At 47.3% G+C, this 68,977-nt stretch overlaps 4 protein-coding genes across 8 annotated transcripts in view; 2 read left to right on the forward strand and 2 right to left on the reverse strand.

The window, feature by feature from the left end:
• The first annotated feature begins 1,465 nt into the window (after positions 1-1,465).
• Positions 1,466-16,908, forward strand: ZFYVE19 (zinc finger FYVE-type containing 19). 2 transcript variants are annotated; one of them, XM_068683842.1, is made up of 12 exons: positions 1,466-1,626; positions 1,748-1,869; positions 3,717-3,770; positions 4,378-4,538; positions 5,521-5,666; positions 6,561-6,675; positions 7,220-7,429; positions 7,722-7,801; positions 8,541-8,651; positions 10,147-10,289; positions 11,666-12,930; positions 16,700-16,908. In XM_068683842.1, the coding sequence occupies exons 1-11, from the start codon at positions 1,573-1,575 to the stop codon at positions 11,730-11,732; spliced, it is 1,263 nt and encodes a 420-aa protein (XP_068539943.1). In that variant the 5' UTR covers positions 1,466-1,572; the 3' UTR covers positions 11,733-12,930; positions 16,700-16,908. The 2 variants fall into 2 exon arrangements, with proteins under 2 accessions (XP_068539943.1, XP_068539944.1); XM_068683843.1 differs by lacking the exons at positions 1,466-1,626; positions 1,748-1,869 and adding an exon at positions 3,376-3,608.
• Positions 14,985-28,529, reverse strand: PPP1R14D (protein phosphatase 1 regulatory inhibitor subunit 14D). Of its 3 annotated transcripts, none has more exons than XM_068683846.1 (5): positions 28,405-28,529; positions 23,595-24,064; positions 19,389-19,484; positions 19,140-19,172; positions 14,985-17,115 (listed from the first exon to the last, which is right to left on the reverse strand). In XM_068683846.1, the coding sequence occupies exons 2-5, from the start codon at positions 23,775-23,777 to the stop codon at positions 17,035-17,037; spliced, it is 393 nt and encodes a 130-aa protein (XP_068539947.1). In that variant the 5' UTR covers positions 23,778-24,064; positions 28,405-28,529; the 3' UTR covers positions 14,985-17,034. The 3 variants fall into 3 exon arrangements, with proteins under 3 accessions (XP_068539947.1, XP_068539948.1, XP_068539946.1); XM_068683847.1 differs by having other exon boundaries at positions 23,595-24,061; positions 28,405-28,426; XM_068683845.1 differs by lacking the exon at positions 28,405-28,529 and having other exon boundaries at positions 23,595-24,140.
• A 2,420-nt stretch (positions 28,530-30,949) lies between these two features.
• On the forward strand, positions 30,950-49,341 carry SPINT1 (serine peptidase inhibitor, Kunitz type 1). 2 transcript variants are annotated; one of them, XM_068683840.1, is made up of 11 exons: positions 30,950-31,112; positions 31,267-31,748; positions 39,149-39,300; positions 40,670-40,808; positions 41,816-41,986; positions 42,503-42,529; positions 43,809-43,934; positions 44,837-44,887; positions 45,131-45,301; positions 46,022-46,078; positions 47,147-49,341. In XM_068683840.1, the coding sequence occupies exons 2-11, from the start codon at positions 31,310-31,312 to the stop codon at positions 47,341-47,343; spliced, it is 1,530 nt and encodes a 509-aa protein (XP_068539941.1). In that variant the 5' UTR covers positions 30,950-31,112; positions 31,267-31,309; the 3' UTR covers positions 47,344-49,341. The 2 variants fall into 2 exon arrangements, with proteins under 2 accessions (XP_068539941.1, XP_068539942.1); XM_068683841.1 differs by lacking the exon at positions 43,809-43,934 and having other exon boundaries at positions 30,951-31,112.
• A 17,213-nt stretch (positions 49,342-66,554) lies between these two features.
• Positions 66,555-68,977, reverse strand: part of RHOV (ras homolog family member V) — a 6,560-nt gene continuing 4,137 nt past the window's right edge. The window contains exon 3 of the mRNA XM_068683848.1: positions 66,555-68,977. This exon is cut by the window's right edge and continues 185 nt beyond it. Coding sequence (XP_068539949.1) covers positions 68,722-68,977 — 256 coding nt within the window. The 3' untranslated portion in view covers positions 66,555-68,721.

Here is a 68,977-nt window from a genome sequence, read left to right on the forward strand (position 1 = left end):
CAAAGACCATTTAATCTCTTCTATTTGAAACAGAAATTCCACATTTTATGGGCTAAGTCGCCGCGCAGGCTTTTAATAATCTGCATTCCCTTTATCATGGGAAACATCTGCAGGCAGGAAAATGAGAGTAGCCGCTGCTGTTCTGCAGCCAGGCAGCCTCCTGGTGCGGTACCTGGCAGAGCTGCGGGAGCCGGGCCCCCCCTGCTGGGCACCACTGGGTGGCTGTGAAGGTGTCCTGGCCTCTAGCAAAGGGACAGCAGGGTCTGTCTGCTGTCCTGGTAGCTCCTCTCAGCTCCATTTGGCAGTTCAGCTGAGGCGTTTCTAAACTAGTCACTTAAATTTCCTAAGTGCCTTGCTCCTTCTCGTTCACCTCTGGTGGTGGCGCTCTCTGAGTAGTAAAGTTCTTCAGGTTGCTTCCAGTATTGTGTATGGAAGGGCGGCTCTCCAAATTACACCTGCCAAGCTGCAGGTTCCTCCACAGCATGCTTCCTCTTCCCACATTAACCTGCTCAACAGCAAAAGCCAAGACCAACTTGTTTTTATTTGATTCAATTTTGTTTCATATTTATCTCAAATCTCTCTTTTATGCCTACAGTACCTGGAATTTCCAGGTATGCTGTAATATATTTGTTGGACAGGTGCAAGCTGTAGTTTCAAAGTTTTATATGATTGTCTTTCTAATGTTCTTCAATGCTTTAAAAATAAATGTTTGAGGGGAAAACCCCTTTTATTTTTTCTTTTAGCTTTGTTCTGATATTAATGAGTCTTACTTCCTTGAATAGCTTAGGCAGTTTCCCAATTTATTTGTGGAAGTCTTTACAGTGTGGGTTTGTCTATTAAGCCAGAAAGAAAGCAAACTTTAATTGCAAAACCACAGAACTAACAAGATGATTCACAGGAACCAGTGGCACCTAGAACTACACTCTGTAGTTGTTTGGGACAAGCACCGTAGGACATTTAGTTGTGAAGGCAGGCAAACATACACCAGGAGAAACATTGGCTGGGGTTAACTGGAATTTTATAGTTCAGATTATTTTGTGCCCTCCTGAACCAGCATCTTTGTCACAGGTTTAAGACAATTTTAAAAAAAAAAAAAAAAAGGGGGGGGGGGAAACAACAACTTGAGCGCAACCCAGTCAGTGTTATAAAATACACCGTGGGTGTTTTTAACTGTCAGTAGTAGTTAATGGGCAAAAACTCAGTGCTGCACCAGCTACACCTCCTGTGCTGGGGGGAGCGAGGCAGCGGCCTACGAGGCCCTCAGGTGGCGGCCATAGGCAGCGCCGGGCAGGGGAAGGGGCAGGGAAATGGAGTCTCCGCCAGCAGGGCGCTACGGACTACAAGTACCAGGGTGCACCGCGCGGCAGGTAGCCGCAGGTTGCTCCCGGCGGGCTCTGTGCGGCACCCTGGGTAATGTAGTTTACCCGCGGAGAGGCGCCTGGCAAGCTGGAGGCGGGGCTGGCCGAGAGGCGGACTACAACTCCCGTCAGGCCGTGCGCTGCAGAGGGGCAGGGGGCTGCTCCTGTGGCCGGTCGCCGGCGATAGTCGCGACTTGTGTGTCGCGGCGGGGCCATGGACAGCCGCTGCTATGGGTGTGCGCGCAAGTTCGGCGTCTTCAAGAAGGAGGCAAGTGTCGCGACAAGCAGGCCGCCGCCGGGTGTCACCCGCCCAGCTCTGCCTGCCTGTTAAAAAAATAACTAACTAATTAATTAATGGGTTAATTAATTAACGTTCTGTGTCCCCGCAGTGCGGCTGTGCCAGCTGCGGCCGGGCCTTCTGCTCCAGCTGCCTCAGCTTCAGCGCCGCCGTGCCCCGCTGCGGAGGCGGGCCGCAGAAGGTGTGCAAGCAGTGCCACGGCCGCCTGACAGGGTAAGGCGGGGGGGGCTCCCCCGGGCTGCTCGGCGCCCCTGGGGGTGCTGAGGGGGAGCCAGGCACGCTGCTGTGCTGTGGGATTCACGGAATCACAGCATTTTAGGTTGGAAGAGACCTCAAGATCATCGAGTCCAACCTCTGACCTAACACTAACAGTCCCCACTAAACCGTATCCCTCAGCTCTACATCTTTACAATTCCAAGCCCTGCCATCGTGGAGCTGCTGTTCTGTCCGAAGACGCGTACCACGGTTTGTGAGGCTGTGCTCTCTGGTGTCAGCGTAGCCTGAAAGAACTGCATTTAAATCTTCATGGATGGACCCTGAATATCTATAGGTGTCCTAACCAGAAGAGACCAGGTTATGCGCCACCATGTGTTTGCTCACCCTTTTGGAAAGGCAGCCTTTCCAGAAGTGTCATAGTTCAGCAGCTTAACGTTATTATCAAAGTATTACCTCTGAGCAAACAGCATCTCAGCTACTCGTTTTTGAGAGGTCTCTGCTACATGTGGCCTGAAAACTTGAATTTTGAAACTTAGAACTAATTTGCTTCTGAAAGAAGAAAACATGCAAATATCCTGTAGATTGCCTGTTGAAAACAAACAAATTAATTCAGTAACAGTGTGGGTCATACACATATATGAACAAGTAACACAAGTACACAAGAACCCCTCTCTCTACCAATTCTTTCGTGTTCTCTTCCTTCTTTTGCATTGCTTTTACCTCCCTTCCCTGCTTTTCTGTTAGAGCAAGGAAGTTCTGCTGACGCCAGCAAGTGGGAAATTTTCTTGTTCTGCAGTTGTCTAAAGAAGAGCCTCGTATTCCACAGGTCTTTACTTCAAAAGCACTGGCTTGTGAAAATACCATCAGCTGTTGATATCAGTCGCAAATACAGAAGTCACAGTATTCCAGCTTTGAAAATTTCTGACTTCCCATACTCCAAAGCCATTTATAAAACAGCCCAGCCTTTTCCCAGGTCTCTCTTGTTGATTTTTTTTCCTTGTCTGTTTAATGTCAGTACTATAGAGTTACAACAGAAAAAAATTGTTCTCTGACTGAATAGCTGGTAGATAGTATGCATAGACTGCAGTTCTGTGGGCTGCAAGGACTGAAGTTCTTCATGCAAACAGCTTTCACAACTGACACCTTTGGGCTGGAAAGTGGTCCAGTAAAGACATTGCCTTTGTTTGTTGTTATACAGGCCTTAGCACAGATGCGTTTGTAGCTTTGCCTTCTAAGAATAAATAAAATATGCTACCTTACATAAGTGTGTGGTTTAGCAGATCAGCGTGAACACAGGGAGGTAGAACACAGTTACACAAGACATGATTGTGTTGTGCAGTGTTCAAGTGTCCTAGAAGAAGTCATCGTGATACTGGTGATTACATAATCATTTTTATAACATTTTATTTAGCTTATGCATTATATAATTCTGTTTGTTGCATGCCACAACCCCTTTCAGAGAGCTATACGCTTTGGAAACTAATTACACTGGGAGGATCATCTAACTGCTCTCTCTCTGCTTGCTGAACTGGGATGTGCACGCTCTGGAAGGTGAGGGTATTTCAGCCCTGCCTGGTGTCCATATTAATCAATTCTTTGTTCAGGTGCAAAACAACAGGAACAAAGGACTAGAAGTGAAGTTTCATACTGTCCAAAGCAGCTATATCATCTTAATCTCTTTCATCAGCTAATCACCCCCCATATTAATGAGGTTATGAAAGGGATTCTACCAGGAGGTCAGTAAATGTGTATACTGATTCCTCTTGGGTTCAGAGAATAAATGACTGAAGCCTTTAAATGGCTGGAGCCTTGAATTCAGAGATGTCAATGTTTTTGTCTTTCAGACAGGAACCTCAGAACAGTTCAGCAAAATGGTCACCACCAGAAAACTACAAAAAGTGAGTAGCACTTGCCAGTCACCCAGTTGTTTCTGTTGTAATCACAGAATGGTTGAGTTTGGAAGGGACCTCCAGAGGTCATCTAGTCCAAGCCCCCTGCTCAAGCAGGGTCACCTAGAGCATGTTCTGTGCTCTTTCATATTTCCCCATGGAGACCACAAAAAGTGTGGTGGGTTGTGTTGTGATGTGGGTGTTTGCTTGATCAGAATTAAGGATGGGGCTTTTGCTGTGCTGTTTGTTTCTTTTGTTGTGAAGGATATAGGGCACTCTTTTTACTTTTGAATAGACTCAAGAACAGCAGCCTGCCAGTGTTTATCTGTGACTGGTTGTGGTTGGCTTGGAAACAGGAGCCTGGTGGTGAAATGTTCCCTGTCTCCTCAGAGATGGTGCCATGCCTACTACATTAATGAGCTGTGGTTTTCCTTACTCTTGGCAGTACCTCATTGTGCCAGTATGGGAGAGCCTGGCACAGGAATGAGCGGTTTCTGTTCTCTTTTACACTGACATTCTTCACATAGCCTGTTGGGCTCACAGAGGGTGTTTTCATATCTCAGGATTTAAACTCCCCTCTTTTCAATTGTTGTGTCTTTTTCTATCCTTGTTACAGGCGTGTAGCAGCTTTTGAGGCTAAGCAAAACCAGATGAAAGGACAACAGAAGGCAGCTGCCAAATCCCCAGGTCAAGCTGACTCCAGATACCAGGGGCTCTCAAAAGAGGATAGAGCTATTGCAGAGAGACTGCAGAAGCTCAGAGAGGAAAGGAAACCCAGTAAGTTTTGAAGAGCACTGGAGGTTCCCTGGGTGGGAATGCTGCTACTTGGGAAGCATGGGACCAGGAGGGAGAGGGAAGTGCTGGATGTTCAGTGTTTGTCTTTAGGAAATGTAAGGGTTAAATGTGATCAGAGCGGCCACATCTTGTTGCCACAGTGGCCAGGTTCCGCAGTGATTTTAATTTTTCACTTTGATTTTGTTCTTTGGGGTTTTTCTTGAAACCGCTTCTCAGTTTTAGGTCAATATCTTACCCATGAAATCATTTCCACATTTTCCATTGTTTGGGGTAAAAGTCTGGGTCAAACACAGTAGCAGCAGAATGAAATGAGCGTTTTTTTTTGGCCAAACCATTTTGCAGAAGTTTTTCTGTGCGTCGTTGTGCTGGGCCACAGTGGTACCAGTCTCCATAGGATTATGTTCTGGCCAGCCTTGCCACACAGAGGACAAAAAGGGACTCTGATCCCAGTCTACAGCAGTCAGATATGGGACTGCCTCAGGGTGCTTGTGGGAGAATGAACTTTTTAAAATGCTACACGGTCTCTAAAAGGGAAAGAAACACTGCAAAGTGGTCACCTTGTTGTATAGGGGATTTTTTTCAGCCTGATAGGCCTGGGATTATGTTAAAGAGTGTGGGTGCAATGGACTGTGCTGCCTAAATGGCATACATTTCTCTGCCTGTCTGTCCATGGTATCCCTAGTCAGCTGATTACCGAATGAGGTTACAGTAACAGTGGTCTCCTTGCTGGAAGATAAAACGTGGAGGAGGCAGTGACTTGGGAGAAGAGGGTAACAGTTAGCATTAGGGTAGCATCCAAGTCACTGCTGCATAACTCCTCCTTCAGATCAGGGGCTGAGGGAGGTTTTTGCTCTGGTGTTCAAAGCCTGATTCCAGAACAAATTACAATCTCACTGAAAACAAATAGCTTCAAGTTTTTTTCTTAACAGAATAACCCCCTACCTTGGGTTATTCTGAATTGCAGAGTCCATCCCTTCTCAGGCTGAGATCGAAGCTAGGTTGGCTGCGCTGAAGGAGGATTACCGGGGACCTGTTCCATCCACGCAGGAAATGGAAGACCGTTTGGCTGTCCTGCAAGGAAGATGTCCTCCTTCCCAGGCTCCCAGACCAGTAAGCTCCTGCATCTGTTTGACCAGCAACGTGTCCTGAGCTGGCACAGTAATTCCTGTGTCCCAGCATGTTAGTCTTTGCACTTCAGCTTTTTTGTGTCCAGGTAGCTCATTTTGCGTCATTGCTTCACTAGCAAATGGCTAACTTTTACCAGTATGCTGAATCAATTTCCGTTATATTTTCCATAAGAACAAAGGAACATATATAGTACATGTGTTGTTTTTAACAACAGACGCTAGCCTTTTTCTTCTCTACCCATTTGTGTACCTAAATGGCCTGATATTTTTTCAGAGCCATTTATTTGTGGTTTTGGGCTTATCTACCCTGCATTCTAGTTGTATCTTGCAGTTGTTATTGTATCCCTTTTGAACAGAATCCTGTTAATTATTCCAGAAATGGAAGCCCAGAGAGGTAAAGTGATTAGCCTGAGACCAAAGAGGAAGGAGTTGGATTTCTGCCTTCAAGGCTTATATGAAAGATCTTGTCTCTGATAAATTGTTTCCTCATGCTCCTTTTTCAGCAGTGCTGTGCACACAGCTGTTCTCTTAGACCTCAGTGGGGCTGGTGGTTGGCACTGTTGAGAATGGGACCGTGTTTACTTTGGAGGTAGTGGCAGAGCTGGGGCTGGGTTTCAGCAGCATCTATTCCTATACATTTGGCACCTCCTTGCCTTGTTTAGCTGATTGCATTTAGAGTTGCGGGCATTCAACAGCTCTGAGAATGAAGCCTTGAAAGTCTTACACCAGATACCCATAAGCTGAGACTCACAAGATCAGTAGATGCATCTTTTTATGCTGATTCTCCATAGAATAATATTGCTGTCTGACTTTTCCTTTGGTTGAGTATGCTGCTTTCCTCTCATTTGGTTTCTCTTACGTCCTCCTTGTTTCTCAGGTACATCGACCCCCTGATACCAGAAGTCTGACACAGCAAACAGATGATCTGTTAACTCAGCTGGCTGAGGAAGTTGCCATTGATGAGCATTGCAGTCCAGGAGCCCAGCCTCAAGGTATCTATTTTGGATTCCAAAGATCTGTGTCTTTCTACTAATGTATATGTGTTGCCCTGTTCAGCTTACAGGTGAGCTTGGTGTCCAATTTATCTCCCCCTTATGACTCAGATTGACTAAGAACAGCCATCCAGCTTCGTACTGGGTCTCATCATCTTTACTTGAGAGATGGTTCCATTTTCTCAGGGTTGTATTACTCAGATTGCTTCTGTCTGTTTCTGTAAGGCCACACTTCCTAGGGAGGAGCTGCTGCTACTCCTAATGTGTCTGTGCTCTGTTGTAAAACATGAGATTGTGGGATACCATTACTTTTCCAGCTACAGTGCTTCCTCTGTAATCTCCCTGTAAAGTGCAGATTAGCTCACTTTCTTTTCTTCATGTACAGCGTGGATCCTGTTGTGTCATGCCTTCTCCCATTATTACCTGGATTAATGGAGAGCTTCAAGCTTCTCCCATACTGTCTGTTGCTTTAGTGATGTTGGCTGTACCAAAGAAACACTGCTGCTGAGTCACCAGCATGTTCTTTCTGCCTGTTTGTTTGCAGCTGTTAGTAGCCAAAACTTGAATGACCTCAATCGGGAAAGTGAAGATTTTGCTTGTCGTGCAAGTCTGGACCCAAAACAGCTAGAGGAGGAGAAGAATAAACTTCTGGCAGAGGCTGCTGCTGAGCTGCGAGATGAAAACACTAGGCAGGAAAAGATCTTAGAAGTTGCTAAGAGATTGGCAGTGCTCAGAGGTCAGGATCCAGAGAAAGGTGGGTAGCAGAGGAGAATACAGTCCCAAGAGAGGGACCAGGTTCCTGTGTCAGTAATTTATTTTCTGAGAGGCTTTTTATCCATTTAATTCCTCTGTTCTGCAAGAAACAGACTGAATTTGTTGCCTGTAAAGTTGTAAAGATTCATTCATCCTGAAATCAGTATGAAAAATCAGTATGAAAGACCTTAGCCTTAGCATCTTAACCTCAACTAAGACATCGAGGCTGGCCTGCTTTGTCTTGTACCTTTCTTTGAGATAAATCTTGCATGCTCTATCTCTCATTCATGCAGTTACACTGGAAACTTATAAACTCCCTGACAGTGATGAAGAATTGGATGAGGAGGAAGCCATTCGGAGAGTGCTAAAACAGGTCAGAAGTGGCACCTGTGGCCTTGTTTATCTTCCTTTCAATCATTCCTGGTGTTTGTTTTTTTGTTTTTTTTTTTTCTTTTTTTTTTTTTTTTAACCTAGTGAGCATGCAAATTGTGTTTTTTCTGTTCCAGGGCAGAGTCTCATTCCTTCCCCTCCTAGTGCTTTTCCATTGCTAGCTCCCATGCAGCAATTCAGCTACAGGAGATAGACTTTTCTACCAGTCTGTTAAAGTTCTTTTTAATTCATTGTGTGTCTTTCCTCCAGCTCTGCTCCCACTCTGCTTGTCCTTTCTTACTTTGTTTTGTTTTTTTCCCCCACCCGGCTAGAACATGATGAGATGTGGGCTGTTTAGCACGGTTTATGCCTCCATTTCTGTCTAAAATGTCTGTGAATTGTTTTGCAGGCAGACATGAGCTTTCTGTGCTTATATTCCTGGATGATGACACAGACCACGTGAATGGTTAGCATGACGTTGAGCATCTGCTGATAGCTGCACTGCAAAGCAGAGTGCATTAGTTTAGGGCCCCTGCTGTCACACTGACTGTTCACAATGTACACACAGTATTCAAAGTGCAAGTAGAGCAAGCTCACAGCTGTCCAGAGAACACCAGACTGATGTGTGCAGTCGTCTCCAGTTACTGCATGGGGGCAAGGGGAAGGGAGAGAGGTTTAGAGTCTAGAATGAGACTCCTAATTGTGTTCTAAACAAGAGGCTTCTTTCTTTCTGTTACTACCAGCTCACAGAGGAAGCGGCCCTGGATGAAGCAAGTGGATTCAACATTCCTCCAGATCAGACCACCCAGCCAGGACCCTCACAACAGAACCTGCATAAGAAAACAAAGCAAAAGGTCAGTGAACTGGTGAGGATCTCTTGAAATGATGTGCTTCAGGATCCCAGGAGAGTACAGCTCTGCAGCAACAGTTTGATGTATCCTAGGCTCAGTGCAGTGAAGGGAGGAAAAAAAACCAAACCAAAACAAACAAAAAGAGCTTCTCCAAGGCAGACAAGCTGAGAAATCAAACATCTCAGGGGCGTCTGCATAGCTGACCAACCCTGAGCACAGCTGTGACTCATCCTTATACTTGTAAAAGAAATTACTCATACCCTGAAATCCAATTCCTTTCAGGCTGGCTTTCGGCTGAATGGGATAGTGTCCTCTAAACCCAGAGAAGTCAATCAAAATTAGCTTGCCAAAGTGGGTATCAGAAGGGATTTTTAACTCACCCATATAATTAGACCAAGAAGGCTGTGGTCTAGTAGCATACAGCCTGGAACAGGGTAAGTGGGAGGTTTTGCAGTGCTTTCAGCATGTGCAGAATAGACTCTAGGTAGTAATCAACCATCTGTGTTCTCTTGAAACGTCAGAGGAAGGAATTAGCAACAAGATACCCTACATTCAGAATGGATTCCAGTCTGTTATGGAAATACGTACACCTTCTCCAGTGTATATTATGTGAATTAAATAGACCTGTGAGTCACAGACACCTGACAGTCCTGTCCCTGGTGGAAGAAATTATTTAATTGTATGCATTGTTGCAAACAACCATCTCATAGGTATGTCAGCCACCTTGCACTTTCGGGATCACTGATGTAAAAGCTAGTGCTATCTTACTGCTGTTGTGTTAGGAAGCTGCCTTTGCCAGTGTGCAGGCACTCTATTTTGGTGTGCATATGGCTGTTCAGTTCTACAAAGTCTCTGTAAAGCACAAGGAAACAATGGATGACCTTGTGAATATGTTCCAGATTGTAATTTCAAAAGATCTTTTCAGCCCAACCTGAGGTGCAGATCAGTGGTAGGAGTCTTTTGGCAAATCACTTTCTTTGTCCCTCAGTTTTCTTTGTATAATGTGGAGAAAATAGAAACCTCAATTTTTCCCACCTTCCCACCACTTTCCCTCCACACAGCTCCTTTCAACAAAACCAGTTGATCGCTTGCCATTGCAGCAGGAATTGTCTGTCACTTGGTCTTGCTGTTGTGCCTGCCAGACAATCTGGGCTTCAACCTTTAGCACAGTCCAGGCAATGCGGGTGTATATTGCTGTAGGCACTGAATTGAGGGTGTTTACCTTCTAGGCAATACAAATTCATAAGCAAATGCTGGTAGTTTCTTGGGTGTTTATTTAACAGCCTAGATATGCACATACATGCATATGGAGCCTATCCTTGAGCCCTGGTCAAGTTCATCTTGACTTAGGATCATCTTGACTTAGGATCAACTGAGAGTGAACATCCTTGGGCTATTTGATTTGTCACTGTGGCCATCATGCATTACAATGGCAGCACTGTGTCTGTATTGTGTCTGCTACGGTTTGGATTCAGTGTCTGTTTTCTTTGTGAATTAGAGCCAGACTCCAACCAACACAGCTCTTGCCAGGACAGATGACAGTGATGAGGATGAATTACCCTGGTGCTGCATCTGCAACGAAGATGCTACTTTGCGCTGCCATGGCTGCGATGGGGATCTCTACTGCCAGCGCTGTTTTCGGTAAGTCTTGCAATCCCTCTTCATCTGAGGGGCAGGTCACGGGTAAGCTTGGCCACTTTTGTTTGTTCATCCTGTTGGGCAGAAGAACAGAAAGTAGGAAGGAAGATTCGAAGAACTCAAATCTGAGCTGAATGACCAGTAGTTACCCCAGGCCTCAGGGACTAAACTGGCCCTGGGCAGCAATGCTCTGTCTGTTCTGCTCCAGCGCATGTTTGGGCACATTGTTTGGCCGATCTCTGGAGCAGCTGATGCGCGTGGGATGGGATAAGTGAGTCCATTGTTTAGTGACTTCTGTGGCTTTTTAAAGACATTGATGAATAATCTAGGCTGGATTCTCACAAGAGGGGAGATCAGACAGTATAAATTTCTGAGGATTTTCTTAGGTTGAGACCGTGAAGTCTTAAACCACATTAAAAATGTCAGGTTGTTGAAATATATGGAGAAATTTCTCTTCCTCAGTTGGGTCTTGCAGTGGCTACAGTTTTACTGCCTAAAAACCCGTAACTTGATTTTTGACAAAATGTTGCTGTCTCAGATTTGGAGGGTTAATTCCCTTGAATAAAAAGTTATTCATCACAGCCTGAGTGGTTTCTTTTTTTTTTATGTCTTAAAAGCATTGAGTAGTTGGCTGTGTTCTCATTAATTCTGGATGACATTTAGGTAGCAAGATGTTAAGGATCTGGTTGGGAAAGTAGGGGATGCTTTTATGTGTATTCTCATTTCCTGCAAAGGGGTTTTATAGAGAGATGAGAATGGAAAACATACTAAAATGGTAAGAAAACATACAACTGGCAATATCAGATGACTTAAAAAGAAAACAAGCAAGCAACAGATCAGCCAAACTTCTATAAAAGCAGAACCAGCGGTGTGTCAGGTGAGTGAGTATATCAGTTGTATGCTGGAGATGTGAGCTCATGTCTTACTCAACACTGCCAGCTTCTCAGCATGGTTAAGACAGCTGCCAGTATGCTGCATTTTAGCCATGACAGTTATTTTTCAGAGCTGTGTGGAGCAGACTGTCATTTTGGCTGTTGTCATAGGAGTCACTAACATGCCTGTGAATCACAGACATGGTGCTGAAGGTAAACTACCAATTACAGGAATCTCTCAGAGAGGGAAGGAGTCAGAGAGGCCTGTTGTCATTTCCCATGCCAGCAGGCAAGAATGAACAGAGCTTTTCAGAGAGTACATCAGAATCTTCTGCTCCAAATAAGTGTTTCAAGTAACCAGTCCACATGGCTGCCAGTGGGGTCCTATCAGTTAGTCCTTGGGATAAGTTTCTTACAGGGCTGCTGGGAGGCATCCTATGCAGTGGCTAAGGGTGAGTTTCGTGGCTGGGTGTTTACTCCTGACTACAGCTTGTGTTTGCTTTTTAGGGAAGGCCACGATGAGTTTGACCTGAAGGACCACCACACTTCCCGCTATCACCTTCCTCGCAAGTAGAGGTGATCACATTCTTCATGGGCAGAAAAGGAGATGGAGAACGGGAAAAGAGGGAGTCGGCCAGATGGGAAGACTCCAGCTGGATTTGCAGCCAAAATGGGTGATGTTTTGGACAGTAAAAGGATGTGCTGTAATCTGAGAGAGGCTTGGAGGGCATGTATCGTTGTCCTCACAAATGCAACCAGAAAAGTGCTGGGTTTGCCGTGCGTGTTTGGGATAAATAAGGACTTGATGTGAGGAGGTGGATATGCATCTATATATTTATAAAGTATGGCGATGTGGGTAGCAGTAAAGATGTGTGGTTAAGGCAGTGCTGGCTGATAAGCAACTTCCTGCTTTTGCTAACTTACGCATTGGTTCACAAGGCAGCAAAGCACTTTGCACTAAGAAACTGTCTACATCATGGTCATGTGTGATGAGAACTTCCAAAACATAATAAAAACTATTTACGGAGGCCTGTGTTTAAAGTCTCAACTGGGAATGCCTGATAGCTCTTTACGAAGTGTCACCCTCCTGTGATATCTCAGTCCTTCTGTCAGGTGGCTCAGGGGAAGATAGTAAGGATCATGAAGTCACAAAAAATGTTTCTGTGGTGTTGCTGGGGAGGTGCAGAGGAGTGATGGTTACTCCGCCTTGATGAGCGGTGTTGCTCCTGTACTTGAAATGAAGGATGCTTTGTAAAGGTAATTTGCTACAAACACACTGCATTGTGATCTGCAGTGGCAGTGCCTAAATTCCACATTATTTCTTAGCACGTTAGTCTGGAAGAGTTGTGTGTTAATATTAAGAAGGGGTTTGGCTCTGTTGGTCCCCTGGTAGAATAAAGATGCTACTTGTATGATGCTGTTTATCTGGCTGTGAGAGAAACTCGGTTTAATTTACTTATATCCATCCTTGGAGATAGTTCAGATGCACGTGACACATGCCAGTGGCCACAGCACCCAGAATTGCTTGAAATACCTGACTAAACTTTCCAGAAGTCAGCTGTAATTGGTATGAGCTCTTCCCAGGGCTACAATGTGACTTCTGAGACAGTTGTCTAAGGTTGACAAATTCTAGGAGTGTCAAAAAAAAATTAAAAATAAAATCAAGGATTTGTCTTTGACAGAGGGTTTCCAGTGAATCTTGCCTGTCTGGTTTGACATCGCCACTCCCAGCTGTCTGCCCTGCCCTGTGCTGAAGGTCACTGCCTCTGTAGGTGAGGTAACAAAACAGTATTTGCCTGCACTTCAGCCACCCCTGCTCAGAGCACAGTAAATACCTTAAACTACCTCTGAAGGTGGGTTTATGTTGGGCTGGATCAGGTGCTTCAGTAGTAACCCGTATCAGACAATGTGGAATAGTAATACTGCAGGTTGACCCAGCAAGAACTGCTAATGTGTGTGTCAGCACTGTCAAAACCCTTTGTTAGGAAAGGGTAGCAAAACCTGAGTCTTGTGGAGGATGTTCTTTCACCTAAGAGTCCTTGCTTCAAAAGTGCCTGCCACTTTGGGATGGACAGAGAGGAAAACTACTGAATTCTTGTGATGCAAGAGTTTACAATGAGTCCTGTGTTACACAAGATTTAAGTAGATAGTTACTGACCTGAGGGGTTTGCAGTCTTCAGAATGAAAACAAAATGCAGTTCCAGCTTTGTATTGTTGTGGGAATGATGCTTCATTTTTATTTAACCAGGATAATTAGTCTGTCTAAAAATTCTCTCTTAGATTAGGCAAAACACAAAGTATTCAACCTGTATAGAAGAAGATGCAAATACCTGGTCTTATATCCCATGTAAGGCTGATCCACTCCCTTGGGCTTCAGCCTGGGTCGCCCAGGTTTTGCTTCCTCAACAACAAAACTTTGAGCTCCTTGTGCAGTTATGCAGCCTGAGTCCTGTGAACCCTGCCCCCATGCACAACAGTAGTAGAGCAGCAGTTTACAGCCTGAAGCAGCTTATTTAACTTCCTGGATTTGTTTCTGTGGGTTCATCCCAAGAAATCCAGAAACGCACCCAACCCAGTACCTGAAATAGAACTTAGTCATACGTCGAAGACTCTCTTCAGTCATACAAACACATGCTGACTCTTTCACTGCACTAATGGACGTTTTTGTGGCTGCTGAGCTTTCTGCATGTAATTGGCCATTTTAATGGCAGCCCAACCACTTTCCCCTTGAAGAGCCATTCCCACTGTAGCCCTCTTTTCCCTCTTACATGGAGGTCACTGAGGCACAAACTATCATAGTCAGCTGTCTGCAGGAAGCAAACCTAGCTGAATCTGTCATTATGAAAGAAGAATGCTGTGTGACCTTTAACTGGGCACAGTTACCTAGTAAAGGTACTGGGAACCTATCAGTTCCTCACTGGCTAGGGCAACTTCAGTCATAGCCATTCAAGGACGTGAAGAGAATTTGATATCTGCAAGAAAGAATAAATTTCTTTCCTTTTATCATTGTAGCTTGCCATGAGGGCACAAAAATATTTTCTTTTGTTCTCAAAATGTTTATGTCAACTAAAAAAAGTAGGTTCCTCCCCAAGAAGAACTCAAAGTAATGGTAACAAATGAAGTTGAACTCAAATTAGCTTACAAAGGGAGGTTTCAGTTAAGCTTCATTAACTCACAATTGCTGTAGTTTGTGAATATGCACATTATCTTAACTGCTGTAACAAGTGTGAAATGTAGCAGGCTGAATATTTTTAAAGGGAACATAAGTGTTGCTCATAATAAAGGAAAATTGATTTGAAGGTTATATTATACACCTTCATAAGCCTTCAATTAGAAATGCGCATGAACTTTCACATGATCTGAGTTATCTTGGTATAATCAAGAGGCCAAAGTTTCCTTAAAGAAAGCTTCTCAAACAGTACCCATATACCAAATATTACAGCCTTATGCTAGTGATGGTGATGAGAAACAGCGAATATAACTGGAAGCTGTTTGTAAGCAAAATGTAGTTCAGTCTGTCCTTATGGGTTAAGCTGAGAGTAAAAAAAAAAAAAAAAAAAAGTAAATAAAAGCAAGTTTGACTTACTACTTTTAAGAACCAATTTTAAAAGTTCTTGTACCAGAGCCAAGAAATCAGCTAGCACTGGCCATATCTTGCTTTGTTCCTGTTATCACATTTTGCTTGTCTTGAGTGCTCTTTTGTGCTGTAGTGATGTTCCTATGTACCAGAAATAACTGCATGTCACAGGGGCCACAGCTTACTCTTTCTGCTACTTGAAGAGGACATATAAAGACAACTTCTCTCAAGCAGTGTTTCAAAAGCCTGTTTGTTTTTTTGTTTTTTTTTTCTGGGTTCTAACGATGTCTGCATACTTACAGCTAAAAATGCTTTTTGCATCATTCCAAATTGAGTGGGTACAGAAAAATGTGCAGCATGGAGAAAAGTCTCTCTTGGGCCAGAGATGTGGCACTTCAGGTCTTGGTGCTATCACAGCTCAGCAGAAAAAAACAAAGCCATCTTGGTAGAGTGTGTCATTAATCTAGACACCTGTGAGCTTCTGTGCTGTGGCTAATTACAGCTATAATTTAGGACACTTAGCTCATGGTCTGTCCACCTAGGTCTTCCACCTGAACTTCTGTTTGAACCTACTTGGTGATGTAATAAATCCATGAGCAATGCTAGATCTACAGCAGGTACAGATGTGAACTGATTTTTTTCTGTTATTGTACTTACAAACTGGAGGTATCAGGAGGGCAGGCATGTCCTCATGGCCCCTTACTAAGCAAAGGAGGGCACATGCCCATGGACCTGATATGGTAAATGTGGTGGATGAGGTTTAGAGCCTCTGAGAGCAGCAGCCTTAGGACAACTGTGAGCAGCATGGCTTGACAACTCAAGAACAGCAAAGACAAGCAAGCCCTTACATCACCATTGTTACAGCAGCAAGGATTTTGTCCTTGCTGAGAGATACACACAGCCCACATCTTGTTCACTGACACCTCTTCTGAAAAATAGGAGGGATGCAGAAGGTAATAGTCATCGCTGTTATTGATGATGATTAAGAAGCTAATGGATTTGAGATATTACTCGTTCAGCCCGAGTCCTTGTTTGTTTTAGTTAACCTTCAAGTCCCTTTTCTTGCAAAGTTGGCCCCTTTGTCCCTTCTTGTCTGATAGAATATGTACTCAAAAGCTAGCCTTGAACATACTGGTATGTAGGAGCCCCTCTGGATGCAACTCAGCAGCTCATCCCTTGCGTTTGAGTGGCAGACATGAGAGTCTAGGGGCAGGACCTAACATGAGACTGATCTGCCTAACCAGACATCCTCCATTTGCTGTCTTATTTCCTTGCCACATGTGTCAAGTTACTGACTTGCTGAGAAGCTGGATGTAGTTTCCTCTGTATTTTTCCAGCCACACATTAGTTACAGCCAGAAGAGTGTGTGCAGCAAGTCACTGTGTCCTACTTCACTTCTCATTTGGGAGACCTACCTGTCTGCCAAAGACTCACTCTGCAATTCTCCCTACAGGGAAATTAGAAGCAGGTATGTTTTCCGTTCAATTTTTCCTTAGCGTCTTTAAAAAAAAAAAAAAAAAAGCAGCAAAGTCAAGCAGCATATAGCTGATTTTCTGTGTTTTAATATACAAAATAAGCATTTTTAACGTCTTTTTAAATGGTGAGAAAATAATTCCCAGGCCTTCAGAAGACACTTGTAAATCATCAAGCCTGAATTCCACAAAGAGGAAACACAATCTCTTCCATTAGCCTTAGCAGCTGTTTCACCAACTTCCCCTTAAGTATTGACCAGATGCACTTGGCTGTTTTCCTTCAATCCTACTGTGTATTTTCTGTCCAACCTTTGTGAATGACAGAGGCTTAATCAGACAAAGTATGTTCAATCCTGTAGAGTTAGGTGTAGTAGTAACAGGTAGGAGATCACAGTCAGGTCCCAGCCAGACTTGAAGCAGGGTGCAGCTTCACAGTAACTGATTTTCCGTGTTGATGAATGAGTGATAACCAGTGCCTTGTTTTCCTTGCAGTGGGTGGAAGAAGTTTTGATGACCTGCTGAGAATTGTATTCAGTACTCCCCAGCCAGCATGGAAATTCCTAGAAGAAACTAAAGGAACGACGTCTTGTCCTGTTCCCACGGTTAAAATGCCATTTAAGAAACAAGCGAATATGCAACGTAGCTCCCTGCTGTGCACGTAGATGTGGAAGGAGTGGAAACTTCAAACCACTGGTACAAAGTTCACAAACTTGGTGATGTGTCTCAATAACAGTAAGTCCAAAGCATATTCTGAAGTTATCTTGCTGATCCCATTTTTTTTTTTGTGGGGAAGATGCATGTTTCCTTGTGACCAAAGCTGGTGTCCCTTATGGGTGAGGTAATTTCTTCTGAGGATTGGTGATTCTCCGGAGACCTTTCAGTCGACTGAGCAATTCTGTAATGAAGTCCTACAAGGAGAATTGTAGGAAGAAGGATGTTGTGTTAATTCCATTGCTCACCAACCCATAGAGTACTATTCCTTTTGCATTATTCCCCCATTCCTCTTCATATTGAGCAGAAACTAGGATTTCTACGTGGATGGAGAAAATGTTTCTTTTGGCTTAAGAAGGGGAGACCTTTTGATAGGCGAAGAGGGGTCTAAAAGCCCCTCTGTTCTCTACCTCCCCTGGATCCCTCTTGTGTAGCCATGTTTACTGTATCTGCAGCAGCTAGCCTGCTCTCTTCATCCCTGATGCCTGTTTGTTTTACCTTGGGATGACCTCAAGATGGTGTTGTCTCTTTTAGGCTCTCCTGCTTCCTGTTGCCACCATAACCTCCTGCCCACTTCTGCTGCCCTCCCCATGTAGGGCAAAGCAAGCCGTCCCTCTTGTTGTTTCCTTGTTCAACCTGTAAAGCTCCATGTTGTGGACTGCAAACCACGCCGAAGCTGTGCCAATTCTAGAAGGAAGTGGCTGGCAGAGAAGGGGGTGGAACAGAACACATGTAGGACTAATGATAACCTGGAGCAGGGGTTGAGGACTGGAAGGCCAGATAGATGAGCAGTTAATGGAGATAAACCCCAACTACTTTGCTGACACAGCCAAGGACTATGAACCAAACTGGCCCATCTGGTTATTCCAAGCAGAAGTCAAAGTGACTAGGGCAAACTTTACCATCTTCATGGCAAGTAATATCACTGTAAGGGACTGTGCAGCTTTTCTTCACCCAAAGAGGTTAGTTACATATCCTTGTAATTAGGCAAGGTCACCAGAGGTACTGCAATTTGCTATGGTTTGTGCTGTGTGCAAGCCCAGCTTCCTCACTCCAGTGATCAGAGTTTGTCTGCCACAGCATGCTCTGGAGGTAAATGCCTAGGATTGTACCTTTGTATTCAGTCCCTTCAGAGGAAACCAGTTTGTTTCCTCTGTCTAGTTTCTGTGAATAGACTGCTGTGATCTTTCAAGGGGACTGGATTCAAGATTACAAGGGTGAGAGTATATACTTTTGCCAATGAGGTAGCAATATCCAGTTGTAGTTATCAAGAAGCGTACCCTCAGCAAGACACTTTCATGGTTGCTGAATCATTAGAGCAAACTATTTTCAGTTATCTCTCTGGGAAAGTGGAGTTCTTGCCCAAGATCTGAAGCTTAGACACACTGAAAACCCTATTGCCAGCCTTGTCTGCCAGACCCATCTTAGGAGACTATCCACAATGCTCGTTAGTTTAATTTTGATGGGAGTAATGCATCCATCTCATTTTCTGCATGTTCATCACTACAGCTACATATAAAGGCTGGACATGACATTTAGTAACATCTGAGCACAACATTCATGTGCAAAGCACGTGACTGAAGCAGGAGTAGGGGACCTTTATTTTGTCCAAGTGTGCAGCAAAGGTAATTGCTGTGTGATGCACATGCTGCTCTGCAGAGTCCTAAGCTGTGCTCCTTTGAATGCTGTGCCAACTTGTGAGAGTTCTTTAGCTCCCTAACTCAAACCAGGACTTCTAGAGATCACAGGGTGGGGGTGAAGCATGTGTTAAACTGACCTAAAGGGGTTAAACAATTATCTGCCTAGTCCAATCTCAGGGCCATCCTACATTCTTGTCATTCATACACTAGAATCTTTTAAGCTGAAAATGCATTTAATTAATGGCATGCAAGATCCTTATAGGAACTGTCTATACTTTTTCCACACTGAGAACCAAGTATCATCTCAGCCTGGTCACCTCAGGATGTCAAAAACATGGAATAAACTTTGGCTACACAGCAAAATCATTCGTCTGCTCCGCTGCTCATCCTCAGCTCAGCTATGTAGAGCTGAACATATTTTTATAACGTATCAGAACAAATGTCCTAATACCTCACATTAGAAAGTAAACAAATATGCAGCATCATGTTAGGCAAAGTAACACCCCGGCTATTCAGCCAAGTAGCAACAAACACGCTCTTAGAGCACAGCCTAATATATACGTTGATGGTGTTTCACTCACCTCTGTTGGGCTGGAGCATTCATGGAGGATTTCCTAAAAGACAAGAAGGAGTCATTTTAGATTTTTATAAATTGACACTTCCCTTGAGCTACAAAAAGGACATACAATCTTACAGTACTTAACAGGCTAAAAGGCGCAGGGAAGCAGCCTGTAACACAGGATGCATGTGTTCTGCAGCCCAAACACCACTGCCATGTTGTATTATGACAGCAGTCCCTAACTGAAAGCCACCAAGTCCCTCTATCTGACCTGTAGTTTTAGTTTCTGTTCTTCATTAGGGACATCCAGGAGATCTTCAAGATCAATTTCAGGTCCATGAACTTGTGCCTCTGTTTTCTCTCTCAGCTAAAAACAAAAAACAAACAAAAAAAAAACCACAGTTAATAAACCTTCAAGCTTTCAAGAACTCTAGAGGCCATCTTGGGAGAACTGAGCACCTGAGAAGTAGCCAGTTAAAATAGAACTGTGCTGCAAAGTTGAGGTCAAGAAATAAACCATCTCAAAATAAGGAGGTTCGTGTAAAGAGGGCATGTATTCCACAGCCCCTCTGTGGTATCTGCTACAGCCACGCATCTTGATTCATCATCTGCTCCCATCTCAACCCTTGATGACTTCTCAGGGATCATGGGCCGCGAGGTGTTCCACCTCTTCAAGAATATTCAACATCAATTGCTAACTGCAGTGTGATGTAACCCAGCTTGGGACAACCCACTTCCGTGAAGCTTATGTGCAGGTGTTCACCAAACAGAAGTCCAGCAGGCTTAAAGAGGCACTACTAATACGAGGAGATTTAAAGCTTTTTAGCTATATACATTTATGGGAATCAAAGTTGCGTTTTTGCAGTAGAAAATTCTACTAACCACCTTGCATATTCAAAAGTGATTGTGATAACAGTGAAAGTGATAACAGTGGCATAACAGTATGGAGTATGTTAAGCAGATAAGGGGACAGTGGAAAGTCCCACTGTCCCAAAATAAGGGGGATAGGTAAGAAAAGCAAGACGAGCAGCGCAAAATCAGTAAAAACAACAAATCATGGACCTTCTAGTCATGAGAGAAGAAGGAAAAAAAAAAAGGGAAAAGAAGAAATTAAAGGTTGGTCAAATAATATTGTGCACATATGGTATAGTAACAAGCATCGAGTAGGTTGTGAACCTGTAGTACTCAGCCAATGAGGAAACAGGAGGTAATAGAGAATATAAGGCTATGATATATGTGTGCCACACATTCATGCTTGCTGGATGCCCACCATTACAATTGCAAATAAAAATGCTGCTTCACTGAGATCCTCTCCTGGGCCTGTTATTGTCTACAGATTGTCTCTCACACATTCACATGGTTGGTATTTACACTAAGGATGTTTGGAGTCATAAAGAAACAACTATGCTTTTGAAAAGCTCAACTCTTTTGTCAGCTTTCTATAGTAGGAATATGCCATAGTCTCCTTTAATGTGAGAGAGACCCCCTCCAAGCTTTGGTGATCAGAGTAATAGACTCGTTATGTTAGATGGAAACATTTGTATACTTGGACCTAAAATGTGTCTGTGTCCATACACTTCCAAAAGACTGTTAAGGATGGCAGGCTTTGTTTTCCTATGGATTTGCAAGATGAACCTTTAACAACATGATTACCAGTGATATTTTAACAGTAACCAGCAGAATAAGGATAATGAGTAAACAGCACAGCACCTAGTTGCTGGATGGCATTTACAGATGTATATGTAAAATATTAAACAATAAAGGCAGTACTTACGGAAAAGAAAGAAACTATTTCTGATCAGTCATACCATGCCATGCAGGAAGTAAAAAGCAGTAGGTGTTCAGCTTGGCTACACAGCTGATTTGACAACTAGTAATAAAAGTTGCACTTGCTGTACTATGACCCATAACAACATTTCTTAGAATAGTTTTCACGTGACTACTTAGACAACAGGTCTTGATACAGCCTGACTTTGGCTAAAGAAATAAATGGATCAGAAGGGCAATGTAGGATAAGGACATCTTACAGCTTTCCAGTTCAAGTAGGGACTGTGTTCCTACTTCCAAGCACAGGGAGTGGTCTCAAAAACCCAAATTGTCTCCTGAGCCTTAAATTTGTTGGAAAAAGCCTTGCGGCAGCAAATAGCATAGCATTCAGATTATCTGTATCAGGAGATGACGTTTGAACCTTGATGGCATTTGAACCTGCAGCGCTGTTCATTCCAACTCTGTCACACAGACTTCTGGAAGACTCTGAGGAATACTGCCCTCACTGCCAAGGGCAGGTGGAGAAGACAAGAAGGTGAGGTAATGGAAGGCAGTGGATCCAGAGAAGCCCAGCAGGGCTAACCAAATCGTCTTGCCACAATGCACAAAGCAGGGCAGGAGGATCTGTTTTACACCTGGATGTTTACAAGTCATACATCGTGGCACATTTATTTATTTGAAAAGATAGTACGCAAATTTCTGTGGTACCCTATTAACAGTCTCTGACGTGGAACAGCATCACATGCAGTTCCTGGCAGGAATCTCTTCAGTTGCCCCAGCACATCAGGAAGTCAATAAAACTATTGTTCTGGAGAGGTGCTAGCAAAGGCAAGCTCCTGGCAATCTGTTCCCGTAAGGGCATGGCTGCATTTCTCACTCGTGCCTGCAGGGATTTTGTAGTAAGGAAAAAATACCTCCTTTGGGTAGCTGCTCCCAGCAAACAGCTCCCAGTTAGTTGATTCACAGAAAGCCACAAGTAACAAGGTAGCCTAACTCGTTTTTCTGAGACCTTTACAAGAGTAAATCTGTAGACTTAGACAACTGAGAGTAGCCCACAAGGAGTTGCATCTTGGACTAGGTTACTGGTGGTACCAAGAAGTGCTTTTCATCTATCTCAAAAAAGCTTCTCAGAACTAATACATTAAAACTGCAATAATTCCCAACTCAGCATGAGAACCCAGTATGTTCCCACAAATATCAAACAGAGATATAATAATCACACAGAAAACAATGATAATAAACAACAAAAATACCAAAACCAGCAACAACAATAATAAAAAGCCTCAGAGAGAGTTCCTGAAGTTCCCCTGCTCAGGGGAGGAGCTGACATTGTTCCGTGGTGCTCAGATATGGACAACCATCCTGGAGCCCTCTCAAAATAGATAGGAATTTCTCTGTGCCATCATGACACATAGCACAAAAATCACCTTTCCTGGGCTGTTCTAGCATGTCCACTTCCACTGCTGATTGTAATTTGAAACTGGTGATGCTCAGAGTGGAAGAGAGCATCAGAGTCCAAGTAATCATTGGCTCTTTTGTCCCCTTATCTCAAAAATGTGTTTAACTCTGTACTGGGGTGTGAATATAGAAAACAGGGCAGAAAAAGCTTGAGAGTTAATTTAGTCCATCCCCATCCAGGACATGATTAACCTATTTTACACAACTTGTTAAACCCATCTATTCTTCTGTCGAAGACACTTATGATCTACGGGGTTGTGAGTCAAAAAAGGTATTTTATTTTATTACAACAGATGTTACCCTGCAGATTAAAGCAAAAACCACAAAGTTTCAAGCTATTTAAGTAGGTTTGAGACCCTGAGGTGCAATTTACTACACCCTAAAGGAATTACCCCATCTCAAAAGTAGAAAAGCACTGTCCCCTCTGAAAGCTCCCAGTGTAAGTGCCATTTATCTAAGCACAAAATAGGAATAGAAGTGACAGTAATGGGTTAAAATTTCAGGGTACCCAGTCAGTGCTGACTTAAATATCACATCTCTGTGGAAAAAAAATGCCACGTACCCTACAACAGCCTAAAGTAAATACTTGTACCATTCAGGTGCTGTACCTAAACACTCCTACTAAACCTTTCCTAGTTTGACCACTCTCAGATATGCAGGAAGGATTTGGGACTGATTGTTCCTCTAGTTAAGGAAAATGCAGGGAGGAAGACAGCTCTAGGGGTCTGTGAAGGTTTAAGGTCTCTATACACATCATCTCAGCATGTGTTTTGTCTTTCTTCCCCTGCTGCCAGTAGTGTGTCCAGAGTCTGCAGCTACATCATTTATCCTGAGTGCCTCATTCAAACAGCAGCTATAGCCACACTGCTGTGACCAAAAGGGACAAAAATACACTGAACACCTCTAATCCAGCTAATACAGCTTGCAGCAAAGCCACTGACCACATGGAGCTTAGCAGCATGTGGCTTGGTACACCTGCCTAAGTTTTGCTACTTGTGCTGAGCAATAGCTGTCCTCCCAGCAGGTGTAATACCAGACAGCTTATAGCTAGCTGGAATACATCAATACAGGCTTCTCTGACTGTGGGCACACCATTCAAAGAGAGTACTGTTGCAGGTGGCAATAGGATACCTGACAAAGATGGAAGACAAGGATCTGTTTCCAGTAAGGCAGAGGAAGCTTTGTCCCAGCACACAGAGCCCTTGTCCCATTCATCTAACGAGCGAGGGGCTGATTTGCCCCAACTACTCACCGGGTACTGGTACAGCTCCTGCAGCTGGGCATCCACCCATTCCTCCAGGTCTAGCCAGCGCTGTAGGTCCTTGCGGTTGTACTTTATGGTTAGCTTGCCCAGTTTCCTGTGTGATGATTCCTCCCCAGGTTTCTCTGGAGTCTGGAAAGTCACCCGGGGCAGTGTGCCGGAGTTCCTGGCCATCCTCACTGCTTCTTCCTCCTCCTCCTCCTCCTCCTCTCCACCTGCAGGATCTCACCTTCCCGTGGGCCGCTCTCCTCTGTCTCTTAACCAGTATCTCCCTGCAGCTCGTGGCTCAGGGCACAAGCTCCTCGCTTTCACCAAAGGCAGGCAGCATCAGCGATGCCAGGGAGCACGGTGGGGGACAGCACGCAGCTGGGGCAGCGTCCGGGCACAGGCTCTTGGGTTTCACAACCAGCACTGCTGACGAGCAGGGAGGGAGGGGAGAGGGGTTGTTGTAATAGCATCTGCTGTTAAAAGAAGCCAAGTGAAGCAGGGAACTGATAAACAAGGTTTGTTAATATTTAACGCAAGCCAGCTCCAAGAAGTGGCGGGAGGTGGGGAAGGAGGAGGTTTTAAATTACTTTTCCTACAGGTGTAACTGATGTGCATGTGCAAATCCAGACGGCTGATCCATACATCATTCATTAAATCCTGTGGAGTTTGAGCTCCACCAGCCGCTGTGAACTCCTATCACCTGCAGCTACAGGGTTTGGTTCCCACTTAAATGGCACAGGTGCCATGGTCGGGCTACAGCACTAGACCCACCACAGGTAAGGAGAATCAGTCTGGGGTCAGGTGGCCACATCTACTCTCCTATAAAGATAGGAACAGTGGGGTCAGTGCTGTTGCAAGCCAACCTCTGTCTCAGCAGCCCCATTTTACATTGTTGTAAGTTCAGTTCAGCTTTCTCAAATATCTTTTTGTAGAAATCTTGGTGACCTGATCATCTGAGCAAGGCACTTCTGAGAGAAAACAAAATCTGTGCTCTTTAAAAAATTGTACAGGATGGGGTGTAATAGCATACCTATCGAGGGATAAAGTGTTATCTTCTTCGCACAGGAAGGTATTTATGGTAAACAGGATAATGCTAAAACATCGTAAACTGTCACGATATTCGTCATTGATTAATTTATAGTCTCTTTCTTACTGGAATATGGGTTAAATTTCTGCAACATTATTCCCCTATCCCATTTTAGAGGGACACGTGAGCAGCACTGATCAGAGGGGCAGAAATCAGATGAGACGTGTTTATGAGGTGTCAGGGCAGCAGGAAGCCCGTCCCTGCTTCTGGTGCTATATCACACCTGTTTATCCATCTGTCCCCAGAGCCTTCCTGTCACCTGCACTGGGTGCTGCCCTGTCACACAGATCAACCCACCAAGCTTTTATGTCATGAAGCAGATCAGCATCTTCAATCCCATGGTTTGTGTGGAAATAATAAGTAAGGTGGAGACTGGCTTTCTCTGGAAGTCAGACCCAGGCCCCCGCCAAAACCACATCACTGTGCCCAGAGGTGGTGGCACAGCCAGCCAGCAGCAAATCCTACGCAGGCTGGTAGAAAAATAAGCAGGGATGTTCCAGTCCTTCTTCTCAACTTGAGTTTGGGGGAATTAAAAAATATATATATTTTTTCTGACAGACAATTCCACAAAATGTTTATCCTGAAGCTTACTCCAGCCCCATTAAGGGGAAGGATAAAGTATGAAAGTATACCTAAAACTGGTATCACGTCATCTGCTTTTCAGACAGACTGAAGCTTCTATTCAGAAACCAGCTGTCAGCTAATTAATTTGCTAAGCTTGCCCCATTTTTCATCACTGCTTGACTGCATTCACCCCCTAGTCTCACTCCTAAAGCTGTCTTACTTAGAGCAAAATTTCTCAAAAAATCCATACTACCAGAGGGTGGGAGCATACTCCCTGAGGAGAGATTCTTAACAGTTAAAAAAATCTTGCAAAACCTATGAATAAGCTTATAACATGTTTACAACTGTTGACTTTTCAAGGTTAATAGACAATCCAAACACGAGGTAAATCTGGACCAAAGGACACACTTTGCCAGGCATTAAATTGTCTCCCAACAGAAGGGCTCTATCTTGGTGTTCAAAGTCTGACTTTTTTTTTTTTTCAAATGGGCAAAAGCAACCTACATTTTCCTTGGTCCCACTGCCACAACTGATGACAGATTTTCCTGCAGAACTCCAGACAGGCTAGCATTAAAACAAGAAAAAGCAAAAATTTTCAGTGGCTGAAGCTGGCAGTGAAGTTGTCCCCTTCCTTCATTACACATGCTGACCCTGGTGCTCGTCCTTAGGTCAGGTGAGCTCTGCATGGAAGATGGAGCTTGCCCTGTTAATCCTCTGTCAGCTGAGCTGAATTTATGAAGCATGGGATGGGTGTGAGGACGAGGGGAGTGCACCCTACCCTAATGGCAGCTGCCTGTTCTTCAAGCAGATGGAGCCTCTCTTGACTGGTAACCCCACTTGAGCGTGACCAATGGGCTGAGATACCACACCTGAGAAGGGCCACAGGCAGATTCACCCCACTGTCTGTGCTTTATCAGCAAAGCTACGAGCAGCCCCTGGTGCCCTCGTGCTGCTTGGGCAGTGTCACCACACAGGGGAGCAGGTTGGTCACAGGGCCCTTAGGAGATCTGCACGCCAAAGCAAGCTGCACTACAGGATGTTTATTATCCTGCTCTGGGTTATAAGTGCTTAGTCATGAATTCTTTGTAGCAAGAAGGTGGCGATGCAAAAATAAATGTTTACAGATAAAGTGGGCCTCCTCCTGTCACAAGCTGCTCTAATCAATCATTAAAGAAGGAAGAAGAAGCAAAAAGGCAATGTGTAAAATCACCCCGTGAGGGCGCGGTAGAGGTTCCTGTGGGCACAGGATCAGGTGCCTCGTGCAGGATGGGCAACGTTGTTCCTTAGGAGGGAGGCAGCATCTCCCATGGGTACACCAGCCACCTGCCCTAGGAGGGAGCTTTTGCCTCTGAGAGGAGCGGGGTGGTATTCAATACCACAAAAGGTGGGCTTTTGCGATGGCCTAGGGCCCTAACCGAGGAGGGCCACCAAGCTGAGCACCTGTGTCATGGTGCCAAACAGCTGAGGCACTGGAGCAAATGAGTGCAAGAGATGGATCCGGTTACGCTCCTCCTGGAGCTCACACTCTCCACCCCACACCTGTGACCGAAGCCGGTGCTCCTCTTTCTCTCCAGGCTGACGGCTGTTACGCACCCTCAATAATTCAGCAGGGCCCCAGCTCCTCTTTCCGGAGAAGCTGGATGGCCTCTTACCCTCGCGTCCCAGCCCAGAGAGGATTGTTTTTTTTCCTTCAAGACAGCCAGGAGCCACTCTCCACCTGCTTTAGAAAATAATCACTTTCCCTGTGGTTACAAACATGGTAGTTAGCACAAATTAAGCTGGGAAAGGCAGCAGAGGTGACTGTACCGATGCTACATTGACACCACAAGGTAAAGATGTTCTTCATTCTCTTGTGGGCAGCAGCAGGCACTGAAGTAACTCTGTGGATCAGAAAACAGACAGGGCTGGAGGTCAGCAGAGCCCTGTGGCAGCCCTGGTACCCCTGCACCCCAGCTTCACTGCCCTCACCCTCTGGTGCCTCCCCTGCAGCATGGAAACTGAAAAAGCTGCCCCATTGCCCCTGAGCTCTTGCTAGATAAGGAGACCATATCACAGATTGTCCATTCCCAGCCCCTGAATATCTGGGGAAGCAGCCGGGGTGCTTCAGCACACACAGCCCTCACCCGAGCAGCAGTGCTGCCTTCCCACCTGCAGGTGGAGAGCCTTGGTGCTCCTCAGTGGTGACTAAGTACTCCTCCTCTCCGGAATACTGAGGGACAAACAGCTCCCAGCATTTGTATTTGACTGGGGAACCCCAAAGTGGGGACTTGGCACCACCTCAAAAGCAGCCCTGTCCCAGCAGTAAAGGCAAGGGGCTCGGAGAGGCAGCCCGCAGCCCCCTTGGCCTTGGTAATGCAGTCAGAAGGGTGAGGGCTGAAGGCTCTTGTTAAAGGCAATGTGAATTAAATGCCATTAACTGGGGGTCATTGGAAAATCCGTCCGTGTTGGTTTTGGTTCCTAAAGTGTATGTTTTGATCTCCACCCCCAAATGCAAGGGAAAGCAGAGGAGGCACTGGCAGTGGGCCTGAAGGTGTCAAAGACTACAGCTTCCCAGGGGCTGTGGTGTCTGCAGGAAGGGAGGAAGAAGGGGGGGCATGGGGAACACCACAGCCCAGCAAGAACAGCTTGGGTCACCTGTGGGAACTTCAATGGGAAATGTTAAATTTTATCAGCTTCCTGCAAATGGAAGGCTCTTTGCTTCACAAAAGGAGCCATTTCCATAGCTATCTCCCTATAGGAGCCTACTGCAGACATGGTGAAAATGCAGATGCTTCTGCAGCATAACAGGTTTCAGCACAATTTCCCCTTCTTCCTTTTCTAGCACTCCTGTACTTAACAGCTTACTGTGACTAGCAACAATAAAATAAGAGGCACAGCACCGTGCAGGATGACAGACAGGAACTTCCCCACAGAAACAGTCCTCCCTCCCCACAGCTGCCCTTGGTAAGGTGGGAAAGGCTCTGGTGAGGACTCAGCAGCCTGTCACCCTTTCCCTGGCTTGGCTCCTCAGGACAGGTGGTTAGTCATGGCCTGCTGAGATCCCTCCCCGTCTCCTTCCTTTGCCACAGCTTTGTGCCGTCACTTGCATCCGGGTCTCGCCCCTAAACCACACCAGGAGGTTTAACCTGAGGCAAATACGACAAAACAAGCAAGCAAGCAAACCTGTCTCCCGAGTGCTAGTTACACACGGAGCGGTTCCCAGATACAGCCAGGCAGAATGGAGCAGCTGTCAGGAAGTCACTGCAAGCTGTGATGCCACTTGGCTGGGCAAAAGGGACCTGGAGGAAGTCTTCCTTGTTTTTTCTGCCTTTTTGGGACCCTTCCTCCCAGCAGCTGGGCGCCCACCTTGTGGGTGCTGGGTCTGCACAGCGGTCACATCAAGGTAGGTGACGCAGGTTACCACTCATTTTTTTTACAAGCCGTGCATGTCTAAAAGCTACAATTCTAGTCAAATATTAAGCCAGTGTGTATTTTAACCCCCACAGTAAGCTGCTGAATAGCTATTATTGCAGGACCCAGAGCAGACACTTCTCAGCCCATAAAAGACAAACATTAACTATGACTCACTGTTTCAGGACCCCTTTAAAAACACTCCCAAGCCATAAAATCACACAGCCTGCTTTCTCTTCACGCTAATATGAGTAACACACAGCTCAGCTGGAGTCATGGGAAATTATTTGTTTGCTAGCAGATGAGGCCTGAGATGGGAGCTCTGGGTTAGGTGAACAGGGAGCAGGCTACTGAGATGGAAGGAAAGATGCTGCAATGGAGAGCGGTTCCTAACAGAAATCCTTGATTTTGGGACTAATCTCAGTTAAAACATTGATTACTGAACCTCCCCAGAACAAATCGGCATATTTAGAAATGCTGCTGGCATAGAGGTGGGATGCATCACTTCTACAATGGCGGACAAAAAGCATGAAGTTTAAAAGTCAAATAAAGAAGCCAGACCCATCTGCCAAGATGAAGAAGTGGGTCAAATTCAAGAATATAAAGAATATAAAAAGTAAGGTCACATTTTTAGGAAATGGTCACAAGAATTTTAGCTGGAGGCTGATCAGCTGAAAATGGCAGAAAGAACAAGTCCAAGATCCACTAAAGATGTACTGTTCATAAGATGGCTCTTCAGTGAACCTATGAATGATACTGAAATGATCCTAAGATGTATTCAGCAATGGGTTTCCATCAGAGAGACTGAAGATTAAATACTTGATAATGGTGATCCATTTTTAGCCTAAGGCATATAATTTTATAACACATTTAATAATAACCAAAAAAAAATTTTTTAAAAAATGGAAAACAGACAGAAAAAAAGACACTAAGATAACAAAGGGGGAATGGAGACTGCCATAAAAGAAGTGATTAAAAGATCATGGCTGGCTTCCACTAGCAAAATGAAGACTGAGTTAGGATATGATTTCACTAAAGTAAATACACCTGAAGAAGATAATAGGAGAGAAGCTTTTGAAATTAAAGGACAATAATGCACAAGAAAAATAAATATAAGGTATATAAAGTAAGTATAAATACTTTAATGGTGAGCAGCAGAAAAGCTTGCAGCATGACACTAGCACAGCCTTCGGATGGGAGCAAAAGGGATTACATCCCCTAGTCTAAAGGTGAGGCTTGATTAGTTTATGAAGGGGCTCACTCTTCTGTAAACATTTAAAACAGGGGGAGGAGGAGCACAAGGGAGGGCTTGAGTGCCTCAGGCAGTGCAGAATAAAAGACAACCTTGTCATTTATTTATTTATTTATTATTTCCCCAGCATCAGGGGTACCACAGACAGAAACAAGCAGCAGGAATTGAAATGCGAGACAACAGCAAGGCCCCCAAAACTGCAAAGGTAGCTGCTGCCCAAAGCACAGCCATTGCTCACCATCTCTTCTCAAAGATTTGCCAATCAATACCATCTCACATTTGCTTCTGCCTTTGAAGTGATGCAATGTTTCATTAAAAATAATGTCCAGGCAAATTACAAGCACCCTCTGCCCTCCCAAGCACTATGACGGAGGGCTAAGAAGACTTTACTCAGGGGTTTAGGAGTGCTTGCAGAGGGAGTGGTGACACTGATGTAGCTGGGAACAGGGGAATTTGATCCTAGCTCTGCAAATAGAAACAGGAAGGTAAAACAAGCACCCAAGTTACAGCAGGCAGCCTCTCTGCTCCTGTTTGGGGCTGATCTGTATGAGAGTGAAGAGCACTGCAACATGGCTCACCAGGGGGCTGAGCACCAAAAAGTCTCACCGCAGTGGTGCAGGGGCTGCTGCCAGGTACACTGCCAAGGGTTTTCACCAAAGGAGTATTATGTCCCAAAAGCAGGGAATGAATGGTTTTGAGCATGAAATGCCTGGAAGTGGGTGCAGGCCACGAGGCCAAGGCAGGGGGCTGACTCATTTGGGTCAGTGAGACCTGGGATCCCTGCCACCCCACCGGTGGTGATGCTGCTCTGCGAGGGCTACCACCGTAGGACATGTGCTCACAGCTTTCAGCACAACCCATTTGGGCTTTTGGGCTGGCTGAAGCATAGGGTTGGTGTGTGTGCCCGTGCACCTGCGCGACCAAGAGTACCACTCTGGGACAAACAGGGCTGTGCTGGGTGCTCCCATGGGAGCCTTCGTTCCCCTTGCCAGCGGACTGGGAAATGGTATCACCCTGCTCTCCTCCCCTTCCTCTTACGCAATGCAGCCAGGAGGGGAGTGACTTGATTTTTTTTTTTCCTCTCTCTGGGAGTTGGTTTGCACTTCCTGCCCCTTCCGTGCCTTTGTCTTCACTGGACGCTGCCGAGGGCACACCTGAGGGGTGAAGGCACAGGGGGACAAGGGGGGACACCCTTCTCCTAGCATCGGTCCCACCTGAGACTGCACAGGTGGGAGCCGAGAGCGTTTGTCTGGGGGTGAGCTGCAGGGTGGGGGGACACTTCGGCCACTGTGGGGAGAGTGGGGACCTGGAGCGTGGCCAAAAGGTGGCATGTAGCTGGGCACCATCCCTCTTAGCTTCATCTGTCTTCTCTCTCCCTTTAGGAAAGGACTAGGGTCTCAAGGCAGTGAGGACCAGGGTGCCAGGATGGCCAGCAGGAGACCGGGTTCGCAGTCCAGACTTGGGGTCTGCCTGGTGCTGGTGGCAGTGGCAGTTGTCTTTGGTGAAGAGCAGGAGACAAAACCCTTTGGAGAAACCTGCCTGGAGGACTTTACGGTGGGGATGCCGGGTCTGGTGCTGGACACAGACGCCTCCGTCCAGAATGGAGCCACCTTTTTGTCGTCCCCCATGGTCCATCGGGGCAGGGACTGCATGAGGGCTTGCTGTAAGGACCCTGCTTGTAACTTGGCCCTCGTCGAGCAGGTCCCGAACTCAGGAGAAGACCACATCCAGGGCTGCTTTCTCCTCAACTGCCTCTACGAGCATACTTTCGTCTGCAGGTTTGTGAGGAAGGCTGGCTTTCTCAACTTCTTGAAGAAGGATGTCTACGATGCCTACGAGGCAATGCCGAAGCACGGATCTAATGGTAAGGTGCCCATAAGGGATCTGTGCAAACTGGGGCTGGGTGAGCACCGAGGGCTGCTGGCTTCAGTTCTTTCACCTCTCATTTGTGCAGCTGTGCTGCCAAATGGCCGAGATAGAGAGGTGATAACCTTGGGTTTGTGTACGCCTGTCCATGGCAGAGGTTTTCCCTAACTTGGATCCGTGCCTCAGTTTACCTATTAGCAAATGGAGCAGGAGCCATTCTTTAACCTATTTGAGTCGGGTGGAGTGAGTGTTTACTGAATGCAGGCTGTGTTTTTGATACTTGACAACTCAGAGAAAAAGGCTGCTGTTTTTCTTCTCCCTCCCCCCAGGCTTTTAAGGTTGGAAAGTGAAATCCCCTAAAATCTAAACATCGACGCCTTTTAAAGGGCCACATTAATCTGCTAATTGCTCAGGGTCAGGATGCAAGGTGCTTACTTTTCCTTACTCGCCGGGGCAGCGAGGTGCCTCAGTACCAAGGGGTTTGTTGGGGTTTGCGCGGTTTTGCTGGGTCGGTTTTGGTTAGAAAGCTCCCTGTCTGGAGGTGGGTTTCTCTTTCCCAGCTTCTGCTTCCCTGCTCGGAAAGTTTGCACCTGGCCTGGTGGAAAACAAAGTAATCTGTAGCTGGCCGCTTGCCATGCACTCTGCAGTCTCCGTAAACATGCAGTGTGTTCAGAAACACCAAAAACACACCGATTCCTTCTTCTGCCTCCTTTCTCCCTTGTTTTGGAGGAAGCCGAACAAGTCTCTGGCTTGACTGGGTGTTTTGGCAACCATAACCAGTTTATTACCTGTTGATGGATGGGCAGGGCTGCCAGGAGATCCCCATGCAAGACATCCTCTTCGGGGCCACTCCCAGCCCACCCTGGGGGCAAGGAAGAGCAGCTGTCCAGATGCCAAGGGCAGCAGCTGGTGCATGGGCTTAGGCCCTATCAGGTGAGCTGAGCGGTCTTAGATCTGCTGTGGGGATGTGCCAGCCTGTGAGGCTGACCACTTTTGTCATGGCAGAGGTGGTTCTCCTGTCCTTTCTCCCCACTAGTGGCATTTTAGTGCCTTCTGGTGAATCTCTAGCTCCCTGTTGCAGTAGTCGTCCCATGTCTTTGTTCCAGGCTCAAAACCCTTTCCAGGGGAGCTGCAGTTAGTGAGGAGCTAAGCCACATCTCCAGGAGTCCGAACTCCTACATGCTTTGCTGTAGGAGGAAAAGGGAATGCATCATCCCCAGTGCATCCTGATTTCACAAGGTTAGATTAAAATATAATGTGCTGTTGAGCAACGCAGCCCTCCACCAGCACAGACCGGTGTGCTGTACAGGGAGGCTGCAGCCCCTCAGCTGCAGGCCGTAGGGCCCAGCATGGCCTACGTGCTGGACTCTGGGAGGCCCCCCCAGATCACTGAGCTGCCTCGAGAGACGTTGTTTGCTGCTCCAGCCTTATCCCTGGCCATGGCAGGACGGGGTGGCTGGGCAGAGCTGGCTCTCCTGGCTACGTTTGGCATCCCAGCCAACGATAGGCAGGTGCTGCCTTGCAAGCTAGCCCTGACGCTGCTTCCTGAGACACTGTGGTGGGGCAGGAAGGCTGCGTGGAGAGACGGAAATCATGCTAGAAAGGCTCTGTTAGCACCACTGCTTGCCGTGCCCCTCCTCGCTCACGTGGGGCTTGCGCCATGTCGCTACTGCAGGTGTAGGAAGGGCTCGGTCCTTCTACACCCTGTGTTTGCTCTCGGAGCATGCAGGGTGCCAGGCAGGGCTCCAGCTGTGGCAACAGACACCAGGGAGCGAGCTTGCTGCTGTGTGTTTGCATCAGGCTGTTCGTGCTCTGCTTTGTTGGGAAACGCGTTTCTGGGGCTAAATCAGGCTATCCTGGCTGAGCCCTCCTCCCCGGGGCAGCTGAGTAGACAGTTAAGAATGCAGATCTTGATTTTGGTTGAGAGCCAAATAGAATCAACAAAAACAACAACCCCAAATCCCCCTTTCCTCTCCCACGTCTGTGATAGTGAAGCGGGGTCAGCCCAGGAGGAGGTGGAGGAATGTGGCTGCTGGGAGGGGGGACACGGAGGTGCAGGTGCAGGAGGCCAAGTCAATGCACCTCTGGGCACAATAAGGAAATTCGGCATGGGTTCAGTTTCTGGACTGTTTGAGGATGCCTGAAGAAGCAGGGTGAAACTGGTGAGTAAGGAAGCAGTTTTCAGCATGCCAGGCTTTCCTCCCATGTGTTTTTAGGGAAAAAAAAAAAAAAAGAAGAAAAAAAAAAAAAACTCTTGGACCTGATTTTGTGCTGCAGGCAAAGCTGTTGGCCCACTGTTGTGCTGCATCTCTGTGAAAATGGAAAGCTCTTCTGGAGCCTGGGTTGTCGTCACCCCCCCCAGGCTGGGCTCCAAAGGATGGCAGGAAGCTTATGCGCTGCTTTATAGTCCCTTTCCTTTACCAGCTGTCAGGTGTCCTCAGAGCCTCCAGGGTATGCTCCAGACAGTCTCTGCAAAAATGAGGATTAAAAGCATGTTTTCCTAATGAATAGTGAAATATATATTTATGTAGTTTAGAAGCCCCACTGGGTGACATTAAAGAAAAAAGCCACATATTCCAAGACTCACTGGGAGCAGGCCTGGTGAATTAAGAGGTTTATATGTGTTCAAGAGGAGACTAGATAATTCTTAAAAGAAAGAGCACACCTGCGGACTGCTGAATAGACAAATTTGATTTTGGAGTGTTTCCTGACACTGATGGAAGCAGCTGAAAGCTAGGAGAGTATTACGGGGGAAGCATCACATATCCTTGCCCCATTCTTGCTCTTTCTTGAGCATGCACAGAGAGACCACTGGAAACTGGGACAGGGGCACCCCTGATCTACCCCACTGCAGCCACTCCTGAGTTTTTATGTCTTCAGAAAAGATCTAAAGGTACTGATAAGAGAGAACACAGCTGCAATCTAACCTCTGCACATCATCTAAGTATGTTTTCGGTATTCTGGAGTGCAAGAGCTTCTGAATCCAGTATAAGATGGCGATGGCAGTTTGGTTCTGCCTCTTGCCTGCTCCAGCTCCTGTACATCCTGAAGCCTCTGCTGGCATTGTTAAGAGGCACTGTCCCCTTAAATCACTTCCCAGACTGAACTTTGCTGCGAGTTTTCTGCCTGGCTCATTCGGGAGGGGCAGGCTCACCGTGCACTTTGTCGGTAATAATGGAGCCCATTTTTGTTTAGGTAACCATGAGCTTATTCTGGTCTGGGCAAACCAGTTCTGGGCGTGAAACTGGAAAATAACCTCCCTGAACCTTTGTCCGTTTCTTGAACTGAACCCCTTGTGGTGGTTGTGAAACTCTCCTTGACTTTGAGTGGGAGACAGGCTTGCAGGTGGGAGACAGGGAGCGCGGAGGAACATTGGGGGTGCAGGAGGTTCCTGCTCCCACCTAGCCGTGGATGGAGCTTTGCAGGTTACAGCTTTGGTGACACACTCAAAATGGAGAGCTCCCCGGGCCGACATCTGCCTTTGAAGGTTTGGTCCAATCGCCATCCCCAGGTGCCCAGCACAGGGAAGAGGGGGAACTGCAGTGTTGGTCCCCACATCACCCATGCAGAGACCAATGATGGGTCCTTGGGGACCAGTCCAGCTCCCTGCTGCATGGCTGCAGAGAGGTTAAGCTGACCTGCTCTGTGCTTCTCCTGTAAACCATTGCACAAGCCTCTAGAAACTAATCCTGAGAGCTGCTTTGCCTTACATGAGTTGTAGGAAAACTTTATGGCTTTATTGTGACCGGATTTACTGCCCAGCCAAGACAAATCCCGGCAGAAATTTCTCTTTTTCCAAGCAACTGTTCTGTTACCCTTCCCCTTTCCCCCTTCCTCAGGCAAATTAACAGCACCACCACATCCTTTATTACCTTGCCTGTTATTGTGCAGTTTCCTAGTGCAGGTGGGTGAGATTTGCATGACCCCAAGCTGTTTGCTTTCGCATGGCAGCCTTGGCACACAGGGCAGAGCAGGGATGCAGTGCTGGCAGGGGAGCAGCACTGCTGCCCTGCCTCCTTGCTCGAGCTCAGCTGGCGCCTCAAAGCCTCCGAGGTTGTGTGTCTCATGCCTGGACACCAGCCTGGAATTTGGGTGGCCTTGTTTCTGTTCCCGCCTCTGCTGCTGACTTGCCTCGTGGTTTTGAGTAGTAGCTTTTGTCCACAGCGAGGTGCCTCCATGTCGCCAGCACTAGCACTGCTCATCTTGCTTCTGAGCTGCTGCTGGGGACACAAGCAGGCAGCAGGTGACAATACACAAGCAATGGCAATCTCAGCACATTCTGCAGTATTTTAAGTATTGCTTTACAGTCTCAAGTACTCAGGGTGTTATCTCCCTGAGCACTGGAATGAAGGAAATCTGGTTTTCTGTGAATTTGTGTCTTGAGGGCAGCAGCTGATGTGAAAGCCCCAAAAGAGAAGCCCTCTGCCTGTGAGCTTTGCTTTCTCCTGCAGGATTTCACTGGCACCTGCCTCCCCACCTCATGCTTACTTTTGCACCCCTTGTAGGAATTCAGTATCTTTTAAATTTCTGTTCCCCTGTCAGCTTTGGTTTGGATTTACTCATTGGTAGAGGTGAAGCCAGACAAACCGTATGAGCCTTGAAACTTACTCACTGTGTAAGATTTGAAAAAATTTTTTTAAAAAGCAAAACATGGGGCTTGAAATCTGAATATATTATGGGTCATTTAAATTTGGGATTTTGTTTTTAAGCATTTTGGATTTATCCTATTGAGTTTTTCTCCAGGATCACTAAAAAAAATAATTATCCTTTTCCTATCTATTTTCTGATTGGAAGCTGAAGTTTTTGCTTGATGATGTGACCTCAGTAGCTGGTGCTCCACAGTAAACAGCACAACAACATCATAAAGCTTTAATCTCCCTACTAATTATGGACTTCTAGACTTCTACGGAAATTTTCCAGAGACCAAAGAGCATTATAGCAAAGGCAACTTTCATTTTCCGACTGCCTTTCAGAGCAAAAAGAACTGAATGGAGGAGCTCCCTTCCAAGAGCAGCTTGTTGGCATTTACCCTGTGTTAGTAAGCACATGGTTATGAAGCTCAGGTGGAAAATTCCCACTGAAGGCTTTACACAGTCAGTGTAATAAAAATGCTCCAAAGTTGCTGAGCTTTCAGAGGTCCTAAGGAGAAAAGAGAGAGTCATCTGAAAAAGAAATCCTTTGTTCCTAGTGAAAGGTCCTCTTTTGCAGTCACTGCACACAAGCAAATCTTCTGGTTTTCTTGGGTGAACAGGCTTGGGAGTTTCTCTCGTCAGAGATGGAGTCTGGAGAGGTAGCTGGCCTGTTAATCAGAACAGACCTTTTACTTCACTGTTCAATCCACAAGCCAAAGCAACTAGATTTATCAGTGATAAAATGCTTTGCTTGTCTTTTATGTATGTATGTATGTATTTATTTATTTGTTACAGTGTGCATGCTTAAAAATGCCAAGGAAAAATGTGATCTGGAGTAAGATCTTGTTGTAAGATAACAACCAGCCTCTGTGGTGCTGAAGAACTGGTCTTTCCCTCACCTATTGGGCTCACCCTGACAGGAGGGTGGCAAGGAGCAGACTGTGTTTCTCCAGGTCATGCTCATGGTGTTTGCCTGTCAGGAATGGCTGGAACGTGTCCCCTTCCCAGAGCTCGTACTGGTGTGTACAGCATAGTTGTGTGGCTGTTTTCCCCTGTTTCTTTGGGGAGAATTGCCAGCTGCACTCATGCTTTTGGCTATGAATGCTCTTGTGGCCCTTGGTAAGATCTCTTGAAAATAAAATGAAACTCCGTTTATTCATTCTACCAGCTCTGCTCAAACCACGAGGCGCCAGGCTCACCCAGCCCAGCTCGGTGTCTTCCAGCAGCCTGTGTGCCAGGTGGAGGCAGGATCTATCACTTTGGCATGCTCCCTGGGGAGGGAGCAGCAGGCAGCAATGCCTCACCCAAAGGCCAAAGGACATCAGGGTGGGCACCTCAGCCTCTGATGCAGATGTCATCTTTCCAGCCCTCTCGGCCTGTTTTGGTGGTTGCTTGTCAAAGGCTCATTGGGTCATCCCACCCAACGCTTCCATGAGAAGATGGGCTAAAAGATAAGGCTGGTGACAGTCTGCGGAGAGCAGACCAGTGTGATAAAGTTAACTGCAAGCCCTGCAGCTGCACGAGCTAGAAGTAACCAGGCTGTTCTCATACACTGAAACCACAGTCTGGTGACAAGGGTGGCTGGGGACCAGGCTGCAGGTGGAGCTTGGGAGGGCTGGTACATAAATACCCTTGTAAATGAAATACCTCTGTAAATACCCTTGGCAATTCTGCATCTGAAAAGGCTGAGCACAGTGCTTGGAGGTCAAAAAAGGGAAGGTTGATTTCAACTGTGATTTTCTGGTGGCAGCAGCCTTTGTAAAACCTGAATGGGACTGATCATCTTCACTTCGTTTTGGTATTTGAAGATATGGAAAATAGAAGGTTCTGGGTGGACATGTGGCCAGTCTGACCTGGAATACATGTTGCAAAACCCTCCATCCTATTTAATTTATAGATGAAAGAAATGGTAGAGTGACATAGCTAGATTAAAAATGAACATTGATGCCATTCCAAAAGGCTCAGGCTGAACTTGAACATTATGTCTTGGACTTGGTACGGGAACTACCAGGTGGAGTTTTATGGCTGGATGTACGCAGGAGACAGTCAGGACAAAGGGGGTAATGAGTCAGGCTTACGGTGTCACTGCGTAGTCTGATCTGGCTGGCATGGGCAGAGATCAGTTTTCCTCTCTTAAGCGCACAGCCTGGAAAAGTGCTTAATAGACTGAGGAGGCTGCTAGCAAGCTAATCCGTGTGATGGCACAAAAATAATAACGGCGTGAATGGCATTTGCGTGCATTTTCTAAGGCGCGTGTGTCAGGGTGTAAGATGAGGTGGAGGAGGGCTGTTTGCCACCCAAACCCCACCTTGCACAGTTAAGTACACAGCACAGCACTTACGGCTGGCAGTAGGAATGATGAGAGTCCGTCCCACATTCTTGAACACCCACATCAGGTCATCTCCCGAAGTGTCGGGGTGGAGATTGCTCTGTGCTGTTTTGCGAGGATGTGGTCCAGCTGTCAGAAGCACGGTGGCTGTAGCCACAGGGACACCCTCCTCCAGTGACTCCTGTGGGCAGAAACAGCTCAAAGGCACTGACAGAGTGGGTTGTGGAATTGTTAAATTACAGAGGGCAGCAGTAACGGTATTGATCACCAGTTGCTTGCCCAGGCTGCAAGAAGCACAGCTGTTTAAAAGTGTTTTTCCTTTTAGTGGATGATGTCTGTATTCATTTACCCCAGAAGAGTCCCCCCTTCCCCATGATGGAAACAAGGACTGGACCCTTCAGCCTCTTACCCGAGCCTTGCTCTGCACTTCTTCCACAGATGACCATCCTCCGATAGCCCGCATTGGCAGGGACATGCGGGTACAGCCGGGGGAGCCAGTGATGCTGAGAGGCGCAGAAAGCACAGATGATCATGGGATTGTCAGCTATGAGTGGAAACAGATCCTCGGTGACCCCTCTGTGGAGATGAAGGTAGGGAGATGCATGAAGGAAGCAGCTTGTTCAGTGTCACCTGCGGTCTGCTCCAGGCTGGGCTCTCCATGTTTAGCTGAGCTGGAGCAGAAACCATGTCTCCTGGCAAGCTCCAAGATTTCTGGAGTGTGAACACCATCTTGTAGATGTTAAATGTGACTTGTGGCTCTAGAAGAGCAAATGGTTGCTGTTAAACTTCCGTGAAATACTCTAGAAAGCCTTGGAGCTTGTATGGAGCTCTTGTGGAGTTCCCATGCAAGAATTAGCAAAGGAGTGTACCAGGCCTACAGCTGATTTTGAAGACTAGCAATATCTAGCTCTAGGGTGCTGAAGGGGCTACAGAAATCTGGAAATGCTGCTTTCCTTCTTTCTTTCCCCTAGCACAGCCAAAGCAACTTTCACCCTACCCACCCCAAACAAAACTAAACAAACAATAACTAACTAACTAACTAAACCAAAACAAAAAGAGTCATCTTTATCTTTACTCCTCTTACCTACTTTGGAAGAGTAGGAAATACGTGAAGACAATTAAGAAATATTTGAGTATTTTAGAGCAATGCATAAAGGTATCACAACTGCTACATTTCAAAATGCTCTGCTTAATGAACAAGTCTGCCTTTGCTCTTTGGCCATGCGATTTCCTGCATGACACTGGCTGCAAAGTCCAGGACAAACTTACCACTGGCCTTTAGTATTAAGCTAATGTGTTTTTAGTGTTTCAACTACCTTAAGAAGTTATATAGCAACGCTGTCTTGAAACATAACTAAAAAGGCAGAAACGGGATAGAAATAGATGCCCAGCATTGTCAACAAACTTTGAGAAAAAGTTTGTGTTTATAATAACAAAACTTTCTTTTCTGACAAAATAATTTATTCTCTTTTAGAAACCTCTTAGCAGGCAAATAAATATGCACTCTATTCAATTTCTGAAACTCAATATATTTTCCATATTCCAAATTAAATATATTTCTCAAATATACCTAGCGTATTTCCTATGTGCTATATAAATTATTCATGACAACTTTAATTTTTAAAGAGGTAAAATAAAAACTGCAGACACTTTAGGCCTCTCCAAAGTCTTTTGTTTCCCACATGCCTTCACAACATCCCCAGACGTGAAAATTCTCGTTAGGCTTCTGGTACTCTTTTGCTCTGCTACTCCAGCTGGGTATCAGCAGTCAGAATCCAGCCTGTGGATTTGTGAGGCACTGTACAGCACTGAGATATTTTTAATGCCAAAATTCTGCTTGATTGTTTCCAGCCAAGTTTCTTTCCTCTTAATGCAACAGAAGCATGGGTCTTGCTTGGCTTTGCTCATGCCCTCATTATGTGTGACTCTTCTCCATTAGCCTTTCTTTTGCATTCTCAGAAGCAGGAAGAAGACCAAGTAGAAATCTCCAACCTACAGGTGGGCACTTACGTCTTCCAGCTTACTGTCACAGACACCGCCCAGCAGAGAGACTTCACCAACATCACCATTGTGGTGCTGAATGCTGAACAGACTGAAGGTGAGCCTGAGCCCACAAACATGTAGCTGGAGTCCCCAGGCCTGGGTGCTGTTCTGGCATTGCCAGTGCTCGTCTCAGGGGTTAGATGGGAGAAGAGCATGGCCAACAGACCAGGCTTGCATGTCGGCTTTTCCCAGTAAAAGTCTGCACCTGACAAGTAGTGGAAAGTCTCTGCATTCATAGTGCTCTATTTTAGAGTTTTCCCATCCTCTCCAGAAGTGGTGCAATAATCTGTTCCTCTCTGCATGACACTGCTCCCTCTGCTGGGTAACACCAGAGTGGCTGGAGCCTGGAGTTTATCAAGGGTGTAAGAGAGGAGAGCCCAAAAGGCCTTGTTGACTCCACAGTTTTGTTGTGAAGGGCCTAATTCCCTTAAGCCACAAGACAGGTGGAGCTGTCTGCATGACATTCAGAGTCGCCCCAAAACGTTTAGTATGACAACTACATTAGCAGCAAAGGGTTCTTGGAAAATGGTTGACTAGAATTTCTTCTTCTACCTCAGGTACCATAAGAATATAAGAACAGGCATATCAGGTCACTCTAAAGTCTGCCAGAAATCCAGTACACTGCATCCAACAGCATCCAGAATTTGATACTTGTCAGTAGCTAAAATATGACAAGCTATCAGTAAATCCCTAGAATGCATGGCTAGTCACCAAGGAATTTACAGCCTTTTTAAGCAAAAGAGGATGTCTTCATGTTAAATATCCATGGATGACTCTTTTCACAGCAGTAGCACCCTGAAGAGTTTCATAGATGAACTCTGTGCTGTGTGCTTTTACGAATGTGGCACCTTCTAATTTGATTTTGTGGCCATAAAAGCCTGCCTCTCATATAAGTAAACATATAATGTGATTCCCTACTTGCCTTCTGCATACCACTCAGGATTATGTAAATCTTTCAGACAAATGTCTACACCGTTGACAAAATTTCCTTTGAAAGATTTTCTCCTTGGTGTGAATGTAAAGCAAGCTAACCAGAGCCTTCTGTGCTAACTTTCTCGATAGAGCATTGCTTGACTCCAAAGAAGGTGGGTTGGTGTCGCGGCTCTTTTCCACGCTGGTTTTACAACCCAGCCCTTCAGCAGTGCGAGGAGTTCATTTTTGGCGGATGCAAGGCCAACAAGAATAACTACTTACGGGAAGAGGAGTGTAAACTCGCCTGCAAGAATGTTAAGGGTGAGTCTGCTTCAAAAATCGACCCCCTCTTTCTCACAGGACTGGGATGTCCATGTGGGCAGGTACTGCAGCTTTTTGGCTGGCAGCTAGCGGTAGAGCTGAGGAGACCTGGCTAATTACGGTGGGGAGTCCTGCAGTGCTGATGTGTCTGACCCAGTTCCTGGAGCTCTGCTCCTCGCTCAGTGCCAGGTCAGCTCCACTCAGTCAGCATCAAGCGTCACCACAGGCTTGTTGGTGTAACCAGACAGGACAGGCAGTGGCAAGAGCTGGCTCATTCTGGCTCAGCCTCTTCAGAACCAGGTATACCTGGTGTGTCTCTGGCTGCAGAAACCCTCACCAAAGTCTTGTGCCACACCTTAAGCCTAAATTCAGTATTTGCATCCCACACTGCTACAGGTCTCTGTTCTAGAAAATATATATTTATTAGGTGAAACATGAAGGCAATATAAAGCTGATCCTAAGCTGGCAAAGTGATGTGGTAGTAAATTTATTTTATTTTTCCCCTTATCTCTTCAGGTTCCGTTGGTGGGCGACAAATGCCAGGTAAGCCTCCTGCACCCCTCTGTAATCCTACCCTAAGCTCAGGCTTAGTGTCTCATATCCATTCCTGTGGCTTTTTGATTAGCAGTCAGTGTGGAAGCGAGGTGTTGGATACTAATTTCTCTACCAAGCCTTTCACTTTCACGTCATAGGTTAATTCAGGTTGGAAATTACCTCTGGAGGTCACCTGGTCCAACCCACTACTCAAAGTAGGGCCAGCTCTGAGTCATGTAAGGTTACTCAGGACTGTGTCCAGGCCAGTTTTGGGTATCTCTGAGGAAGGAGATTTTATGCTCTGTCTGGACAACCCTCATTATATTTTTTTCCCTTTTATGGAATCAGTTTCCCTTGTTGCAACTTGTGTCTGTTGCCACTCATCCTATTACTGTGCACCTCCAAAAAGAGTCTGTCTCTGTCTTTTCCATAACTTCATGCTAGGTCATGTGCTCCAACCTCTTCCTGAGTCTCTACAGCTTCCCTCCGGTATGCCAGTGTCTTTTGTGACTGGGGAGCTCAGACCTGGGCACAGCACTGACCAGCTGGGACCACCTCTGGGGCAGAGGGGAACAGCCACTTGTCTCCGCCAGCTCTCCCAGCCCGGCGTGCAGTTGGCCATCCTTGGCACAAGAGCTCTCTGCTGACACACATCCAGCACGTCCATCCTGACCCCCAGGGCCTCTTCTGCAGGACTCCTTTCTCTCTTCTTGGTGTCGGACCGGTGCTCTTGCATGGGGTGGTTCTGTCTCAGGTGTGGGACTTTTAGTTTGCTGCTTTGTCTTGGCATTTGCCTTTGCACTTCATGAGCAAAGCTGAAAGCCTTCTCCCGCCTACCCTGCTCTCCCTGCATGCCACTGTGTCCCCTGCTGCCCCATTCCGTATTACTCACAAGCTTTTAGTGGCTTCACTTGCCCCAGTCTCTGCCCTTAAGCCAGGGACTGGGAAGCCTGCGGGCAGACCCTCCTGGTGAAGACAGAGGCAAAGAAGGCATTGAGTCTTCAGCCTTTTCTGGGTCTTTTGTTACCATGTCCCCATGGTGACTGGAGCATTAACCTGTCTTGCTTCCACGTTCGTGAGCTTTTTTTTGAGAGGAAGCAAGGCTGTTCCCAGATGAGCGCTTGCCTTATAAACAAGAAACTGCATTTTTTTTCTTTTTTGACTAGAGTGGCACTGAAGAGAGAGCTTTGCCAGCCCTATCACCAGCTTTTAAGTCCTTCATAAAGCATCTACGTGGCAGGGAGAAAGAATGAATTTTAATGAACTATTTGAACTGTTTCTGATGTAGTATGCAATGGGAACTGTCAGGCCCCCTCCTTCAGATGCAAGGATGGCTGCTGCATTGATGCCTATCTGGAGTGTGACGAAACTCCAGACTGTGCTGATGGATCAGACGAGGTGTATTGTGAACAATGTAAGTTCTTCAAATTCTGGGTTAGAACACTTAGTATATGCACAGGAATGAGCACAATATAAGTTGCATCTGTTGACTCAATGCTTTCTGTTGCCCTGTATTCTTACTGCTGACGCTGCATGAACTCTTTTTGCAGTATTGCCATATTTGCAGGCTCTGCTATCTCCCTTGTTGCTGCTGACTGCTACAGCTGCTTTTCCTGCTGGGATGTTCCTTGCACTCTCTTCGCTGTGCCTGCCTGTAAGACTTGAGAGCCTGTCCTCTCCTCCTCTTCCAGTATTTTATCTCTGAATGACCTCACCTGCTCTCCTCATCTTTGGAGATGGGAAAATAAGCCGTTATTTCTCCCAGTTTGTCCAGCATCTCAGTCCCCTCAACATCCTCACATTATGCTAATATAAATGCACAGTGGCAAGCTGCTGAAATTTCTAATCCCTTCTTCCTTCCTCCTTCTTCTCACAGTATTCCCATAATCTCTTCCCTATCTGTGTGCATTTTGTTACCTTTCTAGGCTGCAAGCATATGATTTGTTTCTCTTAACCTCTCATTTCCCGCACTAATACTCTTTCATACTTTTTAAAAATCTGGAGTGAGAACAGTTTCCCCATTTTTCGTGATGTAAAAATGTAAGAAAGTAGCCTTTGCTTTTCTTAGTTTCTCCTCTGTATTTGTGGAACTGACATTGGGAATAGTTTCTAGTTGTTACACGTTATTTTCCCGTGTTCCTTTCATACCACTGAGATATCTAAGAACCTCAGGTTACATCTTTTTCCTTGGCTTGTAATAGTAAACAAATATTCAGGAAAGTCCTGTCTGCCCATGTCTAAGTGGATGGAAGCTTTTCATTATTTTTTGTATTCAACTGGTGAGAGAAGTTTTAACATGAAATGTTTCTTTTGCAGATGCTCGTGAGTTCAATAGACTGCAGAAAATCAACATTACACAAAAGCAGGGTATGTACAGAGCACCTACGCGGAGATCTGCCAGCTTTTGCCTTTCTCTTCAGTTTTGTAGTGGCAGCTCACCTTGGCAATGCCAATTTGAGCATCTGCCAACTGGGCAGTGAGCACCTGAGAGCCACAGGTCTCACCATGGATGCCCTCTGCCACAGCGCTTGTGCTCTTCTGCCATGAGCAGATGTTCCTGCTCTGGGAATGTGCTGCTTGGGCTAGAGCATCTCTCCCTTGCTTTGCCAGATCACTGTGTGGACTTGCCCAACACTGGGCTGTGCTCAGAGAGCATCCCCCGCTGGTACTATAACCCATTCTCCGAGAAATGCGACCGCTTCACCTATGGGGGCTGTGGTGGCAACAAGAACAACTTTGAAGAAGAGGGAGAGTGCATGAAATCGTGTTCAGGCATCACAAGTAAGCAGACATAGTGAGGGCTGGAGTTTTACTGATCAATCTTGGAAAATCCCTCAAGATTAAGTTCTGTGGTGACAAAGAGCCAGTGACTTGGGAGCCTTCAGAGAAAGCAGTTGTGTTCTCAACCCCTGGCCATGCCCCAGAGCGTTCTGCAATATACAGTTGCTTGCTGGGAACAGTGCATGTCTACAGCACTTCTCTGGAGTGCAGTCTGCCACTTCTCAGAGCTGAAAAAACGTTTTGGGTGCTGATGTTTAAAAATGTTCAGAGGAGCATGACAAAACCAGCCAGAGATACGGTATGGCCTCTGAAAACAACATCATTTTCTAGCTTGGCTCCAGCTCTCCACAAGAGGGACGGGAGAAATGAAGAAAATTCTCAATGACACATATCAGGAAGGAGTTTTAAACAAACGAGGGAAAACTTTCACACTGTAGTGCCCTGTAGGTGTTGCTGTGGAGACCAACAGCAGACCTGGGAGGAATTCTGACAAACTGCATCTGCTAGGAGGCAATGTTGCTGCTTTTCTGAAGTGACAGCCTCAGGCAGAGTGTGCCTCACAGGGCTGCCCCAAGAGCTCAGTACCGGGGCTGTCAGGAAGGGTGGTGTATGCATGTAGTCACTTCACTGTACTGGGAATGCACTCCTATGAATCCTGTCTTAGCCCTTATCCCAACCTTTCTTTGTAAAACTTTTTTCCTGTCTCTGCTCTCAATTCAGAAGCAGATGCCATTGGCCGGAGATGGGAATCATTCGAGCCCCAGGGTGCTATGCTAAGTGAGTAACAGTTCTTCATACAGAGCTTCTTTGTTGCTTTCACTCTGTCCTGAAAAAAACAGCGTCCTGACTTGTGGGACACTAGCAGTGGCCAGAGAGATTCTTCTGTGGACTGTGTGTCTCTGGGCCAATTTCTCCATCTGTGACTCAGTAGCTCATAGCAAAGGCTCCCGATTTCCTTTTTATCAACATGCATGAATGTTCAACATCAAAAAATGACAAGGAAAATTCTTCCTAATGGCCATATTTACAAAAGAACTGCTAGCTTCTGGGAAAAAAAAAAAAAAAAAAAAGGAAGCCCAAGTGATTATGTGAATAATGTGTGGTGCTTGATTGTGGGGACATCTTGTGACCCTGTACTCCCCTCTCTACAATTCTAAAGAACACCAAAGCCATTGAACTACAAGTTCTTAAAGTAACAACGCATTAAGCTTGGTGTCCTTTTTCACCACGGGGCTGTAAGACTTCTTTCTTTAGTAGAAAACTGGAATTATATCTTTCTGTTCTTCAACCCTAGAGGGTGATTTAACCCTCACATTCACCCCAGCTCCCAAATGTTCACCATCATGTTGATCAATAACATAGGAGTTTGGTCAGTTGTAAGGCTGTTGACTGCTGTGCTCACAGCACTGCTGCAAGCTACTTCCCCTCAGACCCAGCCCATCCACCACAGCTTGCTCCCATGGCATTTTTCCATGGCGTGCTTCTCTGCGACCACCCTGCTGATGTATGAAGAAAGGTCACAATTAGAGAAGTGTTTGGTGTTTGTACATGGGCAAGTCTGCCAAAATCACTGAATAGCCTTTAGAGGGCGTGGTGCATCTGAGAAACGACAGGAGCCTTGACTTGAGAGATGATGGCAGTACCTTGTCTGTACCCTTATGCCATGTGGTTCTCTTCTTTGCTCTGCACCCAGTTTTGCAGTGACCACTCGGTTGCCAGCCCACCCCTCCTCCTTATGCCATCATAGCTTCTCCAGCAGCTTTTGTGCATGCTCCTTCCTGACCCCCCATGCTGTGCCAGAGCTCGTGGAGCAGCCCTCCTAACACATTCGTGTATCCCCTGCAGGTGCCTTTGAGGTGGTGATTGCTGTCCTCCTCGGCGTCTGCATCATGGTGGTCCTGGTGATCATCGGCTACTTCTTCCTGAAGAACAGGAGGAAGAACAGCCGTCGCCGTCAGCCGACCACTGCTACCAACTCCACCCTCTCCACCACAGAGGACACCGAGCATCTGTTTTACAACGGTGCCACCAAACCAGTCTGACCTACAGCCTCTCTCTCTCCAGCCGCACACTGGGACATTCCCAAGAACTTCTGGAGTTTTGTTTTTAGGCAGGGGCCTGTGCCTGAAGGGCTTTTTTTTTTTTTCTTAAAGACATTTGTAGCATGAGGCCAAGATCTAGCCATGATTTGGTGGTAATAGTGGTTGTGATTGTCCTGGCTAAATGGCTGCTCTGGACTGAGGACCTGGGAGCATTCTGATGCTCTCTGATGTCTGTCCCTTTCTAACCTCAAACAATCCAGTGAACACTCTGAATGACAACTTTCTTCCTTCTCAAACCTGGAGCACAAGTCAGCTCTACTTACTGAAGGACCCTGACATTGCATCTGTGTAGCGTTCATATTGGTGAATGGTGCAAGCTCACCAGAGCCAGCAATTCTGTGTTTGCAGTGCCGCTTCCTTCCACCCAGCCTCATAGTTTCTGCCCTTTCCCCACTTTGCAAGGTGGCCCTGCCTTCCAGCAGTCCTCCTGGTCATGGTGAGCCTTGTGGGGACTGTGTGCTTCGGGTAACTGGCTGGACCTGTTCTGAGAGCTCTGCGACACTGTCCGGTGGTTCCTGTTCTCATGATTTCTCATGACAGAAGGAAACAGAAATACCTGTTTTAATCACTAGGCTTTGCTTTTTAACAGAAAAGCGCACCTAGATTTTTTTTTTTCTGGCTGGCTGTCACATTACAGCCACCTACATACAGTATGTGTCCACCATTTTCTCTCCCTGAGTTGCCCTGGTTTCTTTTCCGGTGTTCAGCCTGACCCTGAGCACATTGACATAATACCTATTTATTCTCATTTGAAATGAAAGGGAATGTCCTGACTTTCCTGCTGATGGTGAGGGGAGGGCAGAAGGACCCAGCTCCCCCCATTGCTGCTGTGGTGCCAGCCAGTGCTGACCATGGCAAACCTTGTGCTCCTAAAGGGGCTGCCCAGAAACCTTGTGGGAAAGCACTGCCTGGTGTTTGGGAAGCATCCTTTGAGGGAGGTAGGGAAGGAGAGGTTGTTGAGGAGACGTGCAGTGAAGGAACCAGAGGGTTCCTTGGAGGCACTGAGGCCATTTCCATGGTCCTGGCTGTCCCACCGAGCAGTGCCAGTGGCTGCTGCTCCTCCAGGAAGCTTGTGCTGCTATTTTGGTTTTCCTGCCCTCTCCTCTGAGCACACAGCTGCTGACCTGAGTCCCTGGCATCAGGAGCAGGCCAGCTACATCCTCCTTCCTGCTGGCCTGTCCCTCCTGGTGCAAGATGAGCCCAGCACCGGGAGGTCCAGAGCTCATCCCTGGCCTCGTGGATGCACGTGACAACCCCACCTCACTGAGGTCCTGTGTGCTCCCCGTAGGCTGATGTAGCAGGGTGCCCCCCAGCTCTGTACGGCTACGTCTGCAGCATCCAGGTTTGTGCCTCTGGTTGCTGAGGGCTTCAGCTGTGGGCTGAAACTGCTGTTTCTGTAGTGCCTGCTACGCCCTGTCAGGAATGGGGTCGGCACCAGTCCCTGAGCCCCCTGTGCCTGCTGTTCCTGGAAAACTGCTGTGAAGAGAGAGGAAATTGGGTGCGTGCGTGTGTGTGTGTGTGTGTGTGTGCAACAAAATACAAATCTATGTACAGATTTTAGTTTAAATGCTTGGAGCCTTTCCAGGCTGAGGGCTGTGATGGCTCGGGGCATGGCTCAGCTCCCATGTGCAGCTCTGGGATAGGCGCTGGGTTGTGCTAGTGCCTGGGCTGAAGGGGAAGAAATTTCTGCCCCCAGACTGGTGACAATCTGACTGCACGCTTCTCCCTGTCACAGCAGGGCTCGTGCTCTCAGCCATCTGCCCCAGTGTCCCTGGGGCAGGTCCAATTCCTCCATGGCTTTTCACGGTCTGTCTCGTATCATTTCTTCCATCGCTCCGATTTTCCCACAGCCTATGCAATAAACTTACCATCTTGATTTACTTTTTGTGCATTCACTCTGATAATGCAAGTTGCAATAAAAGGGAATTGTTTGTCTTATCTGGCTTGGGAGTGGTGTCTGAGAAGCAACGACCTGCAGAGGGGGAAGGTGCCGTTCCCATGCCTGCTATCTCCCACCCTTTCATCTGCAGGTGTTGCTGCAGCCACAGTGCCGTGGTTTGGGGAGGGCTGGGCGGGGGGCACAGCGCGAACAGGTGAATACAGCAGGTAGGGTTAACTGGAGAGAGCAATCCTGCCTGGGGAGTGCTGGGGGTGAGATCATTGCCCACTAAGTCAGGGAGAGATGAGGCAGGGTGTAACCTGAAACTGGGTTCCAGCTGGTCAGACTGGTTTCCATCTGAAACCAAGAGCAGGCACTGCACTTCAAACAGGACTTGCTCTCCTGCATCTCCAGGCCGGTGAGATGGAGCTTAGTGCGATGGAAGGTTAGCTAATGGGCCAGGGACGTGCATTAAAACTGGGCTGTCCTGCCCCTACATCACCACATTGGTGATGCTGGGCGTCCCAGTGCTGCTCCCCACCAGGAAGGTTTTCTGCCCTGTGCTCTGCTCCTGGCTTTGCCCTGTCAACACCATCTCTCTGCTCATGCCTGACCTACACCAGCTGTCCTGTGCACCCACACTACCCCTGTGTGCTCTCTGAGGGGCTGTCCCAGGAGAAAATCTCGATGGGGTCACCAGTGCGTGGCAGGGAGCGAGTAACCCGTGGTGTGGATGTTGGAAACAGGCTGTTTCTCTGATATGCCCAAAGAGAGAGGGCTACGTGTGTTACACTCACATTCACTTAAAGCTTGTCATCCTGTTCCAAGCTTCTTTGGGATGGAGGGCATGAAGTGTGTCAGGCTGTCAGCACAACCCAGGGAAGCTCGGAGCCTCAGCAGGCCCCAGTGCTGCCCCCTGTGAATGTGTGCACCCCAGCCCTGCACTCCCCAGCTTGCATGGTGCGGGGTCAGACATCCACGGCATCCAGCCTTATTTGTTCATAGCCTCCACCTTTGCAGAAGGAAGACCACAGAGCCGCTCGTGTCCAGCAAAGCTTTTCACCCACCTCACTCCCACTGCCAGGGGGGCTTGCCTGAGGCGGTGGGTGATTTAATCCCAGTGGGCTCGAGGAGTCCTCGGACGCCTTGTGTGGCTGCCAGGCTGGCGGCAGGAAGCATTAGCTCACAGTTCGATATCAGGTGTCTCCGGCCTCCCCGTGGCACAATGGCTCTGTAAACAAACACAGCAGCTGCCCCCGGCAGGACAAGGGATGGCTCCACAGTGGCAGGCCAGAATATTGTCTCCTGCACAAAGGCCACGGTGATGTGATACTTTCTGATAAGTTGCTTCTGCTTTCTGGCTTAATTTATTGCTTAAGGAAGACATTATTTTGGCTTTGAGGTCAAACAGTTCGTCCAGGTTATCAACAAAGCTCTAAAAGTGGGGGGAAGGAGGAACGGGCTTGTCTTCAAGCTCTGCAGAATGTAAAAAGAAATCTGAATGCACGCTGCAGTGTGCTTGTTATGCATCTAACAGGCTCTTCTTGGGACTGTGGGCTGCAGCCCATCTCTACCACATCTTTCTCTGAGGAAGACAACCAGATGCCCTACTGGCAGAGGTGGCACCAACCTAGTGCTGGAGAGGACCCCCTCATCCACCCCTTCCCATGACAACCCAGACCTTCCTCCAGGGTGCTCTGGCCCCAGTGCAGGAGTTACGGTGGCCGAAGCAGCTGAGGGCCGTGGCAGAAGAGCACTTTGAGTGCAGCCAGCAGGGGGATAGTGCTGTATGTTTTCCAGCCAGTTCTGGGATTCCTCAGCTGAGGATGTCTAAAGCCTCAAGAACACTAACATGGGGTGAACAGCAGGAGGCTGCTCAGGTGAAGGATGCAAGGCTCCATTGCAAGTTAATTGGCAGTGTCCTTTACTCTGAGCCTTATCTTCCCTTCCACATGTGGGTAACTCAGCCTCCTGGGGTTTAAATAAGTAAGTGAACTTCTGGCAAACATTGAATAAAGGGCTGTGAAAAACTTAACTGGGGGTTTCTTTGCAAGGCAGCGGCATCAATTGGAGCCTGTATCTACAATACTTGTCCTATGCGAAGACATTCTTACAGAATAAGATCAGATACAGATTTGAAATGTCATGGCTATTCCAGTAAGCAAACACTGCTTGCTAAAGGAGTGCCTGTGTGGGAAACAGTCTATGAAAACTTTCCAGACACTCTTTTTTTTTTTTTTTTTTCCTCCTTGAAGAAATGGAGAGAGAAATTAGAAACGCCATGGCCATCTAGCATGGAACCATGTTTTTATAATAATTTATAGTCACAGGGAAATACAGTCAGCTACGACAACCTTTATTTAAAAGAAATTATAGCAGATCCAATCTCTTCTGCAACACAGCCTGTAGAAATATATGGAGGAGCTTTTTTGCAAGGAAGCTTGGCTGACCAGTGTCACAGGGAAGTGACTATTTCCTGGGCAAGGTGCCACTTGAGGTGTGACAGAGTTTCTGTGGCCCTTCAAGAATGATCATCTCTCCGAAATGTCCTCATCTGCAGCCATGTCAGGAGTTTTGAAATTCACGATTGGTTCCTGTAAGAGCTCTAAGAGCTTTCTGGCAGAGGCCAGACTCAGCGTTTAATTACTGTGTTCTCCAAGTTGCCCAGAGCCAGCCTGCATTAGAAGTTACACAAAACGACAGCTAGCAGTTGATGTGAGCTACAGAGACTAGCAACGCTGGTGGAGCCAGCCAGGTGCTGCAGCAAGAAGAGGGGAAGTTTCCACAAATCTCAGCATAGACAAGGTGTCTGTGGCTTTGTTCTCTGCTTTGACACACCTGGCCCACATGCCACATGCCTCAAGATTGTCAAAAAATACTTGCAGCTGTTCTCAAAGCAAAGCACTGGCTGTGCTGGCCCAGGGATTCAAGCTGCTGGGACTCTCCCAGCTGTAAACTTCTTTAAATTAAGCCATAGCATCCCTCTCATGTAGGCATGGGGGGAGCAGTTCCCTCCCCAGCTGCACCCAGGGGCCGAGTGCTGTTGCCTGCCTCCTGCCTGTGCCTCCACTGCAGGCTGCACTGATGTGTTTTTTAATGCATCTGAGGGTTATTGTTCAGCCAGAGCAGGTTTCTGAAGTGGTTTGCCAGCCCCTTTGAGGAGTCCACAAGAGGGGGCAGCAGTACCTTAATGTCCTGCCTTGTGTTATCTTGGACATTGTAATGTCGAACCAGCAGAGACATCTTGTGCTGCAGGCATTGGGCACTACTAAAGTGTGAGATGCCATGGGCATCTATGAGCTATGAGGTCTTGTTCCCTTCCTCTCCATCTGTTATGGCCCATGTTACCATACTCCACCCAGCCTTCAAGCTTCATAGCCACCTAGGGGGCAGGGGAGAGCTGGTGCAACCTGCAAAAGAGCAGAAAACTGACTTCAGGTCTCCCAAGCCTCTTGTGTGTCCTCCATACACTGTGTCTCCTTCCCTTTGATTTCATGTGGCTTATGCAGAGCCAGCCTCAGCTCCCAGGCTTATGAGTCCAGCAGCAAAATCTTGCAAATTTTTAAAAAAGTCTGGGGGTGTTTCTCCCACTTGTTTTTTTGTTTGTTTTTTTTGTTTTTTTTTTTTTGTTTGTTTGTTTGTTTGGTTGGTTGGTTTTTTAACCTTTATTTGGATCTATTTCCCAGATTTTTTTCTGACTTCTCCCCCTAACACATATAGTATGTTTTGGCAGAAATAAGAGATTTTTTTTCATGTAATCACAGGACTTTAAGGAAGTGGAGTTTTCATTAAAACCAAACTAAGCCTAAACGGTCCTTTTGTAGAGCGTCATCAAATTCAGAAGTTTGCAGCCATGCCTTCCAAGCCTCACCATACACCTCTTTTTTCTGTCTTGGAGACTATAAATCCATATTAGAGGATGAAGGAACATTTGTCACACACTCAGGGAGGCTTCAGTACCAGGGCAGACACTCGGCAGCAGCGGGGTCCTTGCATGGACTGTGTGGCTCCACAGCTGAGCAGACAGAGCTGCTGCCGAGGATGCAACGCTCTTATTTTAATGCCCTTACTAGAGGTTTTTGGTGCACAAAGTTTCTGTTAAACCAGTTTGAACTGGTTCTCTCTCTTATTTAGAAACTACCCATGCTCACGCTGTAGAATTACACCGTGTCAACAAATCTTCCTTTCCTTCTTGCTCTAGTATTCTGGGAGAGGGGGAGGTCTTTTTACCTTTCCCTGAAGCCTAAGCAAATCTGTTTTAAATGCAAAACAAATGTACCCAGGAATTGCCTCTTTCCTGCCATGTCTTCTGCTCACTGCTCCTTCCACTGCCCCTCAGCCATAGCCATGTCATTTCCACCCTCCTTTCACTTATCTCCCCTTTCAGCCGCTAAGAGACAGATCAGAGACAGGATCTACTCAGAAAGCAAGCTCGTAGATACAGGGAAGAGCTGGCACAACGTGTGTGCCCCATATCATCCTGCCTGTCGTCTCACATATGCACGTTCTCAGACAGCAAGACTTTATCTTCTTTCTTCTCTGTTGCATTCCAGTCACACTCCTGAGGCACGCAAGGCTGTAAATCCTATGAATATGCCTGGCCATCAGGAAAATGAGTAAGCATCTGAAGGATTCTGCTTGCAAATAGTCAGCAAAGCCAGGTACTGCCATTTGAATACTAAAAGCGTTGTGTATGAGGGAAACTTCCACTGTTGGCCAACCCTGGGGCAGCTGGGTGAGGCCCAGACGGAAGCCCGAGCACCAAGAAAATAGCTATTTGTTTTCATCAGTATTTTTTCACCACTAGGCTCTTCTTCTTCCGCAAGGCCGCGGATGAAAGGAGCTGATCTAAGATCTCGCATGAAGTTTCACAATACACTTGAGCTTCTCCCAGGCTGCTAAATGAAGGGGTAATCCCCAGCTGCATCTGCCTTCTTTATGTTAGCAGTGCCCCCCAAGCATGCTGGCAAAAAGCTATCAACTTCAAGGAATGCATTTCCTGCTCATTCCTCTCCAACCCCTTGGGGCACCAGCTGAGCACCAGGGCTAGCAGGAGGAAACATTTTGGGCTACTGTAGAAACAGAAACTGTGGTGATTTGGGGGGTAGCTAACTTAGAAACATCCGACTATCCTCATGAGCCCCAGAGCCTCTCCTGGCCCTGTACGCCCTGAGCCTACAGCACTGGATTGAGCCTCTAGAAAACTGTGTCCAGCTTCTGCCGGTTGTTCTTGAAGCCACAAGCCTGCTTGGTGAGTCTCATCACCTGCAGATCGGGAATGACATTGCTATCTTGCCTCCACACCCTCCCCGCAGAGCACCGTTTGCACTGATGTCTAGGGCAGGATGCTCACCTGCTGTCCTGCCTTGGCCCTAGGCGCTGGGGGTGAGAGGAGCACTGCCCCAGACTGCCCTCACCCACCCCTTCACATGGACCAGCAGCCTCATGAAAGGCTCCTTCTTCCCCATGCCTCAAGGCTTTCTGCAAATTGCCTCATCTAGCTGCTGGGAAATGGGGGCTTTCCCAGCTTTTATTTATTCCCCACTGCATTCAGGTTTATGTTAATTGTACGTGATTAACCGGCTGTGGGCTGGAAACTCTTCTCAGAGCCTGCTCCGAGCAGGCCATGAGGTAAAATGATGGCAGCTTCTCCCTCGAAGCCGGGACTTGTGCAGCAGAAGGCAGCTGGGTGTGAGAGGCCTGGTGTGAAGGCTCAAACAGATCCTGTGTTTGGGGCAAAAGCGGTCGCTCATACTGTACAAGTAACCAGGACGAGGAGTGCCTGGCCGGGTTGTGCATGTGACTGTCGATGTGTCAGGAGAAAAGCCCTTTCCAGAGCCTGGGGCAGAAGGCTAAGCCCCAGTTCTCAGGGTCCACACACCAGCAACAGCCATTTTATTCACGCGGTCACTGCATAAAGCAGGTGCAGGAGGCCACTCAGAGGTCCTCACTGGGGGGAAAAACAGTGGTGGCAGCACTTTTTCTGGGGCGTGGGCAGGGGTGGCTCTGAAGGGTTATGTGGGTTTCTAGGCTGGAGGGAACCAAACCCCATGTCCCCTGAACACTCTCTGCACTCCAGAGAAGCTCCTCCAGAAGGGCTTTGTGGTTGGGGTGCTCTCCACTCTCAGACCACCTGCAGGTTGGGTGCTCTGGCCTCTCCCTGATCAAAGTGCAAATGCCCAGTCCTTGTCTGAGGAACTTGACTCAAGAGAAGTAACCAGTGAAAAGATGGTGCCGGGGAGCACAGGGTGCTTGTCCTTCTCTGGAGATAACTGTCCTACCTCATTCCTTCCAACAAATGCCCTTTCTGCTCTATAGCTCCTAATGACTATTCCTCTGGGATGGCCTCATTGATACATATCTAATGAAACACAGAACAATTAAGCTCAGCTGGCTGTTGCCTTTAGAGTCCGCTGCTTCCCTTTCTACATGAAGAATGGCTGATGTGTCCAGGTATTTGCTTTTTCAATTGAGTGTTGCCTCTTGTCACCAAGCTCCAGTCTTGGCCAGATCGGTGTGCAGTGTAGGGCAGGAGAAAGGCAGATGTGCTGGGTTGTTTCTCTTTTGTGAAGAGGAAAAAGGAGGCTAAGCTGTGATGATTTGTGAATATACCCGGTCCCTTTTGGCAACCAGATGCACTTCTAAGTCAGAGATTACTGAATCCTCTTCTGTCACCATCTCACAGTCAGCTTCACAAGCCTTGTGAGAGATGTCGCACGTAAACAGACATTTCCCCTCCAGAGCCACCAATGATGCTCATACACGTGCTTTTGGCAAGGGTTGCGGCTGACTAATGCTCTCATTGCCGGGTATATTGGCTCCCTCCACCCTGCAGGAACATCCCCAGCAAACGGACCCCTTCCTCCAGCGCTGCTGCGCGTCCCCGTTCCCACCGCAGCCACCAGGCAGGCGGAGCTGTGGTCACACAGCGGGCAGGTAGAACAGGTCCCTGTGGCGTGACAGGGCTTGTTCAAAGCCTGACTTCCTATTCCTCCTGCTTGCCCCCTCCCCTTCACTTTCCCATAAACTCTACCTTTGTTTGACTCTCAGCACTCCCTTCTTTTGTGTCTTTTTTTTTTTTTTTTTTTTTCAGAGGCAGGTGGAATTTGTGATATGCATTGCAAGATGTCTGGAACTGCTCAGCCAGTGTGGCACAATCTGAATATAACAGCACCAAGTGATCAGATAGCATCTTTCACTGGTCACGCAGGAAGCATGTTGCTCTGAGTGTCCCTGGGACCCTTTCTGCACAAGGCATAACGGTGTCAGGAAAGGAAGTAGTAATAAATTTTTGAACCACTGAGGAGATTTTGGCACCGGGCAAAGCATGGTACGGGATACTTGCAAACCCTGCAGAAAGCACAATGGGAGCCTTAATGACTGACAATGTGCCTCGGCTGCAAAACAATCATGCATCTAATTCCAACAAAGCTAACTTCAGCCAAGTGTCCTACAGAAATATTCAAGATAATGAAATGTCGCCCAGGTGTATCTACACGTTGAGCTGGGATTCTGCTTGAGCCTTAATGTGGGAAGTAAAAGAGGGCAGTGTGGGTATCCACCAAGCCGTTACACGGCTCTTGCTTTCTGCCTGCTGTTGCAGCTTACTCTCTGCGCTGCAGCTGCTCAGAGCCACACATAAATACCAAACTCTCCACTCCAAGGTGCCTTTCATCTCCTTGGAGCAGAGAACAAAACAACTCTGCCTCAATACATTCAGAGCTTGGCTGGCCACCTCCCTGTGAACAGAAATGACTGCTGCCTCCATGACGTGGCTTTGGGGCTATCTGCTGCAGTGCTGTGCTCCCATCCCCAGTGTCTGCTGTCGATTTTTGTGAGCCACCTGTGGGTGGCTGATGGGGGCAGAGCCCTTGTCCCAGCCCTGGCAGTAAGAAAATCAGCTCTCTGCTCAGTTTTACCAGGAAAAGAAAAAAAAAAAAAAAGTGATAATTGGGAGGCCAGACCCTGACTGAAGACCCAGTTAGGAGGGAAGAGCCGATACGCAAGTACTTCTCAAAACTGGCCACTGGCAGTCAGCAATGAGACAAACCATGTTCGGCTCCTGACCAAGTCCATGCTTGTTGGTGCTGCAATTAGAGTGGAGCAATACATGTTGCACATAGTACGGACCAAATTTCTCATGGAGATGAGTGTTGTGGAGCTGGGCAAAGCTCAGGAGCCGTCCCCAACCTGGTGGTAATTGTAAGGTACGTCAATCCTTTGAAAATGCTTCTGAACACAGGGCTGGAAAGGGCCTCCTGACTCAAAACCACTTATCTTCTATTTTCGATAACTTTGTCATCTATTAGTTTTCATAAACAAGACTGTCTTGGTCTTCAAGGGGAGGGGTTCGTCCTTTTCTAGCTGAAAACCTCTCCAGAACCTCCAGGCTCTGTGAGCAGGAAACCATCTTCTACTTTCCAACCTGCCTTAAATTTTGTCCACTTCATACCCATTTAATTTGCATTAAAATTGTTCTTTTGCTTAAGAAGTTCATTTTCTCCCCCAACTTGAGAAAGTTCAGAATCCAGTGACAAACAGCCAGTAGCTATGTCTTGAGCTCTCCTTGCAGATCATCCCAAACTGTTAGCAACTCACATATCTGATGGTTAGATCACTGGATCTTCTAGCCCTATAGGATTAGCTATAAACCTCAGAGAAGAAGAGAGATTTCAGAAATCCTTAGGGTTTCTAAGGAGACTGGGGCTTGCTGATTCACCCTAGGATAAGTCAGAGGGCCTGCCCTGCTGCCCGGGCATCCCTGTACCTCCCTCCTGAGGGTAGATGTCAGAAGGATCCTGCTGTGGCCAGTGACTCTTTCTAAGTCACTTGTCTGCCAGCAGCACTCAGCCAAAGTTCAGACAAGGTGAGAGGAAAGCGAACCTTTGTGTTTTCATGACAACATGTATTTTAACCTAGATAAGTCTGTTTCTTCATTTAGTTTAAAAGCTTCTCTGCTTTCAGCCTCCTAAAGGTGTCAGGAAGCACTCCTGTGCCTTGGCAATGCATCTTCAATCCCCAAGCTTTAAAGCCTTGCATGTTGTCACTGCTGAACTGAGGCACCTATTTAAATCAGGGCCAGGGACTCCACTGATGCTGTCTGCTTCACAGAGACAGAAGAAAGAGATCATCCCAGCTCTGCGGGGTTGATGAGCTGACGCAAGCATGACCCCATGCCATCTACACCTCCTGGAAGCAAGTCAGATTGATGCTCCACTGATAAACATATCAGCGGCTGAGGAGCTGTCTGCAGCGCGGCTCCCATAATTACTAGCTCCAGTTCAAAGACTTTTATGCAAAGGAACAATGGGCACCAAAACAGTGTTGCTGCGTGTTATGCACCACAGTGTTTTGCTGTGATGGAAAGGTTTGCCCTGTCAGACAAGCCCGCTTTTCATGTGACTGTCCAATTTATAATACAGAGGTAATTCCTGCCAGTAAGGAGGCTATTGTCCACCTTTTAAAAACAGCAGGTGGCTAAGAAGATGAAAAACAGGTTTTAGCAAAAAGGAAAGTGCCAGTCAAAGGAAGGGCTGTTTTCTTTGTTGGAAATCTGTCCCTATGATCAGAAGATTTCTCTGTCACTGGCAGTGCCCCTGAGATGGAGGTGACAGCTCATTTGCTTTGCCCTCTCCGCCAACAGCTGAGCACATTGTCCTGAGTAAGCATGCAGAAGATGTTTTTTGCCTCATTTGTCTGCTTTCCCTCCCTACTCACCCTACTGAGACTCGCAGCCTGTGCTCAGTAGGACGTGGACAGCCCTGTGGGACGTGACCTGCCACCTGGCCAGGCTCGGCCACGGCAGGGTGTTCACCACGCCGCTCTCGCTGACTTCAGATCCAGCTTCTTGTGCAACCTGTCAGTCAGCAATCAACGTTATGACCGTGCAGAGCCAGAGTGGTATTTATTTTGCAGATAAAAGCTTTGCTTAGGTCAGTTGTACCCCACTCAGTCAGCACTGATGAGACAGTGATCACTCCAACTGCAGTGGCCTGGAGAGGCTGTAAAAGTTTTTGAACTCAATTATCCCTTAATGACTGTCATGTGTTTGCTGAGACATGGTTTATTTTCAGTCAGTTGCTTCCCTCCCTATTCATTTTTCCTTCTCAACCCCAGAATACCATCCCAGTGTATTTGTACAACAGCACCCTGATGCCAGATCTACAGGCAGCACATTCAAATTATCACAAAATTACAGAAATTTGTCCTGGCTGGTGGACTGCTTGGAGGGGAAGAGGAGAAACAGAGGGGGAGTGGTCCTCATGGCATTATCCCAGCGGGCACCCATCCCTTGTACTTCTCCAGCCTCATTTATAGCATGGCAGGCTGCTCCCTGAGCAGCTGAAGAGGTTGTGCTGAAAGTCTGTGTCCCTTTGAAGTGCCAGATTTCTTTCTCTCTCCTGCAAAAGCTTTCTTAGAGCACTGGAGAGATGTGCAGGTAAGTGGGCTGTGGGCACCTGAGTGTTTATTTGCACAGCTGGCATCTCTACAGGTTTCAGTGAGTGATGCCTACAGTCAACACTTACAAAGTCCATGTTGGCAGACTGAGTTTAATAACAAAAATGTTTACTAGTAAGTAATGACAACATTAATGGTAATAACAATGGATTTCACTTTATTTCCAACTGCTAGAGCATTTCTCCGTTTCTTTTCTGGCATGTATATTTCTAATTTTGTTATGACCCACACAGTTCCCTGGGATTTCTGTAAGACAGAAAACATTCCCTCTAGGAAACCATAAATCCCTTCTCTCCCAAATAATCATCATGTGCTGTTCACCTCTGAGGAATCGCTTTCATGTCAGGAGCCAGGGAGTCCCTTCCCACAAAGCCAAGGGATCTTGAAAGCCCTCCTTCCAGCCAGGCCTCTTAGGGCATCTAGGTTCACAGCTGCAAGGGCTGCAGGTGCGACTCATTTCTGCTCAGCAGGAAGATGGGAACCCAGGAGCTGTCCAAGTCAGGAGCGGTCAGTGTGGTTGGGTTGCTCCAGGCTGCACCCAGACTGGCTGCCGAGAACGGGTCTGCGGTCCAGCAGCACTGTCTGTGTTGCAGTGGATGTTCACCAAAACAGGACAGTTTCACCTGAGAATTTATTGGAAAAAAAAAAAAAATGAAAATGTTGGTTAGATAATTCCTGGCCAGAACCAACCTATAACCCTGTTCTCAGTTCCACCAGGTGAAGTGGAAAGACAGTGATGTGAAGTACTTGGGGCTTGCCCCATGCCAGGAGAATTTCCCAAGCGTGGAATGACCAAAGGTGCTGAGGTCTCCAGGCGAAGGAGATGTCTGGAAGAACCTTGCAGGGGGAAGCGATCTTGCAATGAATCACCCTAGGCTCAGGTCTGATATCCCTGCCTAAAGATGCAAAGGTAATTGCCTCTGATTAATGCTGGCAAACCTCTGTGAACTCCAGCGAGGATATGAAAGGACTGACATGCCTCTTTGAGATGGGGTAAGATAGAGTACAGCCAAGTGTGGGAAGAAAATTAAGCTGAGATGTAGTTTTTAATTACCAATAAAGCCATGCTCTAGGATGGAGAGCAGGACTTGGTCTCTTCCTACTCTGTTACGCTCCTTCAAGTATAGAGAGGAGGTTAAGGAAGGGCAGCTAATTCCTGCTGTAGACTTCTGTTTGTAACAATTAAATATTCATGCTGGCCCCTCAACCTTTCTGTAATTACTTAGACCACAGATGTGGCCAGAGATTTCCAGCAGGTGCCAACAAAACGTGGAAGGGCAGCATGGGTGAAGTCAGCACTCAGCAGAAGCAAGCTGCCCCTTTACCACGAGGCAGGCTGGGCTCCAGAGCGTGCCGTTACCTCCTTCGCTGGTCAGAGCTTGCTGGCTGTGAGCTAGCTTGACATAGCCACAGCAGGTAGCATGGCAGCCCAGCAGCAAAGCCTTCAGCCATCAGCTGCTTACACAGAAATCTGCTCTGAAATTTGTGCTGCTCTCATCTGGCTGATCTTCTCTCCCAAACTATGCAGAGGTGTCTCAAAAGCCAGAATCTCTTTCTCCTCTCCCCATCCTACAAGATGATGGACTCAGGATGGGATGCTGTTCTCCACCCACAAGTTCTGATCTTGTTCGGGATCAGTTCCTGCTGCTGCTGGGCTCCCAGACCTCTGGCATGGTGGCTTCTCATCCATTTGGGCTGAGGCTGTGCCCACATAGGCCTGCCTGCCTGTACTACAGAATCAACAGATCCTGACACCAATGTCTTATGTTCTGTGTTTTGGGTCCATCACTTCACTTTTCTCTGAAAACTTGATGAAAGTACCATGTAAATAAATACCGCATTTTATCCCATAATCTCCTGAACCCAAAAGCTGGAGCTATAATCACAGTGCTTGGTCTCCCAGATCCACTAAACAGTAATGAAGACTGGTGTCCGGACACGTCAGGGCTTTTGTCCTGTTTTGAGGAACATGAGGAGAAATGCCGTGATGTTCCTGTCAACAACCCTTCCTCCGCTACGGCACCCTGTGAAGACCCCTTAATAAACCTGTGTCACATCCCACTGAGGGGAGGGATCTCCCTTTTTCAAATGGAAAAGGGAAAGTCGTTCACCCAGGACCACACAGGGGCATGAGGTTAAAACCTGGGTTAGCACTTCCAAGCTGCTGGTGACTAAAACCATATTTAGACTTTTCCTCTCTCCCAGCACCTGCTGCAGTGCCTTCATCATCTGAAAAGACGTGTTTGGAGGCAATGAATAAATCCGCTGCATGGAAAGGCAGGACCAGGAAGCTGTTCCCCTGCTCCTACTGGTACTCATAAGGCAGCTAACCAGCTGTCTCAGGATGTCACGCTCCTCTCAGGGTACAGCTGTATTTTCCTGTGTAGCACATAATCCCTGTATTTCAGGCTTAGAGTCTTTTGATGGGAGTCTCATGCATGTAAGATTTTACTGTTATATGCTAATAACTTTTTTTATTCTACAAATCTGCTTGGCTTAAAAGAAGCAAACCCAATCACCCTACGGAAGATATCACAGCCTAACATAACCTCACCTATCCTCCCTGCAGATTAGGCACTGCTGCCCAGATAATATTCCAGAGTGGCTGACATCTTTCATCTGCTCCATCTTATTAAAACCCCTTAGCAGAGGCATGAATATTCATCGGCACTATATATAGCACTGTGCATATTACTACCCGCAGCCGGGAGTACAGCTCGGGTACCCACTGATCCGTACGTTTTGGTTTTTGCAAGGCTTTTTTCTCTGCAGCCGCCGCGACTCTCGCTGGCTGGCGGCTCCCGTGCCGTGCGAGGACTCTGCTGCTCTGCCTTGCTGGCAGAGATTGCACAGGGTTTCAAAGCCTCGCTCCACCGTGGTTATTAAAGGCTTTTGTTTATCTTGTGAAATCTGCCCCGTGAATGCTGACACCGGCTGAAGTGCTGGGAGAGTTTCCCTGACTCTTCCTCTCGCTGTCTCTCACGGGTCTATTCCCATGAAAACGATCTCAGGTGTGCGGTGCGTCATCATCCCACCCCAGGCGCTTTCTGGCTTACTGGCAGGGAAGATGAATGCGCAGTTTCTGAAGCTCTGCCCATGCCCTGGTGCTCCTCCTGCCTCCCAGCCTGCTGCAGGGACCCGGGGCTCCCGGCAGGAGAACAGCCCGTGCTCGGCAATACTGCCTCAAGCCCATCTGCGCTGCTCAGGCAGCATTTTCCCAGCCTCTCTCTCCCGTACAGCCCCGCAGGGACCCAGCCTCTGCTGGGAGAGCCGAGTCCTCTCACGACGGGCCCTGCTGCAGCACATGGTGCTGACTGTCCCCTCTGGGATATTGGAAGCACTGCGGAGGGAGTCCTCAGCCCACGACTTCTTTCGGCTTGTCCTGGCCCTTCTCACAGTGGAGGAGCCAGCTCTGCCATGCTGTGGGCTGCACAGCCTGCAGGAAACCCCTGCGTGGGGGATGCTCTGGGAAGGGGGCTCAGCTTGACTTGCCACATCCATCCTCTGCAAGAGTGTGGAGGTGCCTCCAAAGGAGCCCAAGCTGGCCACCCTTGCATGGTGTCACAGAAGGGCTCCTGCCACCAGCCGATGGCTGTGGGGAGCAGCAGGCACAAGCCCCTGGCGCAGAGGCCCCAGCCTGGCTCCTTGGAGCAGCGCTGCCCTCCGTGCCACAGGCCTGGGGAAGGTTTCAGCAGAGCCTGGCTCGCTTTCTGAGAAAACAAGGAAAGGGATCTTTACCCTAAACCCTGGGAAGCCCGTGTATTTTCATTGTATTTTAATTTTAAGAGATTGTCTGCCCCGCCCAAGATTATCTCATGGGAAAGAAAAGCCTGGCTCAGTGACTCGTGGTGAAACTTGTCCCCGAGCCAAATTTCCCACACCTGACGTTCCTCCATAGGAGCAGAAACCAGTGTATTTCAGTTCACAACACCGCCCCGGGCGCAGCGCTGGGGGTGAGGGGATGGAGGGGGAGGATGGGACCCACATCTCCTCCTGCTCCTCCAGAACAAGTCGGGCCAGTCTGGGTGCCGAGCGGCTGGGTCCGCGAGCTGGAAAGGGCACGGTGTCACCCTGGGAACAGGCATCACGTGGGGCCGCAGCCCAGGGAACCTGTCTCAGGGATACGTTGAAACATACCCTGCTCTCTTGTGCAATAGGTCTTTGCAAGTACAATGCTGTATTTATACGGTGGGAACGGAGAGCCCAGGGCTGGACTCTGGCAGATGCATGAGTAAGCAGCTTCCAGGAGGCTCGGGTGCCAGCTGGGCCAGCGCTTTGATTCCTCTCCTGGGAGCAGATGCATGCTGTGAGCTGGGTCTTGACCAGCATCTTCCAGCACAGGGGGGTCAGTTTTGGACCCATCTTGTAAAATTTGAGTGTTTTTTTTCATGCAAACACATTATCTTCTGGATGCACTAAAGCACGATTTTTAGCATGGCTCAAAGAGAGGCAACAACGCAAAGGAGGGCCAAGATTTTTAAGCAGCCCAAGCAGGCCCAGGTGTCTCCTGGGCACAAATGACCTTCAGCAGGGTTGAAAGAGAAGCAGCCACACCAATGCATGGGCTACAAGAGGACTGACATTTCTTTTGGCACCAGCACCTATCTGAGCAGTGCCTCCACTCACTGCTGGGCCTCTTTCAGGGGCTCCCATGCGGCTTTCCATGGGGCCACCAGATCCACACAAGAGGGATTAATCCTGCATGGGGCTGGGGCACCAGGAGCAAAGCTGCAGCAGGCTGCTTGTGCTGCTGCTGCAGCTGGGAAAAGTCAGCCAGCCCCCTCCTTCCAGGCTGAAAGTGGTTGCCCCAAGTTTAATGATATTTATCCATGAGACAAGGTGAAGAAAAAGCTTGTTAGCACTTGAGGATTAAATCTGGGGGCATTAAGAAGGTGATAAGGCTGTTAACCTTATCGGTTAACCCTCTCAGGAAATGGGGGAAGGTGCCATGCATGTGGTAATTGCATTTCAGTGGGGCTCAGGGAGTCCCTGCTTGTCCCCACTGCTGGGCTCGTGTCAGCTCCTGACCTGGTAAGAATTGAGCCTGTCCCTTCAAAGTTAATAGTATGTAACCTGCAGGGCACAGAGTTCTCCCGAAGGGCCCTTTGGGACTTGCCTTCAGGCTCTGGAAGAAGGACATGTTGAGTCAGACAAAACTTGGTATTATTTTGGGGATTAATTCTCTTTAGTGGAAGCTCAGGAAAACATTTTTAGCTAGGATCTTACTTGGCACAGCTAAACCCATTTAGGATATGCTATGTACAAAGAAAGGAAACAAAAAGGCCCCCTCCACACCACGTCCCTACCATTGCTGGCAGCAGAGCACCAGAGCGTTGCTCATTCATGCTGGCAGCTGAGAGCAGCAGCTAGCACACCGGTTTCATGCAGGACCACACGACGTGGTGCTTACCTGCACAGAAGGACTTGCAATGTCACTTACACTGCCGGGAACCCCCTTATGAGTTACTCTGCTGGATTGTGCAGGAGTCTGCTGACCAGGACCCGAGTCAGAGTCCTAAGCAAGACAGCAGATACTAGAGTTCCTACCCTACACGTACATTTTTTTGGCATTTTCTGCTGATCATTGTGCTACTGGACAAACCAGATCAAATAAGGATCCCTTCTGGTCTAAAGTAAGTGACACTTGGGTGGAATCGTGCTGGCCTAGCACGGGGCTTGGCTGGCTTCATCCAGCCTGGTGGGGTGGTTTGTATTAGCAACAGTCTCCCAGGAACAATCCTGTGCTCTCAGCACCATCCCAAAACACAGGCTGGTCAAGCAGCACTGCAACACGGAAACAAGCCCAAACTGTGCCCGAGCCAAGCAGCAGCACAGGTCCAGTGCTCCAAGGCTCTCTTCAGGGAGCCTGGGGTGGCTTCGTGAGGACACTCCATTTAATGAGTGAGATAGCTTCACCCCCACCCTTCCCAGGAGCATGGCTGGGTTTTCAGGTTTCAGGGAGTTTTAGTGTGCTTATTGTGCACATGACAGGATATGGCTCAGCGGAATGACTCACTCCATGTGAAGTTAATTCACACTTTCCTGCTATTTCCATTCACAGGTCTTTCTGCAAGCTTGAATGCTGGGAAGCTGCGAAGCTGGGAGCTGGCTCCAAATATCCTCATAGGTTGCTTTACACCTGAACACAGCAGACTGCAGAAGGATGGAGTAGTCTCAGGCTTTGGTTAAAAATAAAAAAAAGATAAATCCCAAATCATCTCTTTTACATAGCTATTTTGCTGATGTAAATCAGCTTTTACATAGCTATTTTGCTGATGTAAAGCTGAAAGGATGAGTCCTGTGAGCTTCTTAGATAGAGCCTTTGTGTCGTATGTGTCATGAACAAAACTTTTCAGCACTTGAGTAGTGCTTAACTACCAAGTTAAGACGCGAAATGAGGCTGGTGACTAAAACTACCCACCAGCTAATGACAGAGCAGCGTGCTGTTATTAAGGCTCCCGATACAAGTCCCATATGGGCTTGTCTCAGTGAGTGCTCTGGGGGCCTCCAGACAGGTCCCTGGATGGTGCCTTCTGAGGAGAGGCACTGACAGCCTTGCAGACTTGCCACTGGTCCTCCTCAGCAGCCTCCACCCTGAGGGGCAGCTGAGGGAGATGAACAGTGAGGCAACAGGAGGATCTCGGAGGGTTTCAGCAATGGGGGGAATTTTAATCCTTGCCAGTGTGGGTTTAGACAGGGAGTGAGAAGTAGGACAATTCCCCTCTTCCCCCGTTGTCAGTAAAATGGAGTATCTCCTCCTTCATCTGTAGACCCAGCTTACTTTGCACTGACAAAATGACAAACACAAATTGCAGACTTTAAAAAAGATTTATTTGCACAAATATTTGACACAATCACAGAGGAAGAAAGCAGCTCTCAGTACAGTTTCTTTTCCAGAATGAAAGAATCCCTGTTTTATACCAAGTTACTGCAGGACAACACTTGCTCCCCCCTGCATGAGAGGAAGCTGCTGTTCTTTGCACCTGTGGGTTTGCTCCGTACAAGGTTGGCACGGTCCTTAGCAGGTCACACCAGAGCCCGTGGTCTCACAGGTTCAAGAAATGCGTAAAGACCCAACAGACAAACTGAATTTGTGGTGCTCTAGCTACCACCTTCACACTCTCCATTTTAGGACCCCTCGCTGGACCCGGCTGGCATTTAGGTGGGGGGAGTCCTGTCAGCTCGCAGCTCATTTTGACACACCAGTCTGTTCAGGTCTCTGAGCCTTACCCTACGAGCAGCTCCGTGGCTGCAGGCCTCAGCCCTCTGCAAGAAGACTTGCCCACCCAGGGAGCCAGCAGGCGTGTGTCACATCTTGGGGGCTACACGATCTGTGTCACAAAAAGAGACAGTTGTGAGAGATGTTTGCAGGCTTTTGTTTGGATCCAGAGCCACACTGCATTGCTTGTACTTGTTCTTGAGCAGTCCCAAGTATGCGTGACTTTGGTGCAGGGCAAACAATCCCCATACATCACATTATTCCAGAGCGTTCCCAAAGTGATGGGCCATAGCCAGATGCAGAGAACCCCCTGAGTATTAAAGCATTACTTGCCAAACCTGTGATACTCTCTGCTACATAAACCAGAACGAAATGTCTCTGTGAGAGAAGTTTTCGAAATCAATGCAAGTTCTGCAATGAAGTTTGAGTACTCACTGGGAAATGAATCCCCTGAGAAACTGGGGAGCAGGCAATGGAGCAAACATGGCAAATGTCTTTCTCTGGCAGGAACTTCATGGGCTTCCCTTGCTTTTGGTTTCAGCAGATCAAGCAGTGATTTTTAAGAAAGGAAAGCACAAGACAAAGAAGCCCTGAGCCCTCCATTCCTTGTTCTGCAACTTCACAAAGGTAAATTCTGCTCTCTGGTCTAGAGCTCCAACAGCGAATTTTACTGACCAAGAGGAACTATCTCCCTACAAACCCCTCCTTTTGATTCAAAAGTTAATGTATGGACACTATCCTGTGAAACTGAGATCACTAGCAGATTTTCCCAGTCCCTAGAAGAGTCCCTGAATCCCTCAACTACGTAGAATCACAGCTGTCATTCAACAGCGTTCATTCTTCTTTCCTTCCCCGTCTTTCTTCCTTCCATCTCTCTTTTTCCCCTTTTATTCCCTTTCTTTTCTACCTTTTCTCTCTCTTTCATTACATGCATTACGTTCCCATCTACATTTCTCCTCTTGGCAGTGTTACAAACCCTTCACTGACACAGTTTGGTCTCCGCTAGGCAGACAGAGCCACCCGTCACTGCTCCTCACCTGTTCTTTCTCTCAGATCACCACACACACTGAGACTTTTTAAACAGGTCCCAAGCTCATGACTGCCTCTTCAGATGGTGCAACAGCACTGGCACTCACTGGAGTCCAGAGTCCTGTTCAGAGATCATTTTGCTTAAAGAAGCAATGCAGTGCATTTTTTCGTCAGCCAGCTAACGGCCTTTATTTAGAAAAAACCTCAAGGGCACTCACAGTACAGGGCCTTTAAGAAAGAATGCTGCTTTTTCGCAGCCAAGTGACTTCTACCTATTTGGGCAAGCATAATCAGAGAGGAAACCCAAGTTTACAAACTCAGCAGCCTGTGTTTGACCACACTGCAGTCGCCCATAACTGCCCCTGCCCTACTCACTCTGCCAGGACTCTGAAAGCGTGTTAGTTTCAGACAGAAAAATGGCCATTTTGTACAATGCAAGGTACCTGCCTGCTCTGCAGTACTGAGTCTTGGTGTATTAAAGGCTCCCATTAGTCTGGGACACTACAGATGTGTCCAGCAGGTACTTAGAGCTGCCTGGGCAATTCCACATCCTGGCACATCTGAAATCCAGTTCGTGTCTCCCAGGCATCTCAGACAGTAACCCAGCAAGAGCCAGGTTTCCAAGCCCAGCAGCTTATCATATCCTCCTCGCTGGGACCACAGGAGCAGTCACTCCAAGAAGGTGCGGAGCAATACTGGCATCACGTTTCTTTTTTTCCCCCCTAAAGCAGCTTCAGACAAAGCAGAAGAACTTCTTCCAGCGGCACTTGGAGAGAGTTTTGATGCCTTTGGCTGTCATCTTCTTTTCTTGCCGTGCCTTGTGTTCAACACCGCTGACAATGGCCATGTCGAACACTTCTTTGAGGTTCTTCTGGGTCAGTGCTGAGCACTCCAGGTAGGCTTCAGCCCGGATTTTATCTGCTAGACCTTCTGCCTGAGGCCGGGGCACGGGCTTCACGTGGTAGCGATCCAGGCTGATGAGGACATTG

Source organism: Anas acuta, chromosome 5, assembly GCF_963932015.1.
Source record: "Anas acuta chromosome 5, bAnaAcu1.1, whole genome shotgun sequence".
In the NCBI taxonomy this organism is placed as follows: Eukaryota; Metazoa; Chordata; class Aves; order Anseriformes; family Anatidae; genus Anas; species Anas acuta.

Coding starts and splice junctions, on each gene's coding strand:
- ZFYVE19 (XM_068683842.1), top strand. CDS start 1,573: ATGGACAGCCGCTGCTATGGGTGTGCGCGCAAGTTCGGCGTCTTCAAG. Junction 1,627..1,747: donor TCGGCGTCTTCAAGAAGGAG/GCAAGTGTCGCG, acceptor GTGTCCCCGCAG/TGCGGCTGTGCCAGCTGCGG. Junction 7,430..7,721: donor AGGTCAGGATCCAGAGAAAG/GTGGGTAGCAGA, acceptor TCATTCATGCAG/TTACACTGGAAACTTATAAA.
- PPP1R14D (XM_068683846.1), bottom strand. CDS start 23,777: ATGGCCAGGAACTCCGGCACACTGCCCCGGGTGACTTTCCAGACTCCA. Junction 19,485..23,594: donor AGGAGCTGTACCAGTACCCG/GTGAGTAGTTGG, acceptor TTTTGTTTTTAG/CTGAGAGAGAAAACAGAGGC. Junction 17,116..19,139: donor AATGCTCCAGCCCAACAGAG/GTGAGTGAAACA, acceptor TTCTCCTTGTAG/GACTTCATTACAGAATTGCT.
- SPINT1 (XM_068683840.1), top strand. CDS start 31,310: ATGGCCAGCAGGAGACCGGGTTCGCAGTCCAGACTTGGGGTCTGCCTG. Junction 40,809..41,815: donor GAATGCTGAACAGACTGAAG/GTGAGCCTGAGC, acceptor CTTTCTCGATAG/AGCATTGCTTGACTCCAAAG. Junction 42,530..43,808: donor TGGTGGGCGACAAATGCCAG/GTAAGCCTCCTG, acceptor TTTCTGATGTAG/TATGCAATGGGAACTGTCAG.